This window comes from Nicotiana tabacum, chromosome 20 (genome assembly GCF_000715075.1).
Source record: "Nicotiana tabacum cultivar K326 chromosome 20, ASM71507v2, whole genome shotgun sequence".
Lineage (NCBI taxonomy): Eukaryota > Viridiplantae > Streptophyta > Magnoliopsida > Solanales > Solanaceae > Nicotiana > Nicotiana tabacum.
The window spans coordinates 143,577,826-143,649,914 of NC_134099.1; the positions used below are offsets into that span (position 1 = coordinate 143,577,826).

The 72,089-nt window shown below is 40.5% G+C and overlaps 1 protein-coding gene and 2 pseudogenes across 5 annotated transcripts; all 3 read right to left on the reverse strand.

Moving 5' to 3' along the window:
* Nucleotides 1–32,524: 32,524 nt before the first annotated feature.
* On the reverse strand, nucleotides 32,525–35,077 carry LOC142174133 (26.5 kDa heat shock protein, mitochondrial-like; annotated as a pseudogene).
* Nucleotides 35,078–44,467: 9,390 nt separating this feature from the next.
* LOC142174571 (O-fucosyltransferase 13-like) lies at nucleotides 44,468–47,965 on the reverse strand (annotated as a pseudogene).
* Nucleotides 44,468–49,963, reverse strand: LOC107815663 (pentatricopeptide repeat-containing protein At1g52640, mitochondrial-like). Of its 5 annotated transcripts, XM_075240950.1 has the most exons (5): nucleotides 48,198–49,963; nucleotides 47,320–48,118; nucleotides 46,048–46,194; nucleotides 45,348–45,542; nucleotides 44,468–45,203 (listed from the first exon to the last, which is right to left on the reverse strand). In XM_075240950.1, the coding sequence occupies exon 1, from the start codon at nucleotides 49,862–49,864 to the stop codon at nucleotides 48,218–48,220; it is 1,647 nt and encodes a 548-aa protein (XP_075097051.1). In that variant the 5' UTR covers nucleotides 49,865–49,963; the 3' UTR covers nucleotides 44,468–45,203; nucleotides 45,348–45,542; nucleotides 46,048–46,194; nucleotides 47,320–48,118; nucleotides 48,198–48,217. The 5 variants fall into 5 exon arrangements, with proteins under 5 accessions (XP_075097051.1, XP_016496765.1, XP_075097050.1 ...); XM_016641279.2 differs by having other exon boundaries at nucleotides 47,320–49,963; XM_075240949.1 differs by having other exon boundaries at nucleotides 44,664–45,203; nucleotides 46,048–46,241; nucleotides 47,320–49,963.
* Nucleotides 49,964–72,089: the final 22,126 nt, after the last annotated feature.

Genomic DNA, 72,089 nt, shown 5'->3' on the forward strand with positions numbered 1-72,089 from the left:
ATCATTTTATTTTTGAATTTTTTGGGAGTAATTCTCATATAGGGCAAAAATCACGTGCTTACAGCTATGGCCTTTGCCAGTAATCTAAATGAAAAAATCTCGGAAACCACGAGGATACTCAAAGAAAGCTTACGAGAATTTCCAGTAACAAATTGGAATGATGTTTATAATAGATACAGTAAAAAGCTGCGAATAGAAGAAGATACTATCACTTAGTCTCGAAAAGATGAAAGAGTGAACTCAAGACGAGCTGAAACTGAAAAAAGGTCCAGTAAAAATAGGTATGAACCTTACATGGGACCAGCAGGAAGGGATTCATGTTCAAAACAAGAAAACCCAAGGTATGATCCTAGATCAAGAGATAGAGAGTCAGGTTCATCATCAAGGTTCGGAAAAGAACGAAACATGTGAGATACGCGAGATGATGACAGAAGCTCGAAAGCAAAAATTGGCGGCTACAGTTTTAATGTTAGCACATCCGAGTTGGTGGCTGTTTTAAGAAGCATGGGAGACAAGGTACAGTGGCCAAAAGAAATGAGATCAAACCCAAATAGGAGAAATCCCGATTTTTTGTGCGAGTTTCACAGCGATCACGGTCATAAAACGGTGGATTGCAGATTGTTATAAGGTGAAGTAGAACATTTATTAAAACAAGGGTACTTAACTGAATTGTTTTGTGAAAAGGAAAGCAAGCATATATGAAGAATAGGCAGGAACCTCCAAAACCTCTTTCACTAAAAAGGACGGTTAATGTCATAAGTGGAGGGGAAGAGATCATGGCGTAACGTATATGATAGCAAAGAAGGCGTCAAAAATTATAGTTACCCACGGAAAGCGAGTTCGACAAGTTTTGGAAGAATATAGTATGACATTTGATGATGCGGATGCAGATGGCGTGCCGAACCCGCATAATGATGCACTGGTAATATCTTTACTTGTATATGACACTAATGTAAAATGAGTTTTGATTGACCCAGGTAGTTCTGTGAATATCATTCTATTGAGAGTGGTAAACGAGATGCAAGCCGATGATAAGCTAATACCTAAGGCACACACCTTGTCTGGTTATATCAAGTTATCAAGTTTCCTTCAAAATGGGGAATACGACAAATCCATGGTGGCCAACAAGTTTCTCGAAGCATTAACTCCGTGGTAGATTCAAGCACAAAAGGTGACGAAAAATAGCAATCACATAATTCAGTTAAGGATGCAGCAACACGAGCCTCAGCTGAAGACGGGCAAACAGATGTAGACTCGAGGCCTGATACTATTCAAGAACCAGAAGAAAATAAAAACATCAAAACAACAATCGAGGAACTGGAAGTTGTGGTACTATTTGTACATTGGCCGAACAGAAAAGTCTACATTGGGACCAACCTCACCCTAGAGATGAAACATAAGTTGATTGAATTTTTAAAGGCTAACGCAGATTGTTTTGCTTGGTCCCATTCAGATATGACAGGTATACTACCGGAGGTAATGACCCACAAATTAAATGAAGATCCATCATACCCACCTGTCAAACAAAAGAAAAGGAAGCAAGGCTCCTTCAAGAATCAGGTGATTCAAGATGAGGTGCAAAAGCTTTTAAAAATCGGGTCCATCCGCGAGGTAAAGTATCTAGATTGGTTGGCTAATACTGTAGTAGTGCCCAAAAAGAATGGTAAGTGGCGAGTTTGTGTAGATTATACTGATCTAAATAAATCTTGCCCTAAAGATTCTTTTTCATTACCGCACATAGATCAACTAATTGATACTACTACAGGACATGAATTATTAAGTTTTTTACATGCCTATTCAGGATATAATCAGATTAAAATGGATCCTCTAGATGAAGAAAAAACTTCCTTTAATACAGACAGGGGGACTTACTGTTACAAAGTTATGTCGTTCGGCCTAAAGAATGCTAGGGCCACATGCCAAAGGCTAGTGACCACAATATTTCAGAAAAACCATGGAGGTGTATATAGATGATATGATGGTCAAATCACAACAAGCAGGGGATCATATTCAACACTTGTTGGATACATTTCAGATTCTTCGCAAATTTAACATGAAGTTAAATCCTTAGAAATGTGCATTTGGCGTGTCATCAGGAAAGTTCTTGGGATTCCTCGTTTCTAACCATGGCATTGAAGTAATCCCGCACATATTAAAGCTATTAAGGAAATTTTGGATATACTTACGAGCAAAAAAGAAGTACAGAGGCTGACAGGAAGAATAGCAGCTTTGGGAAGGTTTATTTCCAAGTCATCGGAAAAGTGCTTCAAGTTCTTTTCAGCCCTAAAAAAGCAAAATCAATTTGAATGGTCTGAAGAATGTCTAAAAGTGCTTAAAAATTTAAAAGCATACTTGTCAAATCCACCATTGATAGCCAAACCAAAAGATGGGGAAAAACTACTTATCTACTTTGCTATTTTAAAAGTAGCGGTAAGTGTCGTATTAGTTCAAGAGTACCAAGGTAAACAATCTTCAATTTATTATGTTAGCAAGTCTTTATTAGTTGCTGAGACTCTATATCCTCATTTAGAAAAACTTGCACTAGCATTAATTATGGCATCTAGGAAATTAAGGCCTTATTTCCAATGTCATCATATCTCTGTAGTAATTGCCTACCCCTTACGTAATATATTGCATAAACATGAGTTATCGGGTAGATTAGCCAAGTGGGCTATAGAGCTAAGCGAATATGACATTACATATCAACCTAGAACTGCAATAAAGTCACAAGTTTTAGCAGATTTTGTGGCAGATTTTAGCCAAGGGATACAAGTGGAAGCAGAAAATGAACTGCAGGTATTTAACGGGTCTAATCCAGGTACTGGGACCTTATTTACTGACGGTTCATCAAACGTAAAAGGAGTAGGTCTAGGCATTGTCTTGGTACCACCTACGGGAGAAACCATACGACAAGCCATAAAATGTTATCCTATCACTAATAATGAGGCAGAATATGAAGCTGTGATTGCAGGTTTAGAATTGGCATGAGAGCTCGGAATAGAGCAAGTCATAATCAAAAGCGATTCGTAGCTCGTAGTTAACCAAATGCAGGGGACTTATATAGCTAGAGAGGCAAGGATGCAACAATACCTGGAAAAGGAACGGAATTTAGTTAGATAATTCCAAACTTGGAAAGTCACGCAGATACCAAGGGAAGAGAATGCCAAGGCAGACACTTTGGCTAATCTTGCATCCGCTGCAGAAGTGACAAATGAAGAAAATGCTTCCGTAATACATTTGTTTCATTCAGTGCTTGATCAAGATAAAAATGAGGTAAATTACAATAATCTAACTTGGGATTGGAGAAAAAAGATTGTCAATTTTTTACAGTATGGAATACTACCTGAAGATAAGAAAAGGCTCAGGCACTTCACCAAAAGGCTGCTCGTTACTGTTTAAATCAGGGCAATGTATATCGAAAAATGTTCGGTGGTCCTCTAGCAATATGTCTCGGGCCTTCTCAAATGGAATATATGATGAAAGAAATACACGAGGGACATTGTGGAAATCACGCTGGAGGAAGATCTTTGGTAAAAACTATAATTAGAGCTGGCTATTACTGGCCAAAAATGGAAGAAGAGGCGGAATATTTTGTGGCTAAATTTGACAAGTGCCAAAGATATGGCAACAACATGCATCGACCAGCTGAATTATTACATCCCGTTGTTGCACCATGGCCTTTTATGAAGTGGGGAATAGATATCGTAAGTCCACAACCACAAGCCAAAGGCAAGGTAAGATTTCTGTTAGTACTCACCGACTATTTTACTAAGTGGATAGAAGCAGGAGCCTTCAAACAGGTATGAGAAAAAGAGATCAGAGACTTCATCTAGCGAAACATTATATGCCGGTTTGGGGGTTCCAAAAGAGATCATATGCGATAACGGCCAGCAATTCATAGGTGCACAAATCATAGAATTCTTCCAAAGTTGGCAAATTAAAAGGATTACCTCGACACCTTATCATCCAGTGTCCAATGGACAAGCTGAATCAACAAATAAAGTTATTATCAACAACTTAAGACTAGAAGAATCAAAGGGCAAGTGGCCAGAGGTACTACTTGGAGTCTTGTGGGCTTACCGAACAACGACAAAAATAAGTACGAGAGAGACACCGTTCTCACTTGTATACGGTGTTTAAGCCTTAATTCCAGTCGAAATAGGGGAGCCAAGTACGAGATATACTCAAGCTACTGAAGAGTCGAATGAAGAAGAGATGCGGGTAAATCTGGATTTGCTTGAAGAAATGAGGGAAACTGCCTTAAGGATGGCAACACAAAAAAAAGTTATTAAGCGGTATTACAATCGGAAAGCTCATCTCAGATACTTCAAGATTGGGGACTACGTACTCAAGAAAGTTTTCCAATCCACGAGGGCAGTCAATGCGGGAAAGTTAAGTCCAAATTGGGAAAGGCCTTACAATATTCATAGTATCGCAGGAAAAGGTGCATATGAGCTTGAAACCCTGGATGGCAAGATTCTACCTTCAAGTTTGAATGTTGTTCATCGGAAGAAGTACTATTTCTAAGGGAAGAAAATACTAACGATCAGGTATCCCCACTTATGATTTTTATTTTTTAATTGTTAAAGTTGTACTAACAATTTTAGATGATAGGCAAAAAGCTAGCCCACGCTAAATGATGAATTTAGACCTGAAAGACATGCGGGAGAAACATAATTCTCGGTCTAGGGTATAGGTTAAGCAGTCTTCATCTAAAATTATACCTCCGAGTGTCGTATGTTTTTCCTTTTCAGGAAAAGGACTGCATGGAAGGAATAATCAAGGTGCTCGAGATTTCATACTTCAAAGCTCAAATACTTGGGGGACTATATGTGAGCACGTAATTTTTTCCCTATATATCAATTACTCCCATAACTCCAAAATAAAATAATTTCTTTCAGTGTTTGCAATTTTGTGGATTTTCGTGTCATTTTCTATTAATTGTTTGCATTTTTGTTTGTGCATTTTAATTAGTGAAAAATACAAAAAATGCGTTGCATGTGCATTTAGGAGTTAAATTTTAATTTTAAGAATTATTTAGTAATTAAATTGTTTTATAAAAAGGAAAAATCACAAAAATAGTTTAATTTGCACCTTTGGATTTTTACTTTGATTTTGAGTAGTTTTTCATTTAGTTTGTTTTTAATTAAATGTGATAATTTTTATTAGTATTTTTCAGTTTAATTGAATTTAATTTAGGTTTTAATTTTAATTATGAAAAAGAAGAAGAAAAAGAAAAGAATTTTGAAGAAAATGAATTAATGAGAAAAGGAAAGAATTGAAAGGAGCTGATTTTGGGCCACTTATATTAATTCTTTCCAGGCCCAATGTGAAGCTCGTCCAAACCACCCGAAACCCGGCCCAAACCCGCGCCCCAATCCCGTCTGGTTCCCCCTTCACCAGAAACGACATCGTTTTGCTAACATTTGATCTTGACCGTCGAGGTTAGTTGATCTGATGGTCCAGAACTAACCTCATCGTGATATATAAGTGTCCAAACAGCCCCTACCCCCTCTCATCTCCTTCACCAAACCTCATTGCCTCCGCCGGAACCGCCTGCCGGAAATTGTCTCCGCCGGCGGCGGTACTCCAATCGACCCCAAATTAACGCCATAGACTCCCCTCCTTTTCCTCTTCCCAAATCTCCAAAACCCCTCCCTCGAATCCTAACAGAACTCTTCGAATCTTGAATCGAAGAGGAAGACCAAAACTCCAACTCACCCAATCATCCCCAAAATAACACCCCTGAACCCTCGTCTCACCCTTATTCCAGAAATCCACCCCGTTGCCCTCGAATATTGGTAAAGCTCCTCAAATATGGATTTGAATGAACAACCCTAAAGGTCCAGAGGTTAGAATCAGCGAGGTTTAGAAGATTCTAGGCCTAAATCGATGTTACTCGTGTGTTCTGGATATTAAGAACATATGATTAATTTTGGATTGGGCCGGAATCGATGAGTTGAAGGCTGTCCCTTAGGCCCTTTTGTCGGGGACCTCTTTGGTATGTTTCTTTTCTTCTTCTCAGTTCTTTTCCTCCTCTACTTCTTCATTTCTTCTATTATTTGTTGTCCCGATTAGGTCTTTTGTGTTCGTTTGTGAGTTGTTTATTATGCATGTTATTTTAAAAATGTTAGGTCACTTAGCTTGATTAGTTAGGTTAATTTTATCTGGTAATCCCTTTAATCTTAGTCTAGTGCTTGATTTCTGTTGTCCAGACTCGTCGCTATTATAAGCATTTGTTTCAGTCAATTCGAATTGGGTTGGATTTGGGTTTATGCCTCTGACCTTTTGATTTACTAGTTTGGGCCGAACCTGAATAAATTCAATTGGGTCGAATTGACCCATGTTCTGTCCGGTTCCTTCAGGTAATAACGGGGTCATTAAGGAGTAATTCGGGTAGTCTGGGCTTGGGAATCTTATATAACTGAACTAGGAAGCTTCCTAGAAGCTGGGGTAGGGGCTATTTTGAAATTCTGAGGTTTACACTAGGGATTTCTAAGCTAAAATGAAAATTTCAGAAGGTTTTAAAGGCAATTTTGAACTCTTTGAGGTTGCCCTAGTAGCTTGCCTATAAAGGCATTGTTACTTAGAGCTCAAGTCAGATTTTGAAGGCTGGAAATCTAAAAATACAGAAGCTGCAAAAATTTTACTAGTTTGATAGACTTCTAGAGCTAAAAATTCTGAGAGGAAAAGGCAAAGGGCTGAAAATTTTAGAATAACACTGTTTCATTGATTTCATTGGTGATTTTTGAGGTTTTCTTGGTGCTAAGTCAATTTTCTAGTCAACTGGTTTTAAGATGGGTTAAAGTTGAGTTGTCTTGAGGTCTGCTGGTCAATCGAGTGACTGAAGTTAGTGTTTAGATTATTGTATTTTATCTGCTGGTTCAAACTTGGCTCAAAGCTGGTTTTCTTTGGTTATTTCTGGGATAACTCCATTGTTGTTGTTGTTCTGTTGCTGAACCATCAATTTCTGTTTTGTTTTAAAATCCAGGTACCCCTTGGAACTATATACAACATGTGCAATGCAAACTTGTGTTTGAGTGTGAAATACCATGGATACAAGTTATCTTTTGAGCTTACTCTTCTATTTCATTCATTTCTGTAATGTCCTGAATATAATCTTATATTCTGCCTAGTAGAGCAGCCTTTCCTCCCCTCTCTTATGTTGTTAATGTCTTGCAAAATCCGTGTGTGTGCTCGTTAATTTAATTCTGGGAATGTACAAGCATGGGGATGGTTTAAGTTGAGTTCAAGTTCAATCATATAGCTTGCAGGTTATTGAATCTTTGTTTTGACAAGTGAGCCATGGAATTACTATAATAAAAGTTTAGGCTCACGCTAAACATGTTTGTTTCATATCTGTCAAGGATCAATGTCATTTTGGGGCTGGTTTGAATTTATTTGATTAACATGGCTGTGCAAGAAAGTAGAATTGTCTAATGAGGTTTAGCATGATTACAGGATGATTACAGTTTCCGAGTTTTTTTTATGTTATCTGTTCTTTCCTTTCTGAAACGATTAAGTTCAGAAGCTAAATGGATGTCATAGTCATTTTGAATCAAATTGTTTGGGATCAATTTGGAACCATCTAATCCCTTGCTTGTGCGCTGGTTATGTGGCTATAGGGACTCGATCTTGAGTCCCTATTTGACGTTGCAAAATTGGGCCTTCTTTTGGGCCCAGCTCAAGTCCTTTAGAAATCAGGGAATTGGTAGCCCTTGCAACATGGTATTGGGCTCTCTTTGAGCCCAGATTTATGATGGGACTAGACCCACATCAACACTGCAAATAATTCTAATGTTCTGCATGTCCAGAGACTCGATCCTTCGCCTATTTTCTTGTGTTCGCGATCTGGGCCAATTGCTCATGTAGAACCATCATAAGCGGTCTGCCTTTTAATAGGGCCTGACACAGATTTAGGCCCCTTCAACGTCAATAATATTTAGTTCGAATTCATTATCAATCCATTGGTTACTAGAACTCAGTTTGAATATTTAATTGAAAGTAGAAAAATAGGAATGCTCTTCGCCTTGTTAAGTAATCAACTAAGCCCATTTATTAGATTGGAGGTGAGCCATTTTAGACAACGCCAATAGCTTATAGCCCTCCGAGCTTGATTTAAGTTCTTCTTTTAATTGGAATTGAGGTGCATCGTGCGAAATAAAATTTCAAAATGCACGGCTCTCGCTTAATTAATATTTTAAAATTTTTTAGAACTTGAGGCATGCCATTTAGCAAATTTCCATGTCCCTCGCAAAGCTGAAACGCATAGTTGCTTTAAGCGCATTATTTCAATAATATTACCTTCCTAAACTCGGGTGTGCATTTCATGTGACCCAAATCAAATCTTAAATGTTGAATAAAATATGTTTAGGATTGCGGGTGCATTTCATGTAGCGCGATCCAAAAACGTGTTTTAAATGACGTTCAATCTTCTTTTAAAATTGAATAAAAGCGGTTAAAGGCTAAAATCTGCACATAGGTTTAAAATCAGATATTAAGCCAGATATAACAGTTGAGCGACCGTGATAGAACCACGGAACTCGGGAATGCCTAACACCTTCTCCCAGGTTAACAGAATTCCTTGCTCGAATTTCTGGTTTGCAGACTATAATACAGAGTCAATCTTTTCCTCGATTCGGGATTCAACCGGTGACTTGGGACACCATAAATCTCCCAAGTGGTGACTCTGAATCTTTTAATAATAATCCCGTTTCGATTGTCCTTTAATTGGAAAAACTCCTTTATGCCCTTCCGAGGGTAAGAAAAAGGAGGTGTGACAGCTCTGGCGACTCTGCTGGGGATCGAACCCAGAATCTCTGGTTTAGAGTTCAAGAATTCGAGCTTAGAATAATTGTTATAGTTGGCTTGATCCATTATCTGAATTTGTTACATGATTTGAGCCTAATGTGCTAATTGATTGTTTTTACCGCTTTGATATTCCGTGAACTGTATATAAACTGTTGCGAAATCCCTCTTCTCTCTAAGTTTTCTAAATCATGAAGAAGTGTGCACTTCGTGTGACTTCTTTTCTGTTAGAGGCTTATTCCAAATTTAGAACGAGGTTCGGACAAGTTGCAAAGCCGGTGAAGCTTCTGTATTCCCGGTACGCTGCCCCTCTCGGCTCAAGCTGTCCGCTCGGGTAAGCCAGGTCTAGAACAAATAAACTCAAGTTTTTAAAACCTAGTATAACAATACCTCATGCCGGATCCCTAGTAGGAATGTTTGTTTGCATCATGTGCATTTTGACTTTGGAGACTCAACGCAGGGGTTGGGTCTGTCTAGGACAGGTGCACCCGAAATAAAAAAGACCATCCTGATGCATCTTACTTGCTACTTATGCATTTATTTGCTTCAGATTTGCATGCTGACCGACTTTTGAATAAAAGGGAGAGAACTTGGGAAAAGAAAACAGCAGTGTGAGGTAATTACCTGCGATGAAAACCAAGGTCCCTAAAAGTATACTGAAACTCTGCCAAAATTTCGAAAAAAGAGAGGAATTTTATGAATTTTAAAGAAAAATAGAAAAAATAATCTTTGTGTTTTGGGAAAAGAAAAAAAGAAGTTGGGTTTATTTTCTTAAAAAAAAAATCCGAACTACGCCAGTTTGATTCTCACAGGGTGTGAGATACGTAGGCAACCTCATCGGGTCCAACTTCCTTTTTGCAAAAATAACACAAAAGAACAAAAAATTTACTTTAATTTGAAAATATTTAGGGTGATGCCATTCTTGTCAGAAATAGCCAAATGTCCCTAAAAGGGCGCCGGAAGGCTGTCTTTGCAAGAACAGTCACTTTTAGTCAATTTTAAAAGGTTTTGACTGGGTAGCCGACACAGCCTTCAAATCTTCGTTTCGAAGTGCTGAAAGGTCGTATTGGCAAAGCCGGATATTTTTGTGAAACTTTTGGAAAAAAGATGGTCATTTTTCTTGGGTCAAAACGAGTCGTAGTTTCCTTTTAATTAAAATCACCTTAATAAATGTGCAGGATGAGCACAATTCAAAATGAACCTTTCTCGGTCCGTGAAGAGATCCCTTTGGAGTTACATATGTGGTGGCATGATTTGGGGGAAAATAGCAGAAGGCTGTGACAAAAGCATTGGGCGGTCTTATTGGGCTCTTGAAGGTTAAGCCAAGAAAAGACGTGATTGAGGCCTTGATACCATTCTGGGACCCAGCACATAATGTATTTCACTTTGCCGATTTTGAGTTAACTCCTACACTGGAAGAGATAGCAGGTTATGTCGGTTTTGAAGGGAATCTTAGAAGTCAATACCCGGTGGCACCGAGAACAGTAACCCCTCATAAATGTTTGGACTTGTTAAGCATCAGTCGTGACATCAGAGACGGAAATTTGGCCAAAGGATTTTGTACCTTCTACTTTCTGTATCGAGGTTACGGGAATCCCCGTGGCTTTGAAACACCAGATACCGGTCTTACTCACGCGGGAAACCAAAACAAGTGGGAAGCTCGGAGAGGATTAGCTTTCATAGCGGCATTCCTGGGTGTTTTGGTTTGCCCTAGAAAAGACGGAAACATAGAGTTGGGACTTGTAGGGATAACCGACTTTATAATGAAAAAGGCAAATGGGACTATAGTGCCGTTGATCTTGGCGGAAATTTACCGAGCTCTGACCCTCTATCGGGAAGGGGGGAAAGTTCTTTGAAGGGTGCAATATGTTGTTACAATTATGGATGGAGGAACACTTTTTCCACCCTCTTAGATACTTGAATTATGGTATGACTGGCCTCGAGTGCATTGAAAAACAAGAAAAACGGGTAGAGGGTTATGAGTTACCGGATGGTACGAAAGAATGGCATGCTCATTTGAGATCTTTGACTGCAAATAAGATCGAATGGACATTCGGGTGGCTCTCGGTCGGTGAGGTAATCTATATGTCGGCTGAGGAATGCTTTCTGCTGTTAATGGGTCTTTGAAGTATCCAGCCTTATGCTCCGCATAGAGTACTACGTCAGTTAGGCCGATACCAGACCGTCACACACGATGAAGATTTGAGGCGGCAGGCTATTGAGTTAGAGCCAAAAGCTGCCTTCCCAAAAGAAAGAGTGTGTCGGATTTGGCATCAGTGCAGATTCTTAGGGCCTAATACTCAAGTACGAGATCTATCCAGAGGCGAGGTAGAGCCTAATTATACTGCTTGGTATGGTAAAAGGTCTTGGGTTCAACATGAGCCCGAAAGGCCCGCAAAAAGACCCTACGTCCAATAGCTCACTGACGGAGCACAAGTGCAATGGGACTGGTTGGCCAAAGAAAACGAGTACAGGGCTACCATAAGCAAATTGGAGAAACAAGTCAGGGACCTTCAGTTTGAAAATAGCTTGCAAGCCGCGACAGACAAAGGAGAAAAGAAAAAGCTAGACGTAGAAAATGAGTCCCTTCGAGCCCAGATTAAGAAAATGAAAATAGCGGCAGAAAACCCAGCCCGAAGTGCCAAAGATGAGAAAGTCATAGCTAACTTGAGGCAGAAAGTGACTGACTATAGTTTTGATTTGAACAAAGCAGAAGGTGAACTAGCCAAGGCTCAAAAAAAGTTGGCTAAAAATACAGATGAACGAGCACGCCTGATTAAGCAGTTGAAAGAAAAGTACGATGATGAGGTCGCGAGATTAAATAAAAGGGTCATCGCCACGGAAAACAAAATGATCAAACAGGCGAAAGACTTCAAGGTTGAAAGAGAACATTGTTATACGGCATTGGCACAATTAGAAATAGATCTGCAACAACTTCAGGAGCAAAATCAAGTGGCCGAGCAAACTTTAGGGGCCAGGGCCCAGCAGATTGGGCGTTTGTTACAAGAAAAAGGCGTCATAAGAGAGAGAATCAGAAACATCGCTGATTACATCATTATGAAGTGCCAAATCTGTGAGGATATGACTCGCACTACCTTCTTCGCGGCAGTGATGACATTCGTTAAGCAGATAACGAATGACTTGGACCGACTTCACAGGGATCTTGCATATAGGCGCGCGGCGAGACCGAATGATGTCCCGCGGGAACCAGGAGCATTTATGTATTCATGATTTTTCATTTGAGTCTGTATTTCCTTTCCGTTAGAGTTTGTCAGTTGTGTTGAGTTTGTATTTTCTTTTGCTGTAATCTGTCAATTGTGTTCGAGTCTGTATTTTCTTTTGTAGGAGTATGATAGTTTGTTTTGGAGTTTGTATTTCATCTTTTCATTAGCGTCTGTTAGTTTCTTTTGGAATCCGTTAGTGTTGAGTCTTTGTAATCAAAGCGTTTGCTTTTTATGAAATTGAAAATCCCAAAAAAATTGTTTTTTACTTTCGTACTTATCTCCCATAACAATGCTCGGTCTGATTCATGTGGGGTCATGATACGTAGGCAATCTCTGTAGGATTTGACCATAACCAAAAGAAAAAAAGAGAGGAAAAATAAGAGAGAAAAAGAAAGAAAAGAGAGGAAAAATAAGAGAAAGAAGCAATGGCAGAACAAGAGGGAAATGAGAGGATAAAAACAAAGAAGAGCAAAGGCCAGAATGAAAAAAAAAAGAGAGAAAAGAAGAAAAGAAAGAAAAACCGGGATGACGCAAGCAGCCGATCAAATGCATGATAGAAACGGTTAACTGCTTAGGTGCATTCATTCCCCAGATGTGCGATTACCAATTTGTTAAAGCCCTAACCACTAACAAGGTTGTTGTTGATGTATTGAGTCCAGGCAGGTGGTTAGTTGATTGGCATTCTGGCAACTCACTCATACAACACCCGATCAAAAGAAGGCTGAATATGGCCAACCAAGAACCGGAGACAAGTATTGTTTACCCGTCAAAAGAGGTGGAATAACTGGATGTTAATGCAATGAAGGAAGAGATGTATTTAGTTAAAACAGCAGATGGCTGAAATGTACCAAGCCTGGGCAAAAGAGCATCCACCACCAGTTTATCCCACAAACCCTGCTTATATCCCGCCATCAGCTCAACCTCCGGAGCCTCCCACTGTGAACTCATCTCCAGCCTTTCCCCTCTACCAACAATGCCATGGCGCCACTTCCCATACTTCTCAAGCTCCACCACCCAAACAAGTCCCATACCCTCCCCCACCAATTACACCTGTTTTTGTGGCACCTCCACCTGCTACATTACACCGATCTTCCAGTGAACCTCTGTTCCAAACTCACGACAACCAGTACTATCCCCCTGAACCCACCTTCAAAGTTCTAGAACCATATTCTTACATCCCTCATCTTGATCTCCCGGCAGAGACCGAGAAGCCACCCAAAAATCCCGAGCATGAAGAGATTATCAGAAAAGTCAAAAACTTAGAACAATCGTTCAGAGATATGAGGGGGTTGGGAGGTCAAGTAAGTGTGGCCTATAAAGATTTATGTCTGTTCCCAGATGTTCAGTTGCTAGCAGGGTTCAAAATGCCCGAGTTTGATCTGTACGACGGGCATGGTGACCCAGTAGCACACTTAAGAGGATTTTGTAGCAAGATGAGAGGAGCAGGTGGAAGAGATGAATTGCTGATGGCATATTTCAGCCAAAGTTTGAGTGGCTTGGCATTAGAATTGTATACCAGACAAGATCACAGCAGGTGGTACACATGGGACGATTTGGCCCAAGCCTTTGCCTGTCATTTTCAGTACAACCTTGAAATTATCCCAGACCGTCTGTCATTAACAAAGATTGAGAAGAAGCCCAGTGAGAGTTTCAGGGAATATGGATTCCGGTGGAGAGAGCAAGCAGCGAGGGTCGACCCTCCAATGAAAGAAAGTGAGATGGTTGACTATTTCTTGCAGCTTTGGAACCCACTTATTTTGGTCACTTGGTGTCATCAGTAGGCAAGTCCTTTAATGAAGTTGTAAAAATGGGAGGCATGGTTGAGGAGGGCCTCAAGTCCAACAAGATCATGAGTTATTCAGCAATCAAAGCGACCACCCAGGCCATTCAAAACGGTACTGGGGGTGTACTCGGGAAGAAGAAGAAAGAGGATGTTGCTACAATTGAGTCGGGAGCTTGGGTTGGATCCAGGAACATTCCATGTTACTACAACCCGCCTCGACCCTTCCATCAAACTTACCCCCATACTCCATATAGTCCACCACAACAGTACTACCCACCGCCTGATCCCCATTTTTCTGTCCATCACGCACAAACCTATACCCAACCTCCCGCTCACGCACAATGGCATGCGCCGGCTCCACAAAGTCTATACTTAGCTCCACAAAATGCCCATCCACCCCCGAGTGCCTATAGAAATCCCCCTGGAACAGGTTTCCGGCCAAATCAAGCCTTTAAGAATGAAAGGTTGCAGAAATAGAAGACCTTCACTCATTTGGGAGAATCATATGCTAGTCTATAACATTGACTGAGACAGTTGGGTATGTTGAATCCGATCGAGGCTAAATTACCGAATCCCCCTCCCAGAAATCTTGACCACTCGGTGAGTTGTGAGTATTGTTCAGGAACCCCGGGTCACGACACAGAGAAATGCTGGAAGTTGAAAATAGCTATTCAAGAGCTCATTGATACTAATCGGATTGAGGTCCAAGCCCAGGAGGCACCCAACATCAACCAGAACCCATTGTCGGCCCATCATGAGACTAATATGATTGAAATAGTGCATAAGGGAGGGGAGACTAAGAAGCCTTCGCAAACCGTCGTGATGATTCGGGCTAGCGAAGCCAAGCCATTGGAAAAGTCAACAAGTGAGAAGTCTGTGATCAAGTTGAATGGGGCAAATAACGAACCATCTGTGGATATCAAGAAGAGGTACTCAAGTGACGTCGCAGGAAAACACGAAATAGCAAAAGTGGTTGTGCCAGGAATGACGAACAAGCCTGTGGTAATTGTGAAGGGCACCCGCACAGATCCTATCATTATCAAGCCAGTAACTCAATTACTGATAGTCAATAGCAAGGCAGTCCCATGGAATTATGAACGAGTGACAGGACTTACAAGGGGAAAGAGGTTAAATAAGAAGGGTGTGAGAGCCATGGTTTGACTCGATCGGGGAGATGCTTTACTCCCGAAGAGTTGAGAAAAGCTAAAACCTTAAAAGATAACCCAGTGTTGGTAAAGAAAGCGGTGACCGAGGAAGAAGCAGAAGAATTTCTGAGAAAGATGAAAGTACAGGACTATTCCATTGTGGAGCAGTTAAGGAAGACACCGACTCAGATCTCGCTCTTGTCATTATTGATCCATTCAGACGAGCACCGTCGGGCGTTGATGAAGATCTTGAACGAAGCCCACGTTCCTGACAAAATCTCAATAAACCACTTGGAAAAGATAGATAACAAGATATTTGAGGTAAACAGAGTCACTTTTTCTAATGATGAGTTGCCCATGGAGGGTACCGAGCACAATAGTGCCCTTTATCTGACGGTGAAATGTGAAGATTCTGTGGTTACTCAGGTACTAGTTGACAATGCTTCTAGTGCAAATATTTGCCCTCTTTCCACTCTGAACAAGTTGAAGGTGGATGATGAAAGAATTCACAAGAACAGTATCTGCGTTCGGGGATTCGATGGTGGAGGGAAAGATTCAGTCAGGGACATAGTGCTCGAGCTTACAATAGGGCCAGTTGAATTTACTATGGAATTCCAAGTACTCGATGTGGCTGTTTCTTACAATCTCCTGTTAGGACGACCTTGGATTCATGCCGCCAGAGCGGTCCCGTCTACTCTATATCAATGGTCAAGTTTGAATGGGATCGACAGAAAATTATTGTGCATGGCGAAGACAATTTGTGTGTTCCCAATGATGCCATCATTCCGCTCATAGAGGTTGAAGACGATAAGGGACCATGGGTTTATCAAGTTTTTGAGACGGTATCGGTAGAGAAAATTCCTGAAGGAAAGTGCGTGCCGACTCCAAGGGTAGTTGCTGCTTCAGTCATGGTAGCTGTTGAAATGTTGAAAAATGGTTTCGTACCGGGCAAAGGTTCGAGTGCATCTCTGCAAGGTATCGTACAGCCGGTTTCTCTTCCTAAGAACTTGGATACATTTGGTCTGGGGTTCAAGCCCACAGTCGCATACGTGAGAAGAGCCAGAAAAATGAAACAGAGAGCATGCGCCCTTCCAAAGCTAGTCCCGCGTCTCTCTCGATCATTTGTCAAGCCTGGTACCCGAAAGTGCTCAGTGATGACGGTCCCCAGTTCGGTGGTTGATGTGGATGGAGATTTGATGGAAAGGTTCGAGAGGATATTCGCCGATGTGAATGTATTGGAAGCTGGAGAGGGTTCTAGCAAGGCGGATGTGCAATTTGTTGGGCCCAGTGCAAAGATTAACAATTGGGAAGCTACTCATCTCCCCACCAGGAGGGAGTTTTGGTAGTTTGCTTTGATTTTCTTTCAATTTATCTGGATTATTCCAGGGTTGTAATTCAGATTCTATGTTCCATCCGTTTAGATGTATAAACCTGTTATCTTTAATTTCAATGAAATGCAATTTCTCTTTTCCTCTATTCCTGATAGTTTTATTTTTGTTTTCCTTTCTTCCTTGTACAGTTCTTTTTATGTTGGCTTCAATGATATGACATGCATGCGGAATATCCGGCCCAGTCTTAAAAGCCAATCTAGTTCTGAAATAGTAATTCAAGAAATAGAATGTGATGTTGAATCGGAGTATGACGAGGATGAAGCCTTTGAAGAGATTAGTAAAGAATTAAGCATTTTTAAAGAAAAACTGAAGCCTAACCTGAGTGATATAGAAGCAATCAATCTAGGGGACCAAGATAATGTCCGGGAAACTAAAATAAGTGTCCATCTTGAACCACAACTCAGAGAGGAGATAATTAAAACACTGTTCGAGTATAAAGATGTTTTTTGCATGGTCCTATGACGACATGCCAGGTCTAAGCACTGGTTTGGTGGTTCACAAATTGTCCACTGATCCGGCATTCCCCCTGTCAAGCTGAAGCTGAGGAAATTTAAAACTGATATGAGTGTGAAAATCAAGGAAGAGGTCACCAAACAGTTTGAGGCCAAGGTCATTCGGGTCACTCGGTATCCCACTTGGTTAGCCAATGTAGTGCCTGTGCCAAAGAAGGATGGCAAGACCAGGGTATGTGTTGATTATCGAGACCTCAATAAGGCGAGTCCCAAGGATAATTTCCCACTGCCGAACATCCATATATTGATCGATAATTGTGCCAAACATGAGGTTGGTTCTTTTGTGGATTGTTATGCGGGCTACCACCAGATCTTAATGGATGAGGAGGACGCGGAAAAGACAGCATACATCACGCAATGGGGAACGTACTGCTATCGGGTCATGCCATTTGGTTTGAAAAATGCTGGGGCAACCTACATGAGGGCAATGACGACTATATTCCACGACATGATACACAGGGAGATCAAGGTTTATGTGGATGATGTGATTGTAAAGTCTAGAAAGCAGTCTGACCATGTCAGAGATCTGAGAAAGTTCTTCCAAAGGCTTCGCAGGTACAATCTCAAGCTCAATCCTACAAAATGCGCGTTCGGTGTTTCATCTGGAAAGTTGTTGGGATTCATAGTCAGCCGACGAGGTATTGAATTAGACCCATCAAAAATCAAAGCCATCCAGAAATTGCCACCTCCAAAGAACAAGACTGAGGTGATGAGTCTATTGGGAAGATTGAATTACATCAGCCGGTTTATTGCTCAGCTCACGACAGCTTGTGAGCCTATCTTCAAATTGTTAAAGAAAGATGATGCAGTCAAGTGGACAGATGAATGTCAGGAAGTATTTGATAAGATAAAGGGGTACTTATCAAACCCACCTGTGTTGGTCCCGCCAGAACTAGGGAGACCTTTAATTCTATATTTGACAGTCTTGGACAATTCATTTGGATGTGTGTTGGGACAACATGACATCACTGGCAGGAAGGAGCAGGCCATATATTATCTCAGCAAGAAGTTCACATCTTACGAGGTTAAGTACACTCAGCTTGAGAGGACGTGTTGCGCCCTAACTTGGGTAGCCCAGAAGCTGAAACATTATTTGTCCTCTTATACTACTTACCTCATCTCTCGCTTGGATCCGTTGAAGTATATCTTCCAGAAGCCTATGCCCACGGGAAGGCTTGCAAAGTGGCAGATCTTGCTCACAGAATTTGACATTATCTATGTGACTAGGACCATAATGAAAGCACAAGCATTGGCCGACCATTTGGCTGAGAATCCTGTGGATGAAGAATATGAACCCTTGAAGACTTACTTCCCTAATGAAGAGGTAATGCACATTGATGAGTTAGAACAGATTGAAAAGCCAGGATGGAAGCTTTTCTTTGATGGTGTTGCTAACATGAAAGGCGTTGGAATAGGAGCGGTACTTGTTTCTGAAACAGGGCATCATTACCCTATTACAGCACAGCTTCGATTCTACTGTACTAACAACATGGCGGAATACGAGGCATACATTTTGGGTTTGAGGATGGCTGTAGATATGGGTGTCCAGGAAGTCTTGGTCTTGGGTGACTCGGACCTTCTGGTACACCAGATTCAGGGAGAATGGGAAATACGAGATTTAAAACTCATACTGTACCGGCAATGCTTGCATCATCTCTGCCAACGGTTTCAATCAATAGAGTTCAGGCATATTCCGAGGATCCACAATGAGGTCTCCGATGCTTTGGCTACTCTAGCATCAATGTTACATCATCCAGATAAGGCTTATGTAGACCCGTTGCATATTCAGGTTCACGATCAGCATGCTTATTGTAACATGGTGGAAGAAGAACTCGATGGCGAACCTTGGTTTCACGATATCAAGGAATACATCCGAAGGGGAGTATATCCGGTACAAGCCACATGTGATCAAAAGAGAACAATTCGCCGCTTGGCAAGTGGATTTTTCTTCGGTGAAGGAGTTCTGTACAAAAGAACTCCAGATCTCGGGTTATTAAGATGTGTAGATTCCAGACAGGCCGCGGCCATCATGACTGAGGTACATTCTGGAGTCTGTGGACCGCACATGAGCAGGTACGTGTTGGCAAAGAAGATTCTCCGAGCAGGTTATTATTGGCTCACTATGGAGCGAGACTGTATCAGTTTCGTGCGTAAATGTCACCAGTGCCAAGTGCATGGAGATTTGATTCATTTTCCACCATCTGAATTACATACAATGTCTGCACCATGGCCTTTTGTTGCTTGGGGAATGGATGTCATTGGACCAATCGAGCCAACAGCGTCCAACGGGCACATGTTTATTCTGGTGGCCATCGATTATTTCACCAAGTGGGTAGAGGCTAAAACATTCAAGTCTGTAACCAAGAAGGGGGTGGTTAATTTTGTGCATTCAAATATCATGTGCCGGTTTGGGATACCAAAGGTGATCATTACAGACAATAGGGCTAATCTCAATAGTCATCTGATGAAAGAGGTATGTCAGCAATTCAAGATTACACATCGCAATTCTACCCCATACCGCCCTAAGGCAAACGGAGCAGTTGAGGTGGCCAACAAGAACATAAAGAAAATACTTCGGAAAATGGTGGAAGGTTCTAGGCAGTGGCATGAAAAGCTGTCGTTTGCATTGCTGGGTTACCGCACTACTGTCCATACTTCAGCAGGGGCGACTCCTTATTTGTTGGTGTATGGCACTGAATCAGTAATACCCGCAGAAGTGGAAATCCCATCCCTTCAAATTATCGCGGAGGCTGAGATCGATGATGAGGAGTGGATCAAAACCCGTTTGGAACAATTGAGTTTGATCGATGAGAAGAGACTGGCAGCAGTGTGTCATGGCCAGTTATATCAACACAGAATGGCAAGAGCATATAACAAGAAGGTGCGTCCACAGAAGTTTGAAGTGGGCAATTAGTATTGAAACGCATTCTTCCTCATCAGGTTGAAGCAAAAGGAAAATTCGTCCCAAATTGGCAGGGGCCATTTGTTGTGACTAGAGTGTTATCCAAAGGTGCATTATATTTGACAGATGTAGAAGGCAAATATGTAGAAATGGCTATCAATTCTAATGCAGTCAAGAGATATTATGTATGATTTCTTTCTTTGATTGTACTTGTTTGTATTTGGCATGTCTCGAATATTGAAATGACGAAGGCATTTTATTCTGCAATCTAAAAACTTTATCCCTCGTTATCCCTTTGAGCCTTATTTATTTTCTTTCATACCCCTCTTTCGAAATCAATAGCAAAGATCATAAACACAAGCGTGAAAGATAAGTAAAGGAAAAGGAGAAAAGAAAAGAACGAAAAGGGAGAGAAGAAAAATGAAAATCAAAAAAGAAAAAAAAAAGAGAAAGGAAAGAATGAAAAGAAAAAAAGAGAAGAAAAACAACAAAAAGAAAAAAACAAAAAAGAAGAAAAGAAGAGAAAAAGAAAAGAAAAATCACAACAAACAAAGTAATTCCTATGACATGAACTACGTTTGACCTGATTCCTTTTAAGGATACGTAGGCAGCCTCACGGTTTGGCCCCATCAAAATAAAAATCCAAAAGTCCCCAAACAAGAAACTAGGGCAGAAGTTGTGATCGTTATCAGAAATCTGATTCCGAAAAGTGTAATTTTGAACCCATTCGAATTGTTTTGAGTTTTTCATACCCTTTCTTTCTAAGCCCATCCAAAAGCCACATTACTGTCCAAAAAAAGACCTTCCAATCAGTCCTCGAGAAATGCCAAGTCGAGCAGGTAGAGGTGATTTATATCATGAGGCAACACTCTGGTCCGGATAGGGAAAAGAAACCAAAAATAAGAGAGTCTTATTGATGAAAACCCCCACGGGCACCGTAAGGCGACAGGAGCAGAGAGAAATGAAAATGAGAGAGTCTTATTGGTGAAAACCCTCACGGTCACCTTAAGACGAAAGTGAGTTGACAGATGAAGGAATGAGAGAGGTCTTCTGGTGAAAACCTTTCAAGGCACCGCAGGATGAACAAGGTCGGGATTTGAGGTGAAGAAATCAGGTTATGAAAATTCTGGGGCAACAAAGTATGGCAACTGAAAGTTGATTGGTTGGACAGATTGGGCCGATTAATCCAAATTGCATGTCATGATCATTGGTGCCAGCTGTTCCACTCATATAAGTTTCTTTTCTTTTTCTCTTCAGATAGTCTTCCAGTTTTGGACTTCCTTATCCTTAACTCCGAAAGTCATTGAATTTCATTTCTTTGGGTTTATTTCTCTAAGATGTTCCCAATGTCAGTTCTGTTTAAGCAAATAAGAAGGAATTTCAAAGCTCACTACCAGCTCCAAGATTGCAAAGCATAGTGCGGCCAGAGCATACCAAAGATAACATGATGTAAAAGGGGATAAAATGCCAGCAAGAGTTCCATCGGCAGAATGATTTGGTAATTTCAGGGGAGATGCAGAGGTTCAGTTACAGGGGTCAGAGATGTGAAACAACGGTTCGGGGATAGAACACTCGGGTCATTCAAGTTATGGGTTTTTGAAAGTCAGTCAGAAAGTCAATCGGTTCAGGGCCAGTTCGGGGAAGCCAGTCAAAACAAAACAATGCAGCGGAGAGACCTTCAGCAAGAATGTCATCAACTAACCACCACATTTTAAAACTGACAAAATTTTCTTTGATTAAAACAGGGGCAGGAAATTTTGATTGTTTCGGAGAAACCTTCCGTAAAGAAAGGCGGTCACCAAACAGGTTTGATTGTTGAATTTCAGGACCCTCCTGAAAAAAGGGGACCTAGTTTAAAGTTCAGAAATAACATAATCTAGCATAAATGTATCCTAAAGGAACATAAGTTGGCTTAGAAGTTTGCATGTTCGAGATAGGATTCAATTAGGAGTTTCCAGGACCCTCCTGGATAATGGGACTGAGCTTTAAGATTTCCATTAGATAACAAGATTTAGCGTAAGTTCTATTGTAGGGTAGTATAATTTAGTCGTAAAATTATCGCTCTTAAGATAAAACTTGACTTGTGATCTTCAGGACCCTCCTGGATAATGGGATGTAGCTTTAAGACCCTCTTAGATAACAAGATTTAGCGGAAGCAATACCTTTAGAAGATATAGCTCAGATCTATAATTGTCAGTTGGTAGGACCTCTCTGGATAATAGGACTTAACTTTTAAATTCTTAGTAATAATTGGTAGAATGATTCAGTTTAACACTCACCCATGTGCCCAGCTACCAAACTGGGGCAGAAAATTTTCTTTGTTTTATCTGTTTTGTTTATTTTGAAATCAGGAGCTCGCCTGGAGAGCAGGGAATACTTTCAAGCGCAACAGTCACGATCCCGCCTGGAGAACAAGGGAGTACAATTTAAGTTTAACCTTCAAATCCTCTGTTTTGTCTATTTTGAAATCAAGAGCCCGCCTGGAGAGCAGAGAATACATTCAAGTTTGGCAATCAAGAGCCCGCCTGGAGAACAAGGGAGTACAATTCAAGTTTAGAAGTCAGGAGCCCGCCTGGAGAGCAGGGAATACATTTCAAGTCAGTAGTCAGGAGCCCGCCTGGAGAGCAGGGAATACATTTCAAGTCAGCAGTTAGGATCCCGCCTGGAGAACAAGGGAGTACAATTCAAATTTTAGCTTTCAAGTTCTTATTGATAGTTGGTAATGTGATCCATTTTACACTTATATATGTCCCCAGATACCCAAACTAGGGCAGAAAATTTCCTCTGTTTTTGTCATTTCGTTGAAGTCAGGAGCCCGCCTGGAAAGCAGGGAATACATGTCAAGTTAGAAGTCAGGAGCCCGCCTGGAAAGCGGGGAATACATTTCAAGTTGGAAGTCAGGAGCCCGCCTGGAGAGCAGGGAATACATTCAAGTTCAGCAATCAAGTGTCCACTCGGAGAAAGGAAAAACATCTCAAAGTGTAGTTGTCAGGAGCCCTCCTGGAGAGCAGGGAATACATTTCAAGTTAGAAGTCAGGAACCCGCCTGGAGAGCAGGGAGTACATTTCAAGTCAGCAGTCAGGAGCCCGCTTGGAGAGCAGGGAATACATTTCCAGTTAGCAGTTAGGAGCCCGCCTGGAGAGCAGGGAATACATTCAAGTTCAGCAGTCAAGTGTCCAATCGGAGAAAGGAAAAACATCATCAAAATGTAGTTGGCAGTCAGGCATCCACCTGGAGAAGCGGAAAACATCTCAGATTACAATTCAAAACGGCAACAAGGGGATTCCACCAGGAGAATACAAGTCAACAAGGCAACAAGAACCACAGGAGCAAGTCTGAAGTTACAGATAGGATTTTTGTAGTGTATGGATCATAGCATAGTCTAGTTACTTTTTATTTTATCATGGTGTAATAAGGGGATGCAGTAAGCAGTAGCAGCAGCAGCAACAACAACAGTGAAATCACATCTTCATGGTAGTCCCAGCTACCAAAACATCCCGAACTACACTGACTTGATTCTTTTTTAGCCAAGGATATGTAGGCAACCTCAAAAGCAGGGTGCGGTCAGATCTTTCAAAAATGCTTCATACGGAGTATTCAAACGGGCAAAAATCGCTTGTATCCGCTCACTTATCTTTGCACGAAAACTCTTCGTATCTCCGGGCAAAGAGGGAAAGCTGTGAGCACGTGATTTTTGCCCTATATATCAATTACTCCCATAACTCCAAAACAAAATAATTTCTTTCAGTGTTTGCAATTTTGTGGATTTTTGTGGCATTTTCTGTTAATTGTTTGTATTTTTGTTTGTGCATTTTAATTAGTGAAAAATACAAAAAAATGCGTTGCATGTGCATTTAGGAGTTAATTTTTCATTTTAAGAATTATTTAGTAATTAAATTATTTTATAAAAAGGAAAAATCACAAAAATAGTTTAATTTGCACCTTTGGATTTTTACTTTGATTTTGAGTAGGTTTTCATTTAGTTTGTTTTTAATTAAATGTGATAATTTTTATTAGTATTTTTCAGGTTAATTGGATTTAATTTAGGTTTTAATTTTAATTATGAAAAAGAAGAAGAAAAAGAAAAGAATTTTGAAGAAAATGAATTAATGAGAAAAGGAAAGAATTGAGAGGAGCTGATTTTGGGCCACTTATATTAATTCTTTCCAGGCCCAATGTGAAACCCGTCAAAACCACCCGAAATTCGACCCAAACTCGTGCCCCAACCCGGTCTGGTTCCCCCTTCACTAGAAACGACGTTGTTTTGCTATCCTTTGATCTCGACCGTCGAGGTTAGTTGATCTGACAGTCCAGAACTAACCTCATCTTGATATATAAGTGTCCAAACAGCCCCCCTACCCCCTCTCATCTCCCTGACCAAACCTCATTGCCTCCACCGGAACCGCCTGCCGGAAATTGTCTCCGCCGGCGGCGGTACTCCAATCGACCCCAAATTAACGCCATAGACTCCCCTCCTTCTCCTCTTCCCAAATATCCAAAACCCCTCCCTCGAATCCTAACAGAACTCTTCGAATCTTGAATCGAAGAGGAAGACCAAAACTCCAACTCACCCAATCGTCCCCAAAATAACACCCCTGAACCCTCGTCTCACCCTCATTGTAGAAATCCACCTCGTTGCCCTTGAATATTGGTAAAGCTCCTCGAATCTAGATTTGAATGAACAACCCTAAAGGTCCAGAGGTCAGAGTCAGCGATGTTTAGAAGATTCTAGGCCTAAATCGATGTTACTCGTGTGTTCTTGATATTAAGAACATACGATTAATTTCGGATTGGGCCAGAATCGATGATTTGAAGGCTGTCCCTTAGGCCCTTTTGTCTGGGTCCTCTTTGGTATGTTTCTTTTCTTCTCCTTAGTTCTTTTCCTCCTCTACTTCTTCATTTCTTCTATTATTTGTTGTCCCGATTAGGACTTTTGTGTTCGTTTGTGAGTTGTTTATTATGCATGTTATTTTAAAAATGTTAGGTCACTTTGCATGATTAGTTAAGTTAATTTTATCTGGTAATCCCTTTAATCTTAGTCCAGTGCTTGATTTCTGTTGTCTAGACTCGTCTCTATTATGAGCATTTGTTTCAGTCAATTCGAATTGGGTTGGGTTTGGGTTTATGCCTCTGACCTTTTGATTTACTAGTTTGGGCCGAACCTGAATAAATTCAATTGGATCGAATCGACCCATGTTCTGTCCAGTTCCTTCAGGTAATATCAGGGTCATTAAGGGGTAATTCGGTTAGTCTAGGCTTGGGAATCTTGTATAACTGAACTAGGAAGCTTCCTAGAAGCTGGGGTGGGGGCTATTTTGAAATTCTGAGGTTTACACTAGGGATTTCTAAGCTAAAATGAAAATTTCAGAAGGTTTTAAAGGCAATTTTGAACTCTTTGAGGCTGCCCTAGTAGCTTGCCTATAAAGGCATTGTTACTTAGAGCTCAAGTCAGATTTTGAAGGCTGGAAATCTAAAAATACAGAAGCTGCAAAATTTTTACTACTTTGATAGACTTCAAGAGCTAAAATTTCTTAGAGGAAAAGGCAAAGGGCTGAAAATTTTAGAATAACACTGTTTCATTGATTTCTTTGGTGATTTTTGAGGTTTTCTTGGTGCTAAGTCAATTTTCTGGTCAACTGGTTTTAAGATGGGTTAAAGTCGAGTTGTCTTGAGGTCTGTTGGTCCATCGAGTGACTGAAGTTAGTGTTTGGATTATTGTATTTTATCTGTTGGTTCAAACTTGGCTCAAAGCTGGTTTTCTTTGGTTATTTTTGGGCTAACTCCATTGTTGTTGTTGTTCTATTGCTGAACCATCAATTTCTGTTTTGTTTCAAAATCCAGGTACCCCTTGGAACTATATACAACATGTGCAATGCAAACTTGTGTTTGAGTGTGAAATACCATGGATACAAGTTATCTTTTGAGCTTACTCTTCTATTTCATTCATTTCTGTAATGTCCTGAATACAATCTTATATTCTGCCTAGTAGAGCATCCCTTCCTCCTCTCTCTTATGTTGTTAATGTCTTGCAAAATCTGTGTGTGTGCTCGTTAATTTAATTCTGGGAATGTACAAGCATGGGGATGGTTTAAGTTGAGTTCAAGTTCAATCATATAGCTTGCAGGTTATTGAATCTTTGTTTTGACAAGTGAGCCATGGAATTACTATAATAAAAGTTTAGGCTCACGCTAAACATGTTTGTTTCATATCTGTCAAGGATCAATGTCATTTTGGGGCTGGTTTGAATTTATTTGATTAACATGGCTGTGCAAGAAAGCAGAATTGTCTAATGAGGTTCAGCAGGATTACATGATGATTACAGTTTACGAGTTTTTTTTATGTTATCTGTTCTGTCCTTCTGAAACGATTAAGTTTAGAAGCTAAATGGATGTCATAGTCATTTTGAATCAGATTTATTTTGTTTGGGATCAATTTGGAACCATCTAGTCCCTTGCTTGTGCGCTGGTTATGTGGCTATAGGGACTCGATCTTGAGTCTTTGTTTGACGTTGCAAAATTGGGCCTTCTTTTGGGCCCAGCTCAAGTCCTTTAGAAATCAGGGAATTGGTAGCCCTTGCAACATGGTATTGGGCTCTCTTTGAGCCCAGATTTATGATGGGACTAGACCCACATCAACACTGCAAATAATTCTAATGTTCTGCATGTCCAGAGACTCGATCCTTCGCCTATTTTCTTGTGTTCACGATCTGGGCCTCTGCTGGGCCAATTGCTCATGTAGAACCATCATAAGCGGTCTGCCTTTTAATAGGGCCCGACACGGATTTAGGCCCCTTCAACATCAATAATATTTAGTTCGAATTCATTATCAATCCATTGGTTACTAGAACTCAGTTTGAACATTTAATTGAAAGTAGAAAAATAGGAATCCTCTTAGCCTTGTTGAGTAATCAACTAAGCCCATTTATTAGATTGGAGGTGAGCCATTTTAGACAACGCCAATAGCTTATGGCCCTCCGGGCTTGATTTAAGTTCTTCTTTTAATTGGAATTGAGGTGCGCTGTGCCAAATAAAATCTCAAAATGCACGGCCCTCGCTTAAATAATATTTTAAATTTTTTTAGAACTCGACGCATGCCGTTTAGCAAATTTTCATGGCCCTCACAAAGCTGAAACGTGTAGTTGCTTTAAGCGCGTTATTTCAATAATATTACCTTCCTAAACTCGGGTGTGCATTTCATGTGACCCAAATCAAATCTTAAACGTTGAATAAAATATGTTTAGGATTGCAGGTGCATTTCATGTGGCGTGATCCAAAAACGTGTTTTAAACGACGTTCAATCTTCTTTTAAAATTGAATAAAAGCGGTTAAAGGCTAAAATCTGCACATAGGTTTAAAATCAGATATTAAGCCGGATATAACAGTTGAGCGACCGTGCTAGAACTACGGAACTCGGGAATGCCTAACACCTTCTCCCAGGTTAACAGAATTGCTTACTCGGATTTCTGGTTCGCAGACTGTAATACAGAGTCAATCTTTTCCTCGATTCGGGATTCAACTGGTGACTTGGGACACCATAAATCTCCCAAGTGGCGACTCTGAATCTTTTAATAATAATCCCATTTCGATTGTCCTTTAATTGGAAAAACTCCTTTACGCCCTTCCGGGAGTAGGAAAAAGGAGGTGTGACACTATATAATATACATATATTATATGTATAAGGGCAAAGAAGGCTGAAACAATTAAATTTTAAGTCAAGCCTAAAGTCTACTCAACAAATATCAAGTTCAGAGTAAAATCACGAGCCAAAAATGTAAGCCTGATCCAAAAACCTGTGAAGAATACACTCGTGCATACAAATTTCAAAATCTTACGAATGTTTAGGTTAAAGGCTGTATTTAGCCATGGGTCATAAAGAAAACAGTTACAGAAGAGTTACAAAAGATAATTAAAATCATGTAAGGTATATTTTAAGATTGACAAGTTCGAATGAAAACTTTTCTCAAAGTTATTCCAAGAAACATGTGTGTTCCTATTTCTCCTTTCGTACGTTTACACTATTATGAAGTTGAGACGTCTTCTTTATTAAGTGTCGTATATAATAGGGCCCTATTTTATAATTTATGCTTGATTCAAAAATCCATGAAATTAACTAAGCATTTTTAAAATGCAAAAGTTAAAAGGGCAAAACAAAAACCCACATATTAAAATTGAAGTGGAAGCAAGACCCTGAACTTATAAACAAACAAGGCAAGGGCAAATCATTAAAAGAGTATAACAGAAACTCAAGTCAAAGGCATCATAAAAAGTTGAAGCAAAAACTTTATATTATTCTAAAATATTTAGTTAAAACTAAGTATGAACTTAGTCCTAACTTGATTATAGAAATCCCCGAAAAGACCTGGGGATATGTTGTTACCAAAAAATATTACCCCTAAATGGGACCAGGGGTAAAACCACCAATTCTTCACCAACAAAAAAAAACTAGTCAACTTCACAATCAAACTTTCACTATGGAGAAACTTCTGAACCGGTATTCAAGATGGCATCATCAGCAGTAGAAGGCTCGATTTGATCAGAAGGAGCTGGGCATCCACCACACCAGGATTAGCTTCAACATTTTTGGGAGTGTCAGCCATGGGTGAAGAAAAAATTTGGCTTTGCTGAGTTTTTTCAATTGTTTCCTTAATCTTTGCTAACTCAGCATCCAAGTTAAAACCTTCTTGGCTTACCTCCATAAGAGTATCATGGCGCGTGTTCAAAATGGCCCAACTTGCTTCAACAGCGGTCTTGTCCTTACGAGCCTCGTAGTCTCTTTCCCAATGATCAAGTTCACTCTTGAGCTCCTCCCTCTCAGCTAAAGCGGCATCGTAAGAAGTCTGTAAAGTGTCAAGTGAACTCTCCAAGAACTTGACCTTGTCGGAAGACACTCGGAGATCTTCTTGGGTCTGGGTGAGTGTTTGAACAAGCTCACCAGCATAAACTTCTTTCTCATTCAACAAAGACTTAGGACCTCTGATCTCTTCACTAGCTTTGGAGAGTTGTTTGACAAAAGACGAATCGAGAAGGTTCTTATCTTTGCTCGCCTGGTTGGAAGAAGCTTTCTCAACAGCTAGCTCTGATGCCATGACTCTTAGTTGCTGCTCTAAGGTACATTTGTTCTCTTCTAAAATTCCATCTCAAACTGGAGGCTTTCATACTACTCTTTCCAATTATCTGCCTCAATCTGGTAATCATGCATCAATTGCTCCGTATGGGAAACCCATTTCACCATTTCCGTGCCGATGAGATTGATCTACATAAAAAAAGGATAAGAATCCTAGTAGAAGGAAAATGGTATAAGATATAAAAAGAAGTCTATACCTTCAATGATGATTGCACGATGTCATTCATCCAAGTCAAAGAACTATGACTTTCTAGCTTGGACTTTTCAACCGGACTAATCAAGGGTTTTAACCATACGTCAGCCTGGCCTGACTTCTTCAAAAGATTACCATCGGCAGGAACTTCAATGATAATTTGCTTCACTACCTTGCTTCCACTTGAAGAACCAATTTCAATATGAGAAATATTGGTAGGAGGGACAGTAGACGAAGTCATAATGGCTTGAGGAGGAGCAGAAATAGCAGCAGTAAGAATAGGAAAATGGCATTCCATTGGGACAAATACGGGGAAGGAGGCAAGAGGTACTTCCTCAAACACCAAGTCAAAGCCTTCATTATCAAACCCACGCGAAAAGAGGTGTTCAGCAGAGTCACGAGGTGCCGTGGGAGTCTCTTCATCAGAACTCACTAAAGTGGCTTCAACAGGCTCGGTTACGGGAACAGAATGAGGAGGAGGAGTAACTTCGTCATCCGAAATGACGCGTCTTCTAGCCCGCGGCTTTCTAACCAAAGAACTTCCATCCCGCTCTTCTTCATCTTCAGAATCCTAGGGTCTATCAGCTTTCCTTTTCGATGAAAAACTCAAGATTATCTTATGAGCTCTCGCCAAAGAAAGTCTAGAAGGTGTGATTGACTCAGCGCTTACACCACGAATAGGAAACCCTGATAAAAAGAAGGGTTAAATAAATTCTAATGAATGAATGAATAAAAATAGAAGGGAAAGAATAAAAATTTTACCGTGAATCTTAACCTTCCAACCAAACATATTTGAGAGGTACTTCCAAGATCTAACTTCTATCGGAGTAATGGTTAACAATTTCTCTACCCAATCACGAAAATTGAGAATCTCTTCAACACTTCTCATAGTTGCTAAAAAAAGAAAAGAGAAACAGTCATGGGAAGTACAAACTCTTAAAAAAAGAGAAAGTTGTAAAGAAAACTTACGTGCAAAATTCCAGTTTTCAGGGAATGGCATATTTTCTTCACCTACTAACCCTATTGTAGAAACTGCAACAAATGGGGCATACCAGCCACGATCTTTATCGTCCTCAGGGCTGACTAAAACTCTCTTACTCCTCCCCACCAAAGTAAAGATCCCTTGACGGAACAACTTAGGGGAGGAGAGATGGATTATATGAAAAAAGGTGAAAGGTAATTGAGCCAAATTAGCCAAATACCTTTAAACATACAATATCCCTCCATATAATAGGGCCAATTTATCCTAAACACACATTGAAGAAGCGGCAGAATTTAATAATGACTAGATCAATACGGGGTCTAAAGTGTAATGTAAAGGGGTACGTATACACAAAAGAAAAGCTAGCTTTGAAAGAAGTGATCCTTTGATTTGCATTAGGGATCAGAATTGGGAAATTGAACTTCCAATGACAATCTCTACGAACAACAAAGATCAAATCTTCAGTAATCTGTGAAGGGTAAACATCGGCACGATCATGAGAGGACATAGAAGAAACATGGTTTCTAATCGATTCTCTATCAGTATAAAAAGAAAGTTCAAAAAGGATAATCTCATCTATTGTAGGTTCACGGACTGGCTCATTGGAATCTCTACTTCTGGCAGAAGACCTATGTGGAAGAGAAGCCCTAGTTCTAGAAGATGAAGGAGAAGTGGAACTAGGTTGAGAAGAAGAAGAACCTCAAATGGAAAGTGACCCTAAACTACGCAGCCTACCCCCTCTCCTGCTTCTACTAGGAGCAAGGGGAAGTTCATCTACGATAAGAAGTTTTTGAGGATCAGGGTTTGAAGAAGACGTAGCTATACGAAGAAGAAGAGAAGATTGAATAGTCAAAGATGGAAAACTTTTCTATGAAAGAAAAGACAAAGGATATATTTATACTCAGAAGCAATCGTCAAACAAAAAGGTAATGATGGGAACATCATAATGAAAACGGTCACTTCGTGATTGATGTAGCCATAAAAAAGCCATAAAAGACGCTGAAGGACTGCAGAACCAATCGAAAGCCATTACGTGTCACATGCATTAAATGTAAGTGACATGCGAAGCATTAGTTCTGGAAAAGGTATAATGATATGTGGGAATGGCAGCAAAAATTCCCGTTTTAATGAGATCCACTTCCCAAATATTCAATTGCTAAATAAATGGCAAGTGGGGGAGGAGGGGCTATCTGTATTGGGGAAAATCGAGTTAACATTTGGAATTAATTATGTGGCTGACATGTCAAGACACGTGGATCAATAAAAGAGTGACAGCTGGCAAAGAGTACACAAAGAGACGCGAGCCTGAATAGGTACAGGCAAAGGTTCAAGAAAACAAGAAGGAACGGTTACTCAGACCTCTTGATAATTTGAAGAGACATCGGTGAAATGAACCAAGATAGCAAAAAGTACAGATACGTATTATCTGCAATTAATGAGCATAAATAATAGGGAACGTAATAGAATCTTCACGAAACAGTTACGATTGTCAATTATAACGTTTCATTAAGGTCATTAATTGCTCATAATGGCTCTATTATGAGAGGAAAGAAACGTAGTACTTAGAAAAAGCTATAAATGGAGAGAAATAATATTTTGTACGGACACACTGATTATTATTGGAATATACTGATTTACATTGCTTTATTTTGCTTACTCGGCTACTTCTCAATTCAATTTTTCTTTTTCATTACATAATTATTTCTTTATTTGATTATCAGTAATCCGAATTCTTCTAAAATTAAGTTTTGACCGAAATTCTTATTTTCTGGTTAAACACAAACCAACACAAAAGTTTGTTTTATTTTTATGGATAATTTATAATTTTCTATAATCTTTTAAAAAATTAGTCTAGGCATATTTATATTTTCTTCTAGACCGTAGTCTTGTTTATCGAAGGGTAACTCAGTTTTACTAACTAGTTCTAGGACAGGGAATTTAGCAACAACGACACCGATTGACATAGTATTGAAACAAAAGGGATTTGGTCATTATTCGAAATCAGATTTGGTAAAGTTCAATATAAAAACCAAACCTAAGGAATAACTCAATTCAGGAACTGATTCACCTTTAAGAAATTTTAGAGTGGCTTACCAAATTCTACCTGTTCGTCAAGTCTTTTATGCAGATGCTAAAACAAGAATATATACTCCCTCCCTTTTAATTTACCGTGAACTTATTTGACTGGAAACGAAGTTTAAGAAAAAAGAGGACTTTTGAATTTGTGGTGTAAAATAAAATACATATATTTTATATGGCTATAAATCATTATATAAAAGTAATTTATTTATAAATAAGGAAAGAAGTTATTTTTCTTTTGCACGGACTAAAAAAATAAGTTCACATGAATTAAAATGGAGAGCATAACTTAGTACAAGAGAGTAAATAACAGTCATATTTATTAACAAAAGCAAAAGCTCACACCTAACTTACACATAGGAACACTACAACATGCGTACTGATATTACTTAATCGAACAAAAAACCTTACATAACTTGAATTTCCTTGACATCTTTCTTAGGTATCTCAGTTTTAGGAATAACGATGGTCAAAACACCATCTTTCATTTCAGCCTTGATCTCGTCAACCTTAGCATCTTCAGGTAGGACGATGCTATTATTGTAGTATCCATAGCTTCTTGAAGAAGACCAGAACTCGTCATCTGAACCTTCTTCTTGTTCTTCCTTGTGTTCACCTTTTATTGTTACAACTCCATTTTCCACTGTGATCTTCACGTCCTCCTTGCTTAGCCCTGGAAAATCGTACCGGAGATTGTAGCTCTTCTCGTCCTCCTTATATCTTCCCATTAGTTTGGGAGGGGCTTAAATTCAGGTTCTCGAATATCCTGTTGATATTCTCTGTGGCTTGCAACAATGCATTTCCAAGTCCTGAAGGTAAGTTTTCTGTGCCAACAATGAACAAAATTTAGAAGTTAGACAACTAAATATACTATATATATGCGTCATATATACTTTTTTTTAAAGAATTACAAGAAAATACACATGACTTCACATCATAACAAAAAATGACCTATGTTTTTAAGTTTTACCCAACTTAGCCCACATTATACATATTTTGAAGCACTTACAAATTCAAAATCAGTGTTCTTATAATCACTGTTTCTAAAAGCTATGGAGTTAATTCTTTGTTTTCACAACCATTGCTTTTACTCTCTCTTCTTCTCACATCTTTTACATATGCTTCAAGGGACCGTGTATTTTCTGTTTCTCCTCTTGTGTCGCCTGCTTGCAATATAAGAAAATTAAAGAGTAGAAGTCCACCATTGAAGACCATTCAAAGCTTTGCTTTTGAAAATGGTTTTTTTTTTTAATTTGTTAGTTGTTTGGATTGGGTATTGTTCCGATTGATTGAAAATATCAAAAGGAGTTCAAAATTTAAATTTGAAGTGATTTGGAGTAAATTTGAGCAAGATTTGAGTTAAATTTCAGAAAAGACGCAAGGAAGAAGACGAAGTCAGTTTTATGTATAATAGTGTATATGAGTGTAGAAACACATCTTATACACTATTATACACTTTTATACACCTTTATACAAGCGTCTGTAGACGAACTTCTTTCACAATTTTCAGTTGCAATTCTTGTTCAAAACCAGTCCAAATCTCCATTAAATGATTTCAAATTTTATATAAAACCTCCTTATGCTATTTCTAACAAGTCTAAATAACACCCACTCCAAATTTCTCAAAAAATCAAATTCGAAATTTAAACCCACATATTTAAGCTTGTTAAAAATCTAATTTTTACCACCCAAATGAATTTGGTTTGTTGAATTAATATTTGAGTCACTTTGAAAATTAATTTAAAAGCTTGAGGAATCTTTTTTAAAAATTAAATAGTAATTTTGAGAACCTATTGGAGTTGGATGTTGAATCTTAGCTTATTATTTTTTGGCTAGTTGGTTGTAAATTGAAATATGAGCTATAAAATTGAAAAGTATGGAGCTCAATTATTCTAATATAAAAATTTATGTATACATGATCTAAGCCGAAAGTTATAAATTGAGTTCCACTTGCTAAGAAAACTAGACCATTCGGTATCCAAATGACCATAACTAAAAGTAAATAAAAACATACTTCCTTGATGTGATGAAGTGTGTAGGAGACGGATCCAAGATTTAAACTTCATAGGTTCAACTTTTAAGATTCTTAGCAACCTTTAAGATTCTTAGCACTGAACGAATTATATTATTAAGGTTAGGAGTTCATATGAACTATTTGTTACAAGTTTAGTGAATTTTTACACTGAACGGATTATATTATTAAGGTTATGAGTTCATATGAACTATTTGTTACAAGTTTAGTGAATTTTTACTCATATATTTATATTTCGCGGCGAAAGTACTGAATTCACTCACTTAATATTTCCCTAGCGTATCAATGATATACTACTAGTATACTCTTTCCGGTTCAAAATAAGTGATTTTTTGGCTTTTTTTTGTGGTCCAAAATAAGTTATTTTTTCAGATTTTAAGAATGAATTAATTATTATTTTTCCTACATTACCCTTGGAGTAAATAGTGTTGGAGTATATGTTATGAGTATTTATGTGAAGAGATAGTAAAAATTAATATGGCCAATTTCATTACTAATTAATATTAAAAGGTAAATTTCTTAATCTACGTAAAAACAGCTAAAAATCATTTATTTTGGACTAGAGGAAGTATAATTTAAATAAATAAAAGTGTGTTATTTGTGAAGGAAGTCTTAATTACCCCAAAGAGCAGGTGCAAAGTCAGAGTCGTTGCGTCTCCAAAGATTGCCACGGCGGCATCTCAGCTTTGATTTCTTACCACCTTGGGAAACTGCTATTTCTTGGGTCTCGATTTTTTCTTTGCCACCATCTTCTGTGGAGAAACGTCGTACAAGTTCAGAGCACCATCTCTGTTTCTGTACATTATTAAGGCTCCTCTGACTAACACTTGAATTCAGCACAGAGGAGGAGCAAGAACCCAACTTTTGCTGCAGATTTTTCAAAGCTAATGGTGACAACGCCATTTCTAAGATATCCGTTAAGGTTAAATTAAAGTTGGTGGTTGCAGCTTATATATGATATACATATGCCGATATGACTTTGTTGTGCTTCAGCAATATTGTAGAGGAGGCTATTTAAAGGTGGTTTCTGTTTGTCTCTAAAGATATTGAAACCTTTTTGAATAAATCAATCAAACATGAAGGAGTAAATCTTAGTCAAACATAATAAATTCCAGATCAAAGAGCTAGCAGTGTAGAGAATACTTAAGATGAAGGAAATATAAATGATCTTATTGAGATTCAACATTGTATCTCCCATCAATCGTTGAGGAGACCGCTTTACAGGTTTTCCTAGAGATTCACTCTTTTCAATCAAGAAAATTAGAAGAGAGCTTTTCAGCTTTTGAAGAAGATAGGAGAAGCATCCCTCCTTGTTGAAAGCTTTCCCTAACTATATATAGTCATGACTCATGGCACCCTTGCCCTTTGCTCGGCTCGACGTCCTCTTGCCTCTAACGTGTCTTAGTCGTGCTTTTAGACGGCGCTCTTACCGAATCGTCGGATGTCGGAGAGGAGATATAGAGTGGGCTATATTAACTTTCGCTGCCCGGTTACTTAGGCAGGACGTCGGTCAACTTGGTCGCGACGGTCAGATTTTGACCAATACAGTTAGTCCCTCCGTTTGTCGGGATCGTCCTCTGTCGCGCTCGGTAGACAAATCATGATTGTTACGAATTTGAGAGAAATCTGACTTACGACTCTTCGTTCCTTAGTTATATTTTATGGGTTTTTGGCGGAGTGGCGACGTTTTGTCGATTCCCATGGATCGTTGCGACGGTTTCGGAATCGAAACATCGTATGGTATTGAAGCGTTGTTTCGTAGTTATTGCCATTATTACACACGTTCCTGGGGAACTGAAACGTTTCATTCCCTATCAGATTCGATTGGCGACTCTTGGGTTTCGTGCTCGGGGGATTTATGTCTCTTATAAATAGAGGGAGCTTGTCATTCGATTGACACACTTCTTTATCTTTTACTTAGGAGAATCCTGCAGATATATTTTCTTTATGACACCTCGAATTTCTGTGTGCCCCCTTGTTCTCTGAAAACTCACATCTCTTCTTTCTATTATTTCTTTGGCGTGTTTTCTGATAAAAATGGATGGTGATTCTTCTCGCGACAGTCTCCCTGCCACTAATCCGGTACTGGAAAGTGATGCTCAGGCCACCAGAGGATCAAACACGGTGGAAGATAAGGAGGTCCCATTAATGATTGAGATCCTGCCTCGCCCTGGGAGAGAGCCGACTGACTTCAGTACTCCCGCCGGCGTCGAACCGAAACCTGTTCACTCTATTATGAGAGAAAGGGACATTGCAGAGCTGAAAGAAAGGTGGGGAATCCCCAATTATGTTGATATGTGGCTGGCAGTGGGGAAGACATAGTTCATTTCGACCGTCTCGGGATACTGCGCATTCTACGCCTACCCCTTCATTGTAGGGTACACACTTCCTCTTCCTTTGTTGGTGGTGGATTTTTGCCATTTTTACGAGGTATGCCCTGCCCAACTTTTGTCGTATGTGTACAAGTTATTCTTTATGCTGCTTAAGTACGCAGAACTCGCCGGTCGTGAGGTCGCTTTGGACCATATGCTTAGCATCTTCGCCTTCAACTTATCCGTGGTACGATGATTCACATGCGTCCTCGAGGGTCGAGGAGTCTGGTGGTGAGGATGGACGACAGGACCAACCGTCGTTTCTACGAGAATTATTTTTACATACGGACTGAGCACATTGTAGTGGACCTAATGGTATTCCCTGAGAAGTGAAACTTTACACGTAAGTTTTTGTATCTTCAGTCGCTGAGATACCCGACTGTTTCCTGTTATGGTACTAAACTTTATCATGTCTTTGCAGCTGAGAGATTGCCCCCTCCGCCTGTTGAAGGTATTCAAGACTGGGTGGGTGCCCTCCTTCCCCATACAGTGGGGATTCGCACATGGTCGACCTTTCATGACAGGTTCGGACGCAGGCCTCTTACAGGTGAGATGGAGTTTCTGTTTGTTATTCTTCCTCTCTTTTTTCTTGGCTTCTTATGTATTGTTTGTCGATGTCAGGGAGAGTACGGAGAGCAAGGGCCCCTTCGTTAGCTTTTCGTCAGTCGGCCTCATCTGCTCACCCTGCCATGGTACCCATCGCCCAACCTTCATCGAGGGCTGCTTTAGTTGAGTCTGTGGCCTTGGTTACTCCTGCGAGGGCCACCTCTCAGGAAGAGGTCCCGACCTATGTTGTTCGCCCGACGGGTGAATCACCATCTACTAGGGAAGAGGAGGGGTCATCGAAGAGACGAAGGGTGGAGTTTGAGACTGCGGCCCCAATAGTGATTCATCTGGATGACTCTCCTACGATGGCATCTTGAGGAGATGTTGTCATGCCCCCCCCCCCCCCGTAGGGACAGAACATGACATTGCCTCAATTCAGTCGGAAGCTCCTGCTATTGTCGGTGATCGCCAACCTGTCCTGGCGGAGAATCAGACTTTCGGGGCCGCCATCATGGTTTCGGACGTACCCTCGTCTTCTGCAATTGGTCGTGTTCTCCCTTCGGGTGCCAAAAGAGGGAAAGGCGTGGCGAATGATGATTACGAATCTGAGTCGGACCTCGACCCTGATGATGTCAGGATGTTTGAAGAGGGCCTTACCCACTCAGTGGTTCATGTGGAGGGCTCGACCCGTATTCTTCAAATCCCTTCCGGTGTCAACCTCTTGGGGAACAAAGAGGATCTGGTGTCGCAGTTCATCCTGCTATGCTTCGAAGCCGAAAATGCAGCCCTTCGGTCTGTTCCTGATGCTGATTTGATGGATGAGGTGGCCACCATGGGCTTAAGGGTACATTGCATTTTACTTTTGTTTTTCTTCGCCATTCTTGAAAATATTGGTCTAATCCCGTCTTTGCATTTTCCAGACGTATATGGTGGAAGTGGAAAGCATTTGCAGGGCCAACACTCGGGCCAGGATTTTCTTGAAGATGTTGGAGAAGTATCGTCGCTACCGCAACAGGTGTCGCGAGATGCATGAGCAGCTAAAGAAAAACCCTGGTAACCGGGCTCTTGGCGAGGAGTTGGAGAAACGGGACCAGGAGTTGATGCATGCCATCTGCAGCAAAAGTGTGCTCGAGGAGCAACTTCGAATTAAGGATGAGGAGCTCGAGTTGGGTAGGGGAGTCACCGCAGAATGTGACCATCTGCAGGAGAGATTGAGGTCGATGCAGTCGGAGATGGATCAGAACTTGATCAAGGTCGAGGCGATGAGCGTGGAATGGATGGGGAAATTGATCGGGCTGGAGAGCAAGGTTGTTGGGTTGGAGAGCATCGAGAGTGCTTGGTCCGAGGCTTCGGCGAGGGCGGCGGCCCTGGAGAACACCATCTGCGTACTTCAATCCGAACAAGAGTCGAAGAGAGCGACATCTACCCTTATGGAGGCAAGGCTTTAGGAGCGCATCAGCGAGATTGACCAAGAGGCATCGGTTCTGGGAGATTGGGTCGCAACATTGGACGCAGAAAATGGGCAACTGTTGGCTCAGGTTGAGTCTTCCTCTACCGTTGTTCCCCTCCATATGCACGAGCTTTGGGTTTATGCCGAAGCCCAGCGGGATATATATATATAAGAGTTTGTGGGAGGCGGGTACTGTGACTGAGGCCGCCTATGAGGAAGTGCGAGAAAGTGGGGGAGGCTCGCACCAATTATGGGTACGATGCGATGACGCCTGAAGCTAATAGGGGTGCGGATGATAGTGATAGAGGGATTCTTGGAGACGGTGATGGTGATGGTGATGGCGGTGATGATGTCGAATGAAGAATGTTGCCTTTGTCTGCTCTTATTTTTATTTGCTTGTTGTTGTTTTGTTTTTTTCTTTTTTATATTTGTTCGTCGTCCATTGTTGTCGTTTCTCCCCCCTTTCTTTTTCTACTGTTGGCTTGGGCCATGTATAAGCGGCGATAGTCCGCACAATGACTTTGTATAAAGGAGTCTTTTCTTCATTATTTGCCTTGTACTTTACCTTTATTTCAACTGTTTTTGACTTTTTGGTGTGAGATAGATGCATGTATGGCGAGTCCCAGTTTTTCTTTCTGATAGCTTTTAGCCTCAGAAGTGTTACGACCTAATCGAGAGAGTGTCTCGTCATTATTCGATCGAGGTCTAAATCTTTTCTTTTTGGCGGAGGCCCTTGGCTTCAAAGGGTATTATTTCGAACTTATCGAAATAGTAACCCGTCATCGTTCGATCAAGGTCTAACTCTTCTTTTTGGCGAAGGCCCTTGGCCTTAAAGGGTGTTATTTCGAACTTATCGAAATAGTAACTCGCCGTCGTTCGATCAAGGTCGAACTCTTCTTTTTGGCGAAGGCCCTTGGCCTTAAAGGGTGTTATTTCGAACATATCAAAATAGTAACTCGTCGTGGTTCGATCGAGGTCGAACTCTTCTTTTTGGAGAAGGCCCTTAGCCTTAAAGGGTGTTATTTTGAACTTATCGAAATAGTAACCCGTCGTTGTTTGATCGAGGTCGAACTCTTCTTTTTGGCTAAAGGGTGTTATTTCGAAGTTATCGAAATAGTAACCTGTCGTCGTTTGATCGAGGTCGAGCTCTTCTTTTTGGCGAAGGCCCTTGGCCTTAAAGGGTCTTATTTCGAACTTAACAAAATAGTAACCCGTCGCTATTCGATCGAGGTCGAGCTCTTCTTTTTGGCAAAGACCCTTGGCCTTAAAGGGTGTTATTTCGAACTTATCGAAATAGTAACTCATCGTCGTTCGAGAGGTCGAACTCTTCTTTTGGCGAAGGCCCCTGGCCTTAAAGAGTGTTATTTTGAACTTATCGAAATAGTAACCCATCGTCGTTCGATCAAGGTCGAACTCTTCTTTTTGGCGAAGGCCCCTGGGCTTTAAGGGTGTTATTTCAAACTTATCGAAATAGTAACTCGTCGTGGTTCGATCGAGGTCGAACTCTTCTTTTTGGCGAAGGCCCTTGGCCTTAAAGGGTGTTATTTTGAACTTATCGAAATAGGAACCCGTCGTCGTTCGATCGAGGTCGAGCTCTTCTTTTTGGTGAAGGTCCCCTGGCCTTAAAGGGTGTTATTTTGAACTTATCGAAATAGTAACCCGTTGTCGTTCGATCGAGGTCGAACTCTTCTTTTTGGCAAAGGTCCCTGGCCTTAAAGGGTGTTATTTCGAACTTATCGAAATAGTAACCCGTCGTCGTTCGATCGAGGTCGAACTCTTCTTTTTGACGAAGGCCACTGGCCTTAAAGGGTGTTGTTTCGAACTTATCGAAATAGTAACCCGTCGTCGTTCGATCGAGGTCGAGATCTTCTTTTTGGCGAAGGCCCTTGGCCTTAAAGAGTGTTATTTCGAACTTATAGAAATAGTAACCTGTCGTCGTTCGATCGAGGGAGAACTCTTCTTTTTGGCGAAGGCCCTTGGCCTTTAAGGGTGTTATTTCAAACTTATCAAAATAGTAACCCGTCGTCGTTCGAACGAGGTTGAACTCTTCTTTTTGGCGAAAGCCCCTGGCCTTAAAGGGTGTTATTTCGAACTTATCGAAATAGTAATCCGTCGTGGTTCGATTGAGATCGAACTTTTCTTTTGGCGGAGGCCCATGGCCTTAAAAGGTGTTATTTCGAACTTATCAAAACAGTAACCCGTCGTCATTCGATCGAGGTCAAATTCTTCTTTTTGGCAAAGGCCCCTGGCCTTAAAGGGTGTTATTTCAAACTTATCGAAATAGTAACCCGTCGTCAGTCCCAGTTTTTGGAGAGCCAGATATCTTGCGGGAGAGTCCTAGTCCGTTTGGCAGTGCTTGCAACGGAGGGTGCAACGTTGGAGAATGTAGAATGTTGTTGTTTTGCTTAGGTTCGCTCTGTGCACGGATTGTAGTTCCCTTGTCTGGCTCCTGTCTTCCAACTCGGAGGTATCACTGGTGGGAGGTATCACAGTTGTTTTGCAGTAGTTTTTCGTCTTTTAATTTAAGTGTTGTTTTTTTTTGTTCGCCTGTGTGGCCATTATATTCCTATTTGAGTTGAGACTGGGAGGCGAGTTAGAATGAGACTTTCTTTGCCCTCATCCGGTGGTCCGATGGGGGAGAATTGATTAGTAATGTCGTTCGCCTTGTTTGGCATATCGGTAGTTGATGGGGCGAAGGTTTCTAAGCTTGATTATTTTGCTCGGCTCTCCTCCCCCTACTGCGCTCCTTCGTTTCGCGTGGGTTGATTTTCTCTTCTCGCTCCTTTTGGTGAGCAATTGTATTTCTTGTCTTTGATCTAGGAGAAGCTAGGAAATTTCATTAAGAAATCCCCAGAGACTGCGCCAAATTGTTTGTCTCAAAAGATATTGAAACCTTTTTGAACAAATCAATCAAAGATGAAGGGGTAAATCTTAATCAGACATAATAAATTCCAGATCAAAGAGCTAGCAGTGTGGATCTTACTTAGGATGAAAGAAATATAAATGATCTTATTGAGATTCAACATTGTATCTCCCATCAATCGATGAGGAGACCGCTTTACAGGTTTTCCTAGAGATTCACTCTTTTCAATCAAGAAAACTAGAAGAGAGCTTTTCAGCTTTTGAAGGAGATAGGAGAAGCAGCCCCCCTTGTTGAAAGCTTTCCCTGACTATATATAGTCATGGCACCCTTGCCCTTTGCTCGGCTCGACGTCCTCTTACCTCAAACGTGTCTTAGTCGTGCTTTTAGATGTCGTTCTTACCGACTCGTCGGATATCGGGGAGGAGATATAGAGTGGGCTATATTAACTTTTGCTGCCCGATTACTTAGGCGGGAGGTCGGTCAACTTGGTTGCGACAGTCAAATTTTGACCAATACAGTTTCATAAAAATGTAATGATAACTCTAAAACTTTCTAGCAGCAGCTTGAAAAAGAAAGTAGTAGTAGTAGAGTATCAAAGCTTTGAGAAGTTTCTTGCTAATTCTTCCAACAATGTGCCGCCTTTTAATTTACTGCAGAGAAGAGTGTTCGAGAGAATGAACTATCCCTATTCCATGCCTGGTGCCACGAGTTCGCCACTTCTGGCCACAATTACTTAAAGCTTAGAGGTCACTAATTTGAGTGGATTGACTTAAAAATAAATTATGTTATTTGTTATATAAATTAAAATACAACACCAGTACAAAAATATTTTATGCTCTATAAATTATATATAAGTTAAATGGATTTGAATTTCAAATAAAAAGATGCATCTTAAGTGGATTAGACAAGTGTCATATTCTGAACTATCAGTGTCTATACGTTATTTTGACCAACTTGGTTGCGACAGTCAACTTGGTTGCGACAGTCAAAGTTTGACCAATACAGTTTCATAAGAATGTAAGGATAACTCTAAAACTTTCTAGCAGCAGCTTGAAAAAGAAAGCAGTAGTAGTAGAGTATCAAAGCTTTGAGAAGTTTCTTGCTAATTCTTCCAACAATGTGCCGCCTTTTAATTTACTGCAGAGAAGAGTGTTCGAGAGAATGAACTGTCCCTATTCCATGCCTGGTGCCACGAGTTCGCCACTTCTGGCCCCACAATTACTTAAAGCTTAGAGGTCACTAATTTGAGTGGATTGACTTAAAAATAAATTATGTTATTTGTTATATAAATTAAAATACAACACCAGTACAAAAATATTTTATGCTCTATAAATTATATATAAGTTAAATGGATTTGAGTTTCAAATAAAAAGATGCATCTTAAGTGGATTAGACAAGTGTCATATTCTGAACTATCAGTGTCTATACGTTATGGTTTGACGAAACTAATAGCATGTTTGGTCAAATTTTTAAAATCATCTTATTTAGAAAAAGTATTTTTTTAAAAGTACTTTTAAAAAAAATACTTTTGGTTAGAAATAATTTATACTTAATTAATTAATTAAAAAAATACTTTTGAACAACAATTAATATTTTTTTCAAGGTTTAAAAAAATATTTTTAAGTGTATTTTTCAAAAAAGTACATTTGAGAAGAAGCTACTTTTTCTGCTTCTCAAAAACTCTTTCTGCTTCTACTTAAATCTTTTTTTCTAAAAGCTTGGCCAAACATATTTTAGAAAAAGAATATTTTTGAATGGCCAAACATACTACTCCCTCCGTTCCAATTTATGTGAACTTATTTGACTGGCCACGGAGTTTAACAAAAAATGAAGACTTTTGGAATTTGTGGTTCTAAACAAATCAAAAAGGGGCCAGAGTATTTATGTGGTTATAAAAACTTCTCATTAAGGGTATAATTGTAAGTTTAAGCTAAATTGTTATCAAATTTAAAAATGGGTCATTTTTTTGAAATGCACCAAAAAGGAAATAGGTTCACCTAGAGTGAAACAGAGGGAGTACAAAACTGTAGCACTAGTGAGAAGCGACCTACGTTCAACATTAAGGGTCACCGGACTTGCAAAAAAGAAAGTACGACACAAAAATCTGGACGGAGGGAGTAATAGCTTCCTTTTCTCCTCTTCTTTTATGGTAAAATCGAGGGCATCACACAAGAGTCAAAAGATAATTTCATTACCCAGTAAGCTTTGATAATAAAATTTTAGAACTAAAAGGAGATAATATCCCTTTTTATCACTTTTATGCGAAAGCTCATTGTGTAAAATATAAGTTATCCTATGATTGTTGCAACCATGGAAAATAATTTACAACTTGCTAACACCGTGAGGTTTTTACCTGGAATAGGAAAGGAAAAAAGAAAACAAACCGAGTATATAAAGCAAGGGAATTATCTCAATATAAAACTAGCTACGCAAAGTTGAAATACATGAATAAATTGACCCTTCAATTTTTCTGATAAAAAAACTCTGCATCTAAAAGAAGAAAATCTTTTTAAGATTTAACTTATAACAATAAAGGTGAAAAAAATTATACCATCATTATAACTTAACCTAGTGTAGCATAGTTTTCCTTGTTGTAACAAGTTTCAATCCTATTTTCCCGGTTACCTTCTATGACAGGTTAAATCCTTCCGCTCATTATGGCACATTTACCTAAGACCGTAGTCATCTAATAATGTAAACGTTAGTCAGTTTATAGAAGTTAACTAATAGCCCGTTTGGCCAAGCTTATTTTTGGTCAAAAGTGTTTTTTTTGGACAAAAGCACTTTTTGCAAAAAATTGAGGCGTTTGGTCAAGCTTTTGGAAGGAAAAAAAGTGTTTTTGAGGAGAAGCAGAAAAAAATAGTTTCTCTCCAAAAGCACATTTTTGAGAAGCACTTTCGAGAAAAATATACTTAGAAGCAGTTTTTTAAAGCTTGGTCAAGCACTAATTGCTGCTCAGAAGTGCTTTTCAAATTAATTAGTCAAACACAAACTACTTCTCACCAAAAGTATTTTTGAGAAAAGCACTTTTGAAAAAAAAATACTTCTCAAAATAACAGCTTGGCGAAATGGGCTATAACTCTTCTTTTTAAACTAGCTAGCTGGTACAAAGAAAAAGAAACGAACCAACATAGGAACAGGTACAAGACAACATACTTTAAGGTCGCAAAAACAGTTTGCTAGAGCAGAACCTCTACCCATTATGAAATCATCTTTATGAACCTGCCACAGGGTTTCTATTAATTCCTTCCAGTTAAGCTCCTGATAGGTTAACTTCCAAAGCCCTCCTTCTAAAGAACAGTGTGAGGGTGTCTTACGCAACCCCTTAAAAGCTCGCATTGCTGCAACCATCTTATCCATGTATATGTTTGGATAGTAAGTACTAAGTAGCCAGTAATATGTTCGGATAATAACTCCTCTCCGCCAAGTTCCTTCAGGCCATCACCAGCTGCCAAATAAATTGTTGTTGTCTGTAGGAATGAAGAGATCCTGAAGGAGGAGGCAAGTTTCATTTGGTTTAAAAGGGCACTTCCCACTGCTTCTCCAAATATGTCCATTAATTAGATCCAAGGTTTTATATCCCCCCGCCGAGCTTCTATATGATTTACCAATATAGGAGAAAGACTGGAGTACTCACGTTGACTGTAAGCTACCATGTCAGACTGAAATCGCACATGAAGTGATAAGAAGGATTCTGGTATAGCTTGTAGAAGCTCAAATGCTTTCTTCTCCAATGCTCTGTTAAAGCGAAGTGCTATAACAAGAATGAAAGTGCAGCTTTTGCATGCAGCAGGGTACCTAAGATATTGAAATAACAAGTACACCAAATGAAAAAAATTGGAATAAGCATTACTCATAATGAATAACCAAATCCTCTGAAGAGCAGCCTGCAGAAATGATCGGTCTAAGGATTTCAAGGAAACTTTAGTTACCAGTTAGTACCTATACTTTCTTCAAATCATTCTCTTTTCTTGTTTCTTTTTTATTCTTTTTGAGATAAGGAACCCTCCTTTGACTCAATGCAGAGAGCGATTGAATACAACATGCTCCAGCACAAAGAACGTTCTCAATAAAGTTTACTGCAATCAACTCTTGCATGTTCTTTTGATGCAATCTCATCCGAAAGCTCCTTTACCACTTCAGCAAAGCCATTCAAGTTGGAAGAAATAGTTTACATCACTTTATGTCAAATATACCAACAAAACTACTTAAATATGATGCCAAAAAGTCATTCAGAGTGATGATCAGATAGAGTAGTCAACAAATGCTAGATTCAGAAGGAATCTCTAAAGAATGTAAAGCCACATAGGTTCAAGAAGACAATTGTCCTGTTGATTACACAAGAGACCATAATGATTCAACAACTCAAAACCATAAGGATCTTAAAAGACTCATTAAGTACCTTTAGCATACAAAATTCCAACAGAAAAGAAAATGATGTAACAAAAATAAAGCTCAGAAAATTGATTATATTGATTCATTCAAGTATGCAGCCACTTCAAACTTGGGCAAATCAAGAGTAGAATTCAGCAACTTATCAAAAAAGAAAAAAACAAAGTAGCGTTCAGCGAAAGAGCTATTCCAACACCATCACACAACTGCACATCACGGGCATCCTTGCGAAATTGAGCTAGAATTTTACCAGCATGTATCAGTTGGCAAGACATTCTCTGTAACTTCTCAAATTGTGAAACTCACATCCCTCCTCATCTGAATCAGCCTACCATAGCAATCTACTCGAATACACCCATAGCTGCAGCATTTCAACAACAAAACCAAATCCAAGTGCCTGCAATTTTAGCCAGTCATATGTTTGACTTAGAAAAATCAGAACCCCTACATGGAAAGGTTACCAGCAGTCAAGTACAATTATAGTTATACCATAACTCTTTTTGCACCCATCCATCAGAAAATTCAAGAGTAATTAATATTTGCAGCCCAAGCAGTTTAGTCAGTAGTATCAAATTTTCCCTATTATCCTATCAATATATTCGACTTATACCACAAATTTTTCAGTTAGTAATAATGTAGTCTATAATTCGACTTATACTCTTCTTGTCATTTTTTTTTCAAAAAGAAAAAGCCAGCCCTTATTGGGCAATGATAGTAGATCAAAGATTTATGCAATCTAAGTGTACTTGTTTTGAACCCACCTCTTAGAAAACTCCAAAGTAGCTTCCGGGCGATGATAACAGACCAAGAAGATGAACATTTTTATTACTTCGTCACTGACTTTTCACATTTACGTCTTTCCATTGTGAAAATAATTTTTCTTTTTTGGGTTGGAGAATTTTTGTTGGTACACTCGTATTAGACCAATATCTGATAGGAGTTCTTTTTAATCTTGTTCTGAGATTTGTAAGCCAGTAGAAATATAGAGAACTTCTAAAGGTTAGAGAAGCTAATTTATTAACTATTTGCACGAAACAGGCCTAAATAGAGCAAAATGGATAGCGAGGATTCATATATCCGACCTCTTAACTTGGAGTTGAAGCTTAGTTGTTGTTGTTTTGAAGGGTGGAGGAGATCAAGAAAAGAAGAGTAGTAGAGATTTGAAAATGCATTCCGCCACTAGCTGGCTATGGCCCTAGCAGCCTTTGTTTACATCTTAAAATAATATCTAAAGATGTCAAATAAGTTGCCAAACCTTAAAAAATAGTTTGAACCATGTAAACAATCAAAAGCCTTATTGTTCATCTTGTAAAGAAAAAATTAACCAGTCTCCTACTTGGGATGAGGGAGATGGGTGGGTATGGGTAAAATGAAAGGTTGGAAACTTAGTAAACTTAAATGACGACATAAATATAAGTAAAAATGACATTACAAGCTACAAAAACATCAGATCCTCCAAAAGATTTGAGCCAATATTTTCATCATCACCGTACCTAGTGACTGGGGAGAACATTGACCTTACCCGAAGGAACATGCTGCTAAATATTTGGAGGATTGTTCTATGAACTGGTAAACACCTTTTGCAATTTCCCTTCCTGGTCAATTCCCAAGCAACCAACTTGCCATCACATCTGCAATCATAGACTGATACAACACTCCTGAATCACATTACCAGCAGCTTTGATCTAGTAACTTCACAAACTAGAACTACAATAGATAGCAGAAGCAGCACATTCACTAATTATGCGTTGTTTGGCTAACTTCCACACTACCCGGGTTCCCGATCCTAACAGATAGCATTTGAGCATTTCAAAGATGCCTTGATTTACAAACAATAAAGGAAACTCTTAAAGGTGTCCTCGAGCAGTGGTTGACAGGCTAATTTAAGTAGCTAACAATCTTGCTGCCCTTGTTTATTCTTGTAAAGTGATCGCTCTTCAGCCAAGTGGCTTAACACAACATTTCATCAGAGCCCAATGTTTACCTGGGATTCCAAGTGATAACTACATGTCCGCCATTCCTTTACTAAGAAAGCCAGTTGTCCAAATCCACATATCCACTCATAGAACCTCAATAAGCTCTTTATGCAACTTGAGGTCAATATTCTTGCAAACCTGGTGCTTTACTGCTGCACCACATCTAGATACTTTACAAGCAAATAGAGTCATTTATTTGGCTACGGATCAAGAAACTTATCACAGCACCTTTTTTGCTACAGCTGGCTATAACAAAGATCAATTAGGAAAGTTTTGCTGCTTAGGCTACAGTTTTCCATCTCCGCGAGAAGTAGCCTCCAAGAACGACCAAGTCAACATCACTAGCTGCTACCAGTAAAAGTAAACAGAGAAATGTCAAGCATGCAGCGGCAAACAAACAACAGGCATTAAGAATATGTATCACCTTGACCAAAGGAATTGAGGCTATTCTACTTCTCCGGCACATTGAACTCTTTTACTCATCACTATCAGAGTTTCTTCTTCACGTCTCAATCTGGCACGGGCCTTGTTTCCTCTCATTATGTTTGTTAGCTCTTGAATTAAACAAGAAGTACTTCTTTCCATCTTATCCGCAAGAATATCTTTTTGCTCTGCAAATCCTAAACCTATAAGTCTATTCCGCAATAATTCACAGGTTTCACCATATGGCGGGATCCCTTCATCTATCATCATTTCAAAATATCTACATGCTTCCTCAAGTTTGCCTTTCTTCTGACAGAGACCATGTATCATAACAGCATATGTTGAGACTGAAGGATAAAATTTCCTGCCTTCCATACTCTCCCATACTTTCTCAACTCTATCAAACCTTCCGACCTTTATGAGCATTTTAAGCACCATGTTATATGTATGACGATCTGGCAGGCTACCGTTCTTCTCCATTCTTGAGATCAGCCTAAGTGCCAAATTGACTTCGCTATGATCACAATGACAAGCAAGGATTGTATTATAACTCCAACAATCAGGTTTTACCCCTCGTTCAATCATCTCATCTATCAGTTGGTAAGCATCCTCAACCTTGTCACTCTTGCAAAGCTTCTTGATGATAACATTGTACGTAAATACATTAGGCACAAGCTTGTACCTTTTCATCCGATCAAGGACCCTAAAAGCTGCATGAATATCGTCCTTTACACAATAAGCATGAATAAAAACAGCATACGTAAAAGCATCAGGCCTTAATCCCATGGACCTCATCTTCATGAACAAGTTATAGGCCTCGTCCATTTTTCCTGCCTTGCACACTGACTCCAAAATGCTATTATAAGCTAACAAATCAACTGAAAAACCTCGCTCAAGCATTTCATCAAACAGTTTCTGTGCCTCAACTACTTCTCCCATTTCTCCCCATCCCCTTATCATAATGCTGTAAGATTTCACACTCAGCATGTACCCATCTTTAACTCTATCAAAGAACTGTTTGGCTTCTTTCATATGCTTTCTTTTACACAATGCAAGCAAAAGCTGATCAACATCCACTACACTCGGTGTAATCCCAAAATCAATCATTTTATCAAAACTCCTAATTGCATCAACAGGTAAATTAGCTCTACTAGAAGACCTAAAGACAAGCCAGAAAATATCTTGACCTAATTCACAAGATTTGTTCCTTTTTAACTCAACAAGAAAGTCCCACAACAAAGGAAACTGTTTGCTACTTCCTAAAATATCAACAAGAATGTGATAGCTTTCTTTACTATGATAAAACCCCGATAATTTATTTGCCCAAATGAAGAATCTGTGAGCTGAAAACCCAAGATTTTTGCAGCGTTTAAGAACTTGCTCAACTATGTTAGCCGAAATCTTGTCGGAGAATGGATTGAGAGCTGATTCAATGTCGTTGTGGGGATTTCTGTAATCGCTTAGGATGCGAGAGAGTTCACTTATTACTAGGTGTGAATTAGAGGGTGGGACGTCTGGACTGGAAGTGAAATTAGTTTTGTGCAAAAGGGATGCGAACTGATGGCTGTAGATGTTGGTGTTGGTAGGTGGTATGTGATTGTGATGGAAGATTGTGAGGGGGAAATGGTGAGTACTTATTCTGGCGCGAAGAAGAGTTCTTATCGCCATTGATATGGAAATTGGGCGAAGTTTCAAAAATATATATAGTGTACAGACCCAGAAAGAGCATCCAGTGGGCTACTCTCTCTGTCATGCAAAAAAGATCATTTTTCTCTTACAACAAATAAAAATGCTTCTTTCGTTCCAATTTATTGAATTTATTCGTTTTTTTCAGAGTCAATTTAACTAATTTTTTAAAGCTAAATTGAATTAGATTAACTCAGCAACAACAATAACGATAACATACTCAGTATATTTTTATAATTAGGGTCCGGAAAGGATAGTGTATTGCAAACCTTACCCTACCTAGTGAAGGTAGAGAAATTGTTTCCAATACTCTCGGGCATCTCCAAGGGTGCACTATTTTTTGCACCAAATCTAAATTTAATGTAAAATTTGGTTTTTTTTTTGCTCCAATAGAACACCAAATCTTGCATCATTATAGTGTATGAATAGTGTCACACCAACACCAAATTTGATTTATTATTATTTTATTCATCTTTTTATTTTTTTGAACTTTTAGTTTATCATATATTGTGTATATAATTAATTTTTATATTACGATCTTTATAATTTTAATTTCATATTCTATTTTTTATATATATATTAATTTTGTATATATTATATTTATATAAAATTATAAGTTAATTTTATTATTATTATAATTGTATAAAAAGAAATATAACCATTATTTAAAAATAAAAAATGCAAATGTAAGATATCTAATGTTGCTAAAATTGAAAAGTGAAAACTAAAATTTAAAAAAGAAAATTAACAATACATAAAATAAAAATACATTATAATTAAAAGCACATCAAAGGAGGATACATTAAAATTGATTTAAAATAATTTTGTAATAAATGATTATATAAGTGGTGAATGTGAATTATTTTTGATGAATATGAAAAAAAAAAGATAGAATTTGTTTGAAGAAAATAAATAATAAAATTAAAATAAAAGATAATAATATAATATAGAAGAGAGAGAAGAAATATTTTTTTTTGTGTAAAAGTTGGTGTAATGATTGGAGTAAATTTGATGTTACACCATTTTGATGTAAAATTTGGTGTGAAATGGTGTTAGGGTTGGAATGGTCTCACCACAGAAAAGTAGAGGAGAGGGAGAGAAGGAAGAAGAAAAGAAGAAAAAGAGAGGGGAGAAAGGGGGGATATAAATCTGAGAGATAGGATGTATTAGATTAACTTAATATTTTAAAATTACAATATAAATATTAAAAAACTATACAAATATTAATATAAATTATATTTTTCTCATGCCAATATAATAAAAAAAATACAGTTTAAAATATTGATCAAAGTTTACATAGTTTAAATTTTTGTAGCTACTAAACTTTCAATTTCTTAAGAAACAGATGATTTGAGCAAAACTTTGATTTTTGACCAATTAAACAATACATGAAATATTTATCAATTCAGCAAGATTTATGAATTATGAACAAATTAAGAGGAGAGGTAATGAACAGTATACTAAAGTCTAAAGTAATGATTCACTAACGTAATTTGTAATTAAGATAAGATTTGTCAATTTTGTAAAACTTGAGAACAATTTAGGAAGATAGGTAAAATGGAGATCGTATGAAAATTATGTCCGCCCATCATAATTTGTAAACAATTCAAGATTTGTCGATTGATAAGACTTGTAAACGATTTGGCAGAATGAAGATTGTACTAAAATTATGTCTCGCTGAACAAATCTCGTGAAAGATTAATGTTTCACTCTTCGGGATGTCTAATGCCGAGGTTATTTTGGTGCATATTCCTTAAATGGGGACAAAGTTTGAACTGTCAGGCGAAATGATACTATTTGTGCAAATCTTCCGAGCCGAACTACGTAGGTGTACGGGTTCAAATTTGGACAACCACGACCATTGATGAATACGACAAACGACGAGATTATCGTAGCTCGACGTCTTGTGAAGGACGATAGACAAGCGAACAAAGACTGCACGTCTTTTACAGTAGTGTAGGTCCAATAGGGGACATTAGGAATATTCCTTCGGATATTCCCTATAATATGTCTTTTAGGGTTCAGAAGGGGTTTGTCCCTTATATATAACCGGAAAACAACCTTGTAAGGGGGTTTTTTTCACCTTTCTAGCTAAGAACACTGACTATAATATTTTCCTACGTAAACGATTGGCATCTTTAACGTTCGATCATTCATCAAAAAATATTATCCATTGTACTCACCTTACATATCTTTGGTTCTAGAGATTATTATACTTAGCTAAGATTACTCCTTCATTTTCTTTGATTGATTTATTCAAAAAAGTTACAATATCTTTTGAGTCAAACAATTTGGCGCCGTCAATGGGGATTTCTATAGCCAAAATTTTAGTTTCGTCTTCTTAGCCTCGAAAAGACCAAGAATGGCAGGAAAGGGGGAAGCAAGATTAAAGGCAATAGTAGGTGTCATGAACAACCTTCTGAATTCCATCAACGAAGCCGGCAGGGAAGACAATGAAAACGTAATGCCAAGCGTTACACCTGAGGGAGATGCCTCAACCCCCCCGCACGAAACCCCCACAAAAGCGTGACTGTCTCGCGCGAGAGGGAAACCTCAACACCCCCAGCGGGAGAAGCACCACAGGCTGTGAAAAGGCTATTAGAAGAATGGTTGACAAATACCTTGAGCAACATACTCGACAAACCCGTTCAAAGGGATACCGGAGGCACAATACACGCAAAAACCGCAACTGTCACCGATGAGCCAGAAACTCCACGTACAGGTAACACCCATGTTGTCATTGATGCAGGTAACGATGCACTTACGACCATCTTAAAGAAAATGGAAGATATGGAAAATGAGAACAAAACGCTCCGCGATTAGATGAAGGAGCATCACGAAAGGGTCGATAAAATAGCGGGCACTCTGAAGTTGCTACCAAAACGTGAAGTAGGCCGATTCGTCGAACAACTATATAGTGAAGGGGCGGCTCCCCACTCTATTCCAAAAACCTTCAAAATGCCGCCATACTTGAAAATATATGATGGCACCACGGTCCCGGAAGATCACATAATCCACTACGTCACTGCAGTAAAAGGCAACGATCTGTCGAAAGAATAGGTGCCATCGTTGCTGCTGAAAAAGTTCGGCGAAACTCTGACAGGGGGAGCATTGACGTGGTATTCCCAACTACCAGCACGATCAATATCAACGTTCGAAGAAATGTAGATAAATTCGTCATCGCTCACGCGGGAGCGAAAAAGGCAGAGGCCAGGGTAAATGACATCTTCGCCGTCAGGCAGACAACAGGCGAAGGACTTCGGGATTTCCTAGCCCGATTCAACAAGGTAAGAATGAGCCTACCAAACGTATCAGAAGGGATGGCGGTAGCAGCCTTCCAAAATGGGTTGAACAAAATCGGGTCAAAAGCAACCAAGAAGCTGCTAAGTAGACTCATGAAGTACCCTCCCGCCATGTGGGAAGAAATCCATAATGCCTATTATGCCGAAGTAAGGGCAGACGAGGATGACCTAAATGGTCCGATCCAACGGCTAACATCGGTCCAAACCGAGACAAGGAGAGATCGCCGCAACGATGGTCGAAGGGACCAACTATCCCGTTTCAATCGAGAAAGGCATCAGCCCTACATCCGGACATCCATCCCGCCCCCTCCACGACATGCAGATGCCATTCCTCGACACACCGCGCCATATCGCAACGAAAGAGGTATGCCCCTACTGTTATGTGCTCATAATTTTTGTGTTTCTCCTTCAGAAATAGTGTATGCACTAGACAAGCTCGGCACAAAGGTGCAGTGGCCGCAAAAGATAAAGTCAGATTTGAGCACCCGGAGATCGAACGTTCTATGTGAATTCCATCAGGAAAGAGGAAATAAGACCGAAGATTGCATAGGTCTGCGACAAGAAGTGGTAAGAATGCTAAATCAGGGATACCTAAAAGAACTGCTGAGCGATCGAGGACGAATTAACTTCGCTCGTGGACGTGATCAACCTCAAAGGACCCCCAAAACCACCTTCACCAGCTCGTACCATACAAATGATCATTGGCGGCGGCGATGATACGGTAATCAACCATGTGAAATTCACCACTACACACAAACTCAAGCGGACAGTCGTTCACGAACGGTACGATGACCTCGAAGATAGTATCGTCTTTGATAAGTCAGATACCAACGGTTTGTATTTCCCTCACTATGATGCTTTGGTTATAACTTTACGTATTGCGAATACCGATGTAAAAAGAATAATGGTGGATGACGGAAGCGGCGCGTGTATTATTTATCCACGAGTCCTCATGCAGATGAGACTCGAGGATAAGATAGTACCACGTTGCATAACACTAACAGGTTTTAATAATGCAGTGGAACGAACCTCAGGAGAGATAGTGTTACCCGTTCTGGCAAGAGGAGTCACTCTGGAAACGACGTTTCACGTCATGAACCAGGAAACAGCCTATAACGCCATTACATGGCATCCATGGATACATGCCATGCGAGTCGTCCCGTCAAGTTTCTATCAAGTAATCAAATTTCCTACCCTATAGGGAATATTCAGCATCTGAGGCGAGCAACGCATCGCCCAAGAGTGCTACCGAATCGCCCAAGATTGCACATACACCCAACAACTAAAGGGGGCAAGTGCGGAAGCATAACAATCAGCCATATTGGGAACCAAACCCGACATACAAATAGAAACCATCAAAACCCGGATGTCGTGGAAGCCTGCAAGGCAACCGTAGAAGACCTTGACCCCGTTCAATTGGATAATACCGACATCACGAAAAAAGCTTATATTGGACACAACCTCTCAGAACCAGGTCAGTTCCATGAGTTCCTAACTAACAATGCCGATTTGTTTGCCTTTTCCCATTTAGATATGCTGGGAATCCCAAGGGACATCGCCACACAGAGGCTGAATGTCGACCCTCTTTACCCGCCCGTACGACAAATGAGGAGAAAGTTCAATGTTGCAATCAATTAGGCAGTCAGCGAAAAAGACGATAAGTTGCTCGCTAATGGTTCCGTCCGAGAATCAAAGTATCCTCAGTGGGTCGCCAATGTGGTCATAGTAAAAAAGAAGAATGGGAAGTGGTAGATGTGTGTCGACTTCACCGACCTGAACAAAGCATGTTGTTAGTTTATATGAGTCCATCAAACTGTAGAGTACCTGGTCCTATATGAGATAATGCTGAGAATGCTATAGAAACTGAAAGTAAAGAAGACAGGGGATTTTGATAAGTTAGGATTGTAAAGTGTTTATGTCCCTACTTGCCTATGTTTTGAGTATAAATTGATGCAAAAACAGTCCCAAAATGCTCACAAGTTGTGCTTGATTGCAGGGTTGATTGACAAAGTGACGAGATGTCAAAAATCGGCTCAAAACGGAGTGAAACCTGCTCAAGTATCAAAGATCAAGAGAAGTGAAGAAAAAGGGGGCCTACTGCGGACCGCGTAACAATGACCGCGGCCGCACTAGGAGGTTCAGAGACTGGACATTTTTCGAGCCTAAGGTCACGCGGCCGCGGTAGGATTCACGCGGCCTGCGGAGAAGCTTCGCGGCCGCACTCCTTCTCTATGCGGTCCGCGTTCATAGGGTTCAGAAAAGGGGCATTTGTCCTCATGCGGTCCGAGGTCACGTTTGCGCGAACCGCGCCAGTTGCCTTTACGGCCGCGGTACACTCCCACGCGGTCCGCATTCCCCAGTTCAAGTCATCAAACAACTAAAACCTAAGAGCCAGTGCGGCCGTGGTCCGTTTTATGCGGCCCGCACTGACCCCACAGGGGTATTTTTTTGCATTTTTTCCATCCTAGTATAAATAGAACATTTTACTATTTTTTTAGAGAGGAGGTCAGATCTGAGAACAAGAGAATAGCTACGCTTGGCGTTGTAGCCATTTTTGGCATATTTGCTTCCCATTAACAATAGATTATTGTAGTTTCTTCTTAGTAATTAATTAATATGTGTAGTTCTTCATCTATTTCTTCAGTTTCTTCTTTAATTATGTGTAGCTAAACCCAATAGTTAGGATTGTGGCTCAACCCTAGTGTGGGTAATTGATGGGTGTTGCCATCTAGGGTTAGATTGACTATGGGTGTTTGCTATTTGGGTTGATTTTATGATTTAATTTAGAATTGGTGGTTGCAAACACTGATTCAAGCTTTGTGGGTTTAACTCTTCTTGATAAAGAGAGTTTATGACCTCAAAATTGACCCAACAAGGAATTGGGATGGACTCATAAGAAATGATAGTCCCAATTAACGTGTTAAATCTCGAGAGAGTAATCACCCTACTTGAACCCTAGTTGCTTGGTCTAATTTGCCAACCCAATTGGTCTCGAGAGAGTCAATTGAGTAAAATCATTCTCTCTACCGAGAGGTGTGAGAGTGGGTAAAATTTGTGCAACGGTTATAACATAACTCCCAAATAAGTCAATCGAACCTAAGTAACATCTACCTGTCAATTAGCCACCAAGGTAATGCCACAACCCTAGTGCTCTTCCTTCCCATTAATTACAACTTAGCAATATTCTCCTAACATAATCTAGCTTTAATCCATAGTTTTATAATATTAGTTATAAATACAAAAACTCAAAAGATGATTGAAGTGACATTAGAAGCACAACCACAACTCTAGGCTAGACAGAAAATACAACTCCACTACTAGCTCCTTGTGGAAATTCGATCCCGGACCTCTATTCGGGTAAAAGCTATTGCGATCTGCTCTTTCTACCATAGTGTAGTGTCGCGTCGGCAACGATCAACTTTTTGGCGTCATTGTCGGGGAGCTTACGGTGTTGACTATCTGTTTAGTTAGTTTTGTGTTGTACTTCTCTTTCCTTCTTGTTTACTAATTTTGTTTGTGTCGGTCAATCAGGTACAATGGCTCTTAATGCAAATGACCCTCTCGGCAATGTGATAGCGGGGGAGGAGGTAGAGGATCTAGAACAAGATGAGGTCTTACCTCAACTTCCACGGAGAGGCCGACATGTCAATATAAATGCAAATGAGAACAACAACATTCCAGACCCTCCTCCGGCACCGCCGAGAGTGGCTCCCAGAGTTTTACCAAATCAAGGATACGCCAGTGCTATTGTTCCTCCCCGAATCCGGGCGGGGAACTTCCAAATCACAAATGTTATACTGACCTTGCTCGAGCAAAGAGGGTATTTCACGGGTGCCTCTGATCAAAATGTCTACAAGCACTTGAAGGGGTTCGTGGATACATACTGGAGTAGCAAGCAGACCAACGTGTCCGAGGATGCATTGAGGTTGAGGCTTTTCCCGTTCTCTCTTCGGGGTAAAGCATTGGATTGGTTAGAAAGGCTCCCCAATCATTCTATTACAATATGGGATGAATTGGCGGACAAATTCATTTCCAAGTTCTTTTCTCCAAGTCATATGGCAGCTCTTCGGGATGAAATTCTAGCTTTCAAGCAAGAGCCAACGGAACCTTTGCACGAGATATGGGAAAGATATAGAACAATGGTGAAAGAGTGCCCTAATAACGACATGAACGAGGCTATGATTCAACAAACCTTTTATCGGGGCATCAACACCATGAATCAATGTATTGTGAACCAATTGGCTGGAGGAAACTTTATGAAACTTTCGTACCAAGAGGCATGTGATGTACTTGATGAAATGGCCGACAGCTCTTCGGCATGGCAAAGCCGAGCAAATGTGCCCCAAGGTGACCCCACGGTCATCCATTTGCACAAGGAATTGCACGATCATGGCCAAGCCATCGCCGAGCTTACAACAACTATGAATCAATTAGCAAAGGCGCAATTGCAACAAGTCCAAAACCCGTGCCAAGTCAATGCAATGGAAGGTGTTTCTATGTTGAAAAGGAGACAAAGAGGAAAACAACCTCAAGGTAATTGTGAACAATAAGACAACATCAATGATGGTGGTGGTTATTCAAATGAGTGCTATGATGATCAAAGCGAAGAGGTCCAATATGTCAACAACTACCAAGGGAATAGAGGTAACTCGTCCAACCAACAATGGCGTCCTCAAGGAAATTGGGGCAATCAACAACAAGGCGGAGGTAATTGGAATAACAACAACCAAAACAACAATTGGGGTAATCAAAGCAACCAAGGAAATTGGAATGGGAGTAACAATAATTGGGGCAACAACAACAATCAAGGAGGGTGGAACAATAGCGGGAATCAAGGCAACCGGGGGCAAGGCTTTCAAAGGCCCCCCATGTACCAACAACCGAACAATCCACCCCCCTTTCCTTCTCAAGGTCCGATTTCATCCGGAAGTGATATGGGGAGAATTGAAAGCATGTTCGAGCAAATGATGAAAAAGAACCAAGATTCCGAGGCCCAATTAGCTTCGCATAACACATCCATCCGAAACTTGGAGGTGCAATTAGGCCAAATCTCTCAAGCATTGAATACTCATCCCAAGGGTGAGCTACCAAGTGACACGGTGGTGAATCCAAAGGGTGGGAATAATAATCATGTGATGGCGGTTACAACAAGAAGTGGGAGAGGCGGTGATGTGAATGCCTCAATGCAAAAGCAAGTTATGGATGAAGATGTTGAGTTGCGGGATGATAATGTTCCTTTGATTGTTGATGATGTGGTTAATCAAAATGCAAACAATGATGTGCGGATTGATATTAATGATGAGGCCGAGTTAGAGACTCAAGATGCCGTCTAGGGAACATGTGATTGACATGCCCGAGCCGGTTGTACAAAAAGCCAAGGCACCTTTGCCTAGGCCACCTCCACCTTATCCTCAACGGTTAGCAAAGCAAAAGAGTGACAATCAATTCAAAAAATTCATTGACATGATGAAGAGCCTCACAATCAATGTCCCTTGGTTGAGGCACTTGAGCAAATGTCGGGGTATGCGAAGTTCATGAAAGATTTGGTTACAAAGAAGAGGTCGATGGAGTGTGAAACAATTAAGATGACCCATCAAGTGAGTGCCATAGTGCATTCAATGACACCCAAGCTTGAGGATCCCGGAGCTTTTACTATCCCTTGTACCATCGGAAGTGCGGATTTTGCAAAGGCCCTTTGTGATTTGGGGCTAGTATTAATTTGATGCCGTACTCGGTCTTCAAGACTTTGGGAATTAGGCAACCTCAACCTACCTCAATGATACTTCAAATGGCGGATCGATCGATGAAGCGACCTTTGGGCATAATCGATGATGTTCTTGTCCGTGTTGATAAATTCATATTGCCGGCCGACTTTGTCATATTAGATTGTGAGGTGGATTTTGAAGTGCCGATTATTCTTGGAAGACCTTTTCTAGCTACGGGGAAGGCATTAATTGATGTTGAAGCGGGTGAGTTGACATTCTGAGTGGGAGATGAGAAGGTGGTATTCCATGTTTGCAAATCAATGAGACAACCAAATAGCACGGAGGTGTGTTCTTTTGTGGACATTATCACAGCCGTGATAGTGGATGACACAAGTTCCACGATCAATGTTGAAGAGCCTCTTGAGCCCGTGGTTCTTAACATGGATGTCAATGATGCTTCTAGTAGAGTGGAGTGCGTGAATGCATTGCATGGTATGGGTTCATATTTTTATGAGCCTAGAAGTTTATCTTTGGATCTTGAAAACCGCAAAACTCCACCAACGAAGCCATCAATTGAGGAGCCACCGGTGTTGGAGTTGAAACCACTTCCTCCACACCTCAGGTATGAATTCTTGGGTTCAAATTCTACTTTACCTGTCATTCTTTCTTCTTGCCTTACTAACATGCAGGTTAAGGCCACCTTGGCAGTTCTTCAAAGGAGAAAGAGGGAAATCAGATGGACTCTAGCTGATATTCGGGGTATAAGCCCTACCTTTTTCATGCATAAAATCATATTGGAGGAGGATGCGAGGCCTTCACTTGAGCATCAAAGAAGACTAAATGAGGCTATGCAAGAAGTAGTAAAGAAAGAGGTTATCAAGTGGCTTGACGCAGGTGTGGTTTATCCCATTTCTGACAGTTCATAGACTTCCTCCGGTGCAATGTGTACCGAAAAAAGGTGGAATGACTGTGGTGACCAACGACAACAATGAGCTTATTCCGACTCGGACAATGACGGGTTGGAGAGTTTGCATGGATTACTGGAAGCTGAACAAGGTGACTAGAAAAGATCATTTCTCATTGCCTTTCCTTGACCAAATGCTTGATCGTCTTGCAGGCCGGGCTTTCTATTATTTTTTTGATAGTTACTCGGGGTACAATCAAATTCTCATTGCCCCGGAGGACCAAGAGAAGACGACTTTCACATGTCCTTATGGCACATTCGCTTTCTCCAGAATGCCATTTGGATTATGTAATGCTCCGACGACCTTCCAACGTTGCATGATGGCTATTTTCACCGACATGGTAGAGGATATCTTGGAGATCTTCATGGATAATTTTAGTGTGGTTGGGGATTCTTTTGAGGAGTGCTTGGTAAACTTGGATAGAGTGTTGGCCGGTGTGAAGATACCAACCTTGTTCTAAACTGGGAAAAGTGCCATTTTATGGTAACAGAGGGTATAGTGTTGGGTCACAAGATCTCGAAGCAAGGAATTGAAGTTGATAAGGCCAAGATCGAGGTTATTTCAAGGCTTTCTCCCCCTACTTTTGTCAAAGGAGTGAGGAGTTTTCTTGGGCACGCGGGTTTCTACCGGAGGTTCATCAAAGATTTTTCTAAGGTAGTTAACCCGTTGTGTAAATTTCTAGAGAAAGATGCCAAGTTTGTTTTTGATGAGAAATGCATGGAGGCTTTTGAGCTCCTTAAACAAAAGTTGACCACTACCCCCATCATCACCGCACCAAATTGGAGCTTACCATTAGAGCTCATGTGCGACGCGAGTGACGTTGCGGTGGGGGCAGTTTTAGGCCAAAGGATCAACAAGATGTTTCACCCGGTGTACTACTCAAGAAAGACCATGAATGAGGCTCAAAGGAACTACATAGTCACCGAAAATGAGTTGTTGGCTATTATTTTTGCTATGGAAAAGTTCCATCCTTATGGGGGCTAAAGTTATTGTGCACACCGACTATGCCGCCCTCAGGTATTTGATGACCAAGAAAGATTCAAAGGCAAGATTGATGAGATGGGTTCTTCTCCTTCAAGAGTTTGATTTAGAAATTGTTAACCGGAAGGGTAGCGAGAATCAAGTGGCGGACCACTTGTCCCATTTGGAGGAGGAGGGGAGGACTTGTAACGACCTTGAGATCAATGATACATTTCCTGACGAGCAACTCCTTACGGTGTCAATGAGTGGAATACCGTGGTTCGCCGATATTGCAAACTATCTTGTTACTGGAATCATCCCGTGTGATCTCTCTTCTAACCAAAGGAAGAAGCTCAAACGGGATAGCTTGGATTATTATTGGGATGAGCCCTATTTGTTTAAGATTTGCACCGATGATGTGATTCGACGATGTGTCCCGGAAGAGGAGCAATTGGGTATTTTGGAAGCTTGCCATTCCTCACCCTAGATGGCCATCATGGCGGGGCAAGAACGGCTTCTAAAGTGATTAGTTGCGGATTTTATTGGCCTACTTTGTTTAAAGATGCCGGTGATGTGGTCAAAAGATGTGATGAATGCCAACGAGCCGGTGGAATTTCAAAAAGGGATGAAATGCCCCTCAATACAATTCTCGAGGTAGACATTTTTTATGTTTGGGGCATCGACTTCATAGGTCCTTTCGTGAGCTCTTGTGGAAACACTTACATTCTGATGGTGGTAGATTATGTCTCCAAGTGAGTTGAAGTCGTGGCTTTGCCCAACAATGAAGCCCGGAGTGTTGTGGCATTTCTTAAAAAGAGTATCTTCACGAGGTTTGGCACTCCCTGTGCTATCATTAGTGACAGGGGATCTCACTTTTGCAACAAAGCTTTTGATTCATTGCTAGCCAAGTATGGAGTTAATCACAAAGTAACCACCCCTATCATCCTCAAGCTAGCGGTCAAGTGGAAGTCTCCAACCGAGAAATTAAGAGTATCTTGTCTAAAACTGTAAATGCAAATAGGACCGATTGGTCGAAAAAATTAGATGATGCTCTTTGGGCCTATCGGACAGCTTACAAGACTCCGATTGGTATGTCCCCATACCGGTTGGTGTTTGGGAAAGCTTGCCGTGTTCCGGTAGAATTGGAGCACAAGGCTATGTGGGCCTTGAGGAAGTTGAACTTAGAATGGGATGTTGCTGCAAATCTGAGAGTTAAACAACTTAATGAGCTCGATGAGTTTAGATTCCATGCATACTCCAGCTCGTCCTTGTATAAGGAAAAAATAAAGTACCTTCACGACAAATATGCTCGGGCCAAGGAGTTCAAAGTTGGGGATATGGTTCTCTTGTTTAATTCCCGATTACGTCTGTTTCCGGGTAAGCTCAAGTCAAAGTGGAGTGGGCTGTTTGAAGTTGTGTTCGTGACCCCGTTTGGTGCTCTTGATCTTAAAAACAAAAATGGTGAAGTCTTCAGAGTCAATGGTCACCAGGTCAAGCATTATCTCGGAAAGTTCGATGGCAGCCACGTAGTGGCGCTTCTTCATCTAAAGTGATGTGGTGGTAACATGCGTCGTGCCGCGACGTTAAATCAGGCGCTTCTTGGGAGGCAACCCATGTGTAGCTTAGGATTTTTGAGCTAACTGTTTATGAGATGTTGCAGGGATTGTGTTGAAACAGTGCAAAACAAAGTTGGAAAATGGCATAGTCTCTGAAGATTGCCAACGCGGCCGCGGTGCATTTTGTGCGGTCTGCGCTGGCATGAGTCAAAAGGGGGACTCTTTGAAGTTCTTCACCGCAGCTGCGGTCAAGTTAGTGCGGTCCGCGGTGGACTGACGCGGCCGCGGTACATGTCTGTGCGGTCCGCGTAGGCTTCATCACGAGGGGTCACACAAATAAACCCAACGTGGTCCGCGGTCACTTTTGTGCGGCCGCGTTGATAGGTGAGTACGGGTCCTACTGGGGCTCTATAAATAGAGACCAAGGGTCTCATTTTACCCTTTTTACAAATTGGAAATCCAGAACCCTAATTCTACTGTTCATCCCCGTCCAAAACTAAGATTCTTGCTTGTGTGGATATATTGCATTCATTCTTCATAATCCTGGTAACATTTCATGCATTTTTGGATTATTACTCTTTTATTTTTATTTTTATCTTAATTGCTTGCCAGTAGTCTGTAACTTCTTTGCCTTTACAGTTGCCTTCGAATTGTTAGTCTAGGGTAGCTTCCATGTTAGTTTGAAATAACTAAGGATTGGGTACATGAGTAGGGACAAGTAGGTGTAAAAAGTTGAACAAAAAATAGAACAAAAGCATGCAATCCTTAGTTTACTCACTGAACCTAACTCAGTGCGGCCCGCGGTCGCCTTAGCGCGGTCTGCGGTGCCCTAACGCGGTCCATGCTACGCTTCCACACGGTCCGTGATGCTTGAATGACTGAGGAACCACTTGTGTCTAGCGCGGCCGCGGTAATGTTTGTGCGGTCCGCGGTGGCCCACCGCGGCCGCGACCCCATTTTGTGCGGACCGCATTGTGAGATTCAGAGATGACCCTTCTTAGGGTTTTGATCAGTGCAGCCCGCGGTCGCCTTAGCGCGGTCCGCGGTGCCTCCAACGCGGCCGCATTCCTAATGGTGTGGTCCGTGGTGCCTGGTTCTGCAGCAGTGTATGCAACTTTCATTCTACTTCTGCAATTTTAATTCAGTCACATGTTTCACTGCATGTGCTTCAACTAACAATGTTAGATGTGTTTGTTTGCAAAAAATGGTAAAACAACGAGGAAGAGGTGCTAAACAACCCAGCCGAGGTGACTCCTCCCGGGGAGGAAAAGGGAAACAAGTTAAACTCACTTCCCCACCTAAACTAAAAACAAGGAAACAAATTGCTATAGACGACCAATCGGGGAGTGAGTACGTACCATCCCAGGACCTCTCTTCTGATTCAGGGCCAGCTACTGCAGTCCCGACTTCACATACCGCCTAAGCCCCACAACGTATACATTCTGAGTTGTTTGATGGCTCAGCAATAGGTAGTGGTGAATACTCCACCTCCCCCACAGCTTCAGTATCTGGGGAGAGTGCAGAAGGCGGGACTAATAGTGATAATGAGGTACCGAGCAGTGGGGTGCCCCAGGTTGGGGGTGTTGAGAGAACTAGAAAACCTGAAGTTTGGGAAGATTGGTTTGTCAGCCAGGTGGTGTTCCACAAATTTAGAGAATGGTGGTCGGCACGGAAGTTGATACTTGAGCGGATCTTTATTGACAAAGACCTTCTACCCCTAAACCCCAATGTGCATAGACAGTTTCAGGCTCGAGCGGGTTGGGAGTTCTTTAAAGACAATTGTTTGAAGGCAAATGAGCATATGGTTAAGGAGTTTTACAGCAATGTGGCCCATATCATGAAAGGCACTAAAGTGACAAAAGTGAAAAACAAAAATGTGGTTTTCACCGGGAAAGCGTTGAATGAGTATTTGGGGTTCATTGACGAAGATGAGTCCCTGTACAATGAAAATTTAGCAATGGGCGAGGAGGTTCGTCCGTGGTTAGCTTCGTACCTGGCAATCCCGGGTACGGTTCCAAAATGGCTACAAGCAGAGACCAAAATACTTTGGAGAACTTTCAACTTTGAGGCTAGAGGGTGGTTGACCTTTGTATGCAGTCGGCTCGACCCGACCACTCATGATCAGACTATTCCACTTGCCCGGGCGGTTCTTATTGCTTCTATTATGGCAGGTTACCCTATCAATGTGGGAAATGTGATGTCCCGCACCATTTCTGCAGTCGGGGTTGAGCATGACCGGAACTACCCTTTTCCCAGCACCCTTACTATGTATTTTCGGGACTTGGAGGTGGAGAAGAGACCGTTTGACGGCAAGGTAAAACCTGTGGCTCCATTTTCCTAGTACAATTTGAAGGGGCCAGACAACCCCAAAGACAAAGGTTACAAGCCGCCTTCCTCCACTCCAACTGGCCAGTCTGAGGAGCCAATGGCGGTAGTGTCTTCGGTTGAGCCCCCCACAGAGCCTTCCACCATGCCTACGGTCACCACTGATGATGATTTGCCTCCACGACCCTCCTCTTTTGCTAGCCCCAGTACTTTAGTTGACACGGGGGTCCCTTCTTCCCGGACTCATCCTTTTACGGCCTAGCAGTTGAGCCGGACACTAGCCAGTTTGAACAACTGGATGTCAGCTGCGACATCCAAGTTGTCTACATTGTCTGCTATAGTGGAGGCCTATTCAGCACCTTCCACTACTCCATTTCTTCAGTCCATTGAGGACACACTGCAGAAGCTCCTGGAAAATCAGGAGAAGATTATGAGGACTTAGGACGCCTTGACTATGGCGGTAGATTCACATGGCAAGGCTTTGAGGGAGCTTGCCAAGGAACACAAGAAGATGAGGAAGTCGAGGGCGTCCAAGGAGTCGGTGAGAGTGCTACGGACTGATGTGGACAGGCTATTGGCAGACCAGATGCCTTTAGACTTGTTATTCGGGGATCCAGCCCCAGCAGCAGCACCAGTGCCACATCCATAGCAGGAGCAGGAGCAGGCACCCAGGCCCCCAAGGAAGAAGAGGAAGCTCCCCAGTTCAGTTGGTGCAGTTATTGAGCTACCAGACCCACAAGAGACCCTCTCTAGTGATGCACCTATCAGTCAGCCGGTTCAGGAGCAGGCCCCAGTCCCAGCAGCTGAGCAGCAGGAGATCGGGAACCAGTCTGAGGTTCCCATACATACAGAGGACTTGGGGACCACTGATGCTCCCATACAGACGTACCAGGCCTAGGGAGATCCTATATATTTTTTGTTGTTTTGATATTTATTTGATAGTTGGCATTGGGACAATGTCAGCTTTTACTCATGGGGGTGCGCCCTACTTTTTCTGGAGGACTGTATATATATAGATTCTTAGTTTATTTTTTATTGATTTTGTGTTTTTTTTTACTTTGGGCTGTAGATAACTTTACATTTCTGTATATATTCATCCCCCATTGTATATTTTATCCCCTATTGTACATATTCATTCTATTTTCTATTTTCGTTAAATTTTCATTTTTAGCTTTGTAGTTAGGCTCGTAGCCGCTTGCTTTGATTTTGGCGTTTCCAATAAGCCCTTGGTTTTCTTAATGCCACGGTTCTTTCCAAGGGTGGAGTATTGTGCGAATGGGGTGGCTCTTCCCAATGATAAATGGTGTGACAACCTTCTTAAGCGTTTGAGTCCGTTTCTTTGATTTTTCTTTTGTTTTTGATAAGCGTAGTTAAAAGCACCTCAAGCAAGGTTTCACTTGGGCTTAACACATTTGTCTTTTATGCTATGGTCAAAGACATAATGTTGTGTTCAGGATGGTGAAAGTCGTGGCTTTGAGACTCTTGCGTTGACCAAACGATCATCGTGTGGCCTTTTTAGACCATTGTGTGTTTAAATCATAACTAAGGTTGTTGTGGGCCCTCGACTCGATGTCTTTAGCAAATCCCTAGCGTGTGTGGTGAGGAATTGAAATTTGAGTCCAAGTCCCGAGCCAATGGTCTAGAATTTGCCCTGAATGTCTATTGAGGCGAAATCCTAGGTGAAATTTGACTTGAGAAATGATTATAGGCTCTCCTTGATCCAAATGCTAAGTTGAACAATTTCATAGCCTTCCGATGAAATAATCCCTAGTTAACCTTTTTGAGCCTTAAACCTGTTTCTTTCAAGAACCAATGCTACAAGCCTATACCCGTTCTAAACGATTACCCTCTTTGCACCCAAATCTTCCCTTGAGTAATGGCAAAAATCTAAGTTTGGGGGGAGAGACAAGAAAGGAAGCAAAGCAGTAAGGTACAAAAGAAAGAAAAGAAGGCAATGAAAAAGCAAGAAAAGAAAAAGGACAAAAAGAAAGTCTCATGTGAACAAGAATAAAAAGGGATTCAAGGAAAAAAAAAGTCAAAAAAAAAAAAAGAGGTGTGGAGAAAGTAGAAAAAGGAGAAATGTTTTGAATTGTATAAGAAAGAGTGACAATGTCTCTCTCTAACCCCTTTTGAAGAAGTGAAATCCTCAAAAAGAGCCAAGAAAGTTGTGCCGAAATGAATCAAAAGAAGTGCTTAAGGGAAGATTGAACCCACGTGAATAAAAATATGTCCTACCCTTGCCTAAAAGCTTCAAAATGACTCCACAAAAGCCCTATTTGATCTCAAGTTGAAGGGAGCCTACATTAGTGGATACTTACATAAGGGGCAAGCATATGGTACTTAGAGCCAGACTTATGGCCTTCCTTTTTGAGAGAGATGAGTGAAATTTCATTTGCTTCGATTTGTGTGTCAATATTTAAAAGGTGAGGTTCGCTTAGGGAGAGTTGAGGATGTGAGAGTTTGGGTTCCACAATGACCAAAGTAAGTGAGAAAAGCTCTTTGATGAAATGTGTTAACTCTTGATGCTCTTGTGTCGCACTTGATCCATAGTTTTCAAAATTTTAAATGTGTTAATGATGCATTCGTATTGAGGGCAATTGTTAGTCCCAATTGATGCTTGCTGAGGTTATTTTAGGATAGCTGGAATCACTGCGATGTTCCTTTAAAGGGCGGGTCTTATTTTGTTTGCTTGAGGACAAGCAAAGGTTTAAGTTTGGGGGAGTTGATAAGTTAGGATTTTAAAGTGTTTATGTCCCTACTTGCCTATGCTTTGAGTATAAATTGATACAAAAACAGTCCCAAAATGCTCACAAGTTGTGCTTGATTGCAGGGTTGATTGACAAAGTGACGAGATGTCAAAAATCAGCTCAAAAAGGAGTGAAACCTGCTCAAGTATCAAAGACCAAGAGAAGTGAAGAAAAAGGGGGCCTAGTGCGGACCACGTAACAATGACCACGGCCACACTAGGAGGTTCAGAGACTGGACATTTTTCGAGCTTAAGGTCACGCGGCCGCGGTAGGATTCACGCGGCCCGCGGAGAAGCTTCGCGGTCGCACTCCTTCTCTGTGCGTTCCGCATTCCCCAGTTCAAGTCATCAAACAACTGAAACCCAAGAGCCAATGCGGCCGCGGTCCATTTTATGCGGCCCGCACTGACCCCACATGAGTATTTTTGTCCAGTTTTTCCAACCTAGTATAAATAGAACATTTTACTATTTTTTTAGAGAGGAGGTCAGATCTGAGAACAAGAGAATAGCTACGCTTGGTGTTGTAGCCATTTTTGGCATATTTGCTTCCCATTAACAATAGATTATTGTAGTTTCTTCTTAGTAATTAATTAATATGTGTAGTTCTTCATCTATTTCTTCAGTTTCTTCTTTAATTATGTGTAGCTAAACCCATTAGCTAGGGTTGTGGCTCAACCCTAGTGTGGGTAATTGATGGGTGTTGCCATCTAGGGTTAGATTGATTATGGGTGTTTGTTATTTGGGTTGATTTTATGATTTAATTTAGAATTGGTGGTTACAAACACTGATTCAAGCTTTGTGGGTTTAACTCTTCTTGAGAAAGAGAGTTTATGACCTCAAAATTGACCCAAGAAGGAATTGGGATGGACTCATGAGAAATGATAGTCCCAATTAACGGGTTAAATCTCAAGATAGTAATCACCCTACTTGAATCCTAGTTGCTTGGTCTAATTTGCCAACCCAATTGGTCTCGAGAGAGTCAATTGGGTAAAATCATTCACTCTACTAAGAGGTGTGAGAGTGGGTAAAATTTGTGCAACGGTTATAACATAACTCCCAAACAAGTCAATCGAACCTAAGTAACATCTACCTATCAATTAGCCACCAAGTTAATGCCACAACCCTAGTGCTCTTCCTTCCCATTAATTACAACTTAGCAATATTCTCCTAGCATAATCTAGCTTTAATCCGTAGTTTTATAATATTAGTTATAAATAGAAAAACTCAAAAGATGATTGAAGTGACATTAGAAGCACAACCACAACTCTAGGCTAGACAGAAAAAATACAACTCCACTACTAGCTCCTTGTGGAAATTCGATCCCGGACCTCTATTCGGGTAAAAGCTATTGCGATCTGCTCTTCCTACCATAGTGTAGTGTAAGTAAAGAAGACAAGAGATTTTTACGTGGAAAAATCCCACACAAGGGGATCAAAAAACCACGACCTACTCTTGTAGGCTTTTAATTTCACTAACTTGCAATCTCCCTATTACAAGCCACTTTGCAATAACCCTATTACAAAAACCTCAAATAACTTGTGATGCTCTCATCACAAGCCACTTTATAACTCTCCTAGTTACAAAGGCTTTAAACTTATGATTATTCCTAGACAAAACATAAACTCGGAAGTTTACGGGTTTTTGGTTTTTTCCTAAGACAAAGCTTCTAAGAAAGCAAACTAGGAAATACAATGAAGAGAAAATAACAAGATTACAACTCAACTACGGATGTACATAAACTCTTTTAAAAACTGATCCTTAGTGGAGTTGTCTTCTTGTTCTTGACACACCAGTGACTTTAATGCCGGATAAAAACTGTTATGTTTGAGAAAGTATCACAGAATGCACAAAGATGTTGTGCCTTCCACCAGGTTGTTATATCACAAAAGACATCACAATAGATAGTGATGTCAATTCTTGGTACACGCTTCTTCTTAATAAGAAGTGACTGTTGTACTGCCTGCACAACCACTTCTGTGCAGTTGTGTCCCATCTGGATAGTCGACTTGTACTTCTGTCAGAGAACACTAACGAACCAGGTCCTAGTTGTGTTCCTCTTTTGTAACAGTTGCGAGATGGTCACCTTCTGTTGCTACGTTCCAGCTGTATAGTGACTTGTACTTCTGTCAGAGAACCCTAAGGGACCAGGTACCTATTGTGTTCCTCTTTATAATGATTGTGGACAATCACTGACTTGTACTGGTATTGGAGAACCCTAAGGGACCAGGTCTCTGTTGTGTTCCTCCCTGTGGTCGTTCATTCATTTGCTGATTTTCAGACTTGGACCAGGTCAGTTGAAATGTATACCATGTGGGCCAGGTTCTCTATCTGGTTCTTCACAAAAAGTTTGTTAGATCATCAAAACATAAGAAATATAAGGCAAAGACATTGAAAATCCGTCAAATTTCCCCTTTTTGATGATAACAAACCTAGGCATGGATAGTATTTGTGTAGAGCAGAAATGACCAGATAAGATACCAGAAACTACACAAGGTTTCCCCTTAATCTCAGATCTCTTTTTTTTATTCCCCCTTAATCTTAGATCTCTTTTTTTTATTCCCCCTTAATCTCAGAATCTCAAAGCTCTCCTGAAATCTGATGTTCGGGAAACTACACAAACATAAAGTTCCCCCTGAAATCTGATGTTCTTCCCCCTTTTGGCATCATTAAGAAGAGCACAAGCAGGTATTTAGCATAAAAAAGTCTAACACATCTAGATCATGCCACATATGTGCACACAATCATGACAGAAAAGAGAAGCCAAAGGAACACAGCATTGTACAGGCAAAAAGGGGAGCTATTTTATTAATGTTTATAATGGACTGAGCAGAACAGGAGCAGCAATGGTGAATACCAGCATGCCATCACAAAAACAAAGGCAAACAAAAATAAAACAGCAGCCACAAAATATTAGAGCAAAAATAACTGGACACTAAGAGGATCCTAGGGGGCACTAGAAGAAGGAGGCTTGGAAGAAGAGATAGCAATGGTTTTGAGAACCAGGTCCAATCGAGCATTTGCAGACAGTTGTTCTTCAAGTAATTATGCTCGAAGTTTATCATTTTCCTTTGTCAGTCGTGCAACTTCTTCATTAACAAAATCAGTTCCTTTAACTGCTTGACTGAGTTGAGTTTCCAATATGGCATTTCGAGCCCTCAACCTTCTAATCTCTTCAGAAGCTACATTTTAAGCGTTGATTAGCTGAGAAATGGTCGAGATGCTTCCACCAACTCTTTCTACAGATTCACATTCTTCTAAAGTAGTCTTAGAGAAGGTTTTCTTGTGTGTGCCTACTCTGGGATTCCCCAAGGGGACCTTGTAGAATCTGAACACCTGAATGAGGAGAAAGCCATATGGTAGTCCATAATTCCCACCTTTAAAGTTTGCCACCTTTTTCATAAGATCTATTATGATTGCTGGCAAATTGATTGGGACAAACTCATCAAGCGCTTCCATTAAGACCATATCCGATTTTGTAGCAATAGATCGCCTCTCAAAACGAGGTAAGAGCACCTTATTGACCAGTTCAAAGAGAAGTTGATACTCAGGAAGCTATACCTTCTTATGCACCTGTTCCCCCTGCTGAATAGCTTGATCCTTCATGATGGCTCTCCTGAAGTTTACACCACAGACACCCTTGACTAAGGACATCCCTTCACATGGAAATCTGTGAACCTTTCCCAATGTTGAGGCGTTGAGTACAATGTCTACTTAATTTACTAGCGCACAAATGTGATCCCCCTCAATAGTGAAGAGAGATGCGTAAAACATTTGTACCGCATCTTTGTACACTAGAGGCATGCTCCCTTCAGATAGGTGTTCCCATTGTTGAAATTCCACAATCATCAGAATTTCTCTCATACTGGCCATCTCCGAAATTGCTAGATCAAATGTACGACCCCACAAGACTTTCTGAGTTCTTAATCTCTATTGCCAAAGACCATTATCATAGGGCATGGTCCTTAGTGAACCGAGTTCTTTAACATTTTCCCGTTTTTGTTTGCTAGACCCTTCAACAGTCTTTCCTTTCCAGCTTACTATCCCCACAGTATCATCTTTAGACATAGCTTGCTTAGTTTGACACCTTTAAGACTTGCTGCTGCCCTTCACGGATGACCCTTTTTGTTGCTCAATAGTTTCATCGAAAGCTTTATCCACAGACTTTCGAGCTTTAAAAGATTGTTGTACTAGGGAACCAGGTTCCCTTGGAGCATATTTGTTAATCCCACTTACTATAACACTCTTGCTAGTGACAAATTCCTTTTGATTCATTATCCTCTTTTTTCTTTTCTTGACACTCATCTTACTTTTTTGCGATGTGGACTCAAAACTCTCTTGCTGCTATGACCTGATAGTGGGTGACTTGGAGGAGGATTCTACGAGCTTAGAATGATCAGGAGGTGAAGGAGTGGGTTTGCATAAAAGAGAATCAGGTTCTTCAGAAGGTTTTTCTAAGAATGTCTCATGAGCCAAAGACTCAAGGAGTATTGTGGTTCTTACATCTCCTAGGAATGGAGTTTCTTACCCTTGAAACCCAGATAAGAGATACGCTTCTTCATTCATCAGACTCTCAGCAACGATAGCCATGATGTTATGCGTTGTTTCCTTCTCTGGTTGACTCTGAGAGAGTCACTAAGTTCAGGATGGA

Coding starts and splice junctions, on each gene's coding strand:
- LOC107815663 (XM_075240950.1), bottom strand. CDS start 49,864: ATGGCGATAAGAACTCTTCTTCGCGCCAGAATAAGTACTCACCATTTC.